Below are 72089 nucleotides of genomic sequence, written 5' to 3' on the forward strand. Positions count from 1 at the left end.
GAACGGATCCTCCCTTAGCTCCCGCGGGCGAGATCGTAATGCTCGTAGTTCACAGCGAACCGAGCCAAAAGTATTTCTCCCCCATCGGGATAGAGAGCCAGCAACACTCTCAAGTTTTACAACTAGATCATGCACTGAAGCTGCTGGCTGGTCCGGTCCCCATGCTTCTTGAACCACATCTCGAAATCCGCCATTAGACTCCCACATACATTCGTAGCGAAACGGCTTCTTGAGAGCGATCCTAATATTATTTGCCTCGACCTTATTCATCAACGATATTGGGCTATGGTCCAACTTCGCTGCTGTTAGATGCTCAACTGACGCAAATGAAACATTGCAGACCAACTCATGTTAGCTAGTGCACGGTCAAGACAGACCCTACAGTAGTGGCCACCTGCCACCTTCTTCTCCCAAGTCCAATCCAGTCCCTTGTAGCCGGGGTTGTCAAGTTCACAAACATCCACCGCCTCACGAAAACCTACTATCTAAGCACTATCACGGGGGTTTGGGCCCATCTGCTCTTCCGGACGGAGGATCTCATTGAAGTCCCCGATACACACCCATGGCAGAGTGCTTTCTCCTCTCAAAAACTTCCCATGGCAGAGTGCTTTATCCTCTCAGAAACTTCATAGTATCCCACGTTTTGTAACGTTCTGCTATCCATGTGAGCAACGCATCTATACCGATACCGATACAAAGAAGCTCGGTAGTACAGCACACAGTCCGACTCCAGCCCGGCCCGTTCCGTTAAAAGCAGGGCCCAGGGGGGAAACCCAACCGAACGAACGAACGCCAGAAAATCTCCCGACTCGCTCGATCCGATCCCCAAATCCCCCCACATCTCATGGCGGCGAGCCTGTGGCGAGAGGCGATGGGCGCCGGCGCCCCGGCCGCGGACGCGGACTTCCTGGACTACATCGAGTTCTGGCACCAGCCCGAGTGCGCGGGGTGGCTGGACAAGCAGGGGGAGCACACCAAGACGTGGCGCCGGCGGTGGTTCGTGCTCAAGCAGGGGATGCTCTTCTGGTTCAAGGACTCGGACGTCGACCACGCGTCCGTGCCCCGCGGCGTCATCTTCCTCGCCTCCTGCCTCGCCGTCAAGGGCGCCGAGGGCGTGCTCGACCGCAAGTTCGCCTTCGAGCTCTCCACCCCGGGCGAGACCATGTACTTCGCCGCCGACTCCGAGGAGCACAAGGAGGAGTGGATCAACTCCATTGTCCTCCCACTTGCCGCTCCTGCAGGGACCACATGGGATGAAATTTATGACAAGGTGGACATGCTGCGCGCAGGGTTTGGAGCAGAAGGTTTAGATCCTTAGCCAATTGGTTACAGATTCTAGACTGATCGATCAGATCACATCATCTTGAGCAAAGAGCTGAGAGAGTAGGCTATGTGTAGCGTGTTGGTGTCGGTGTGTCGCTGTGGATGTTCGCATTCGTTGACGGAATTATAACTCTCATCCTTCTACTATAAAAATATTATACGTCATTGATGTACTCTTAAAAAGAGGGATTTTACTAAGTCATTTTTGCGATATGGTGAGAGCGGGATATTGGCTAAGGCCTATTTATAGAGATGTGAAAAACAGAAAAGGTAGTATCACTGTGACAAAGATGATGTTCAAATTTAATCGAACCCCTTTGATCATTTTTTAAAAAAAAATCTCGAATACGCACGAGTGTGTATACTATATTTTCAAGAGGAAAAATGGGGTAAAGAGCCCCTCCACGTTGGTGATTACAAACACATAACCCCAACTCCACCCATGCTTATAACTTACTCCCTCCGTTCTAAAATAGATGACTCAACTTTGTACTAATTTTAGTATAAAAGTTGGGTCATCTATTTTGGAACGGAGGGAGTACAAGCTAACTACTCGCTACATGACCCACCTCCATGGCCACAAGGAACCGGTCCATGTCTACTTTAAGCAAGCTTGCCGCCTTCCACGCCGTGCACTCTACCACTACCCTATGAATTACAAACGCGGTGGACGGGGCATCCTCATCAAACACTATGCCATTCTGATGCTTCCAAAGCTCCCAAAGCACAAGGACAATCAATGTTCAAGCAACCTTCTTCTTTGTGGCGCTGTCCGCAGTGGTCACACGCCACTCGCCCAGATTTGATGTTGCCGTCGGAGCCCATTGTGGCTTTTCCCAAGCCATGCACACCCGCAGCCATACCTCCCTAGCGAAGGCACACTGTAGCATTATGTGGTTCATACTCTCCTCAACTTGATCACAAAACGGGCATGCTTCCTCGTGTTTCAGTCCACGGCTCTCCAATCTATCTGAGGTCCAGCATCTATTCTGGATTGCGAGCCAAGTAAAGAATCTGTATCTCAAAGGAGTTTTGGACTTCCACGTGAACTGCATGCGTCGTTGGAACTTTCTTCCTCGCCCAGAATTTAGCTTGGTACACCGACCTCGTGGAGAAGGAGCCGCTTGGCTCCCAAGCCCACCTTACTGAATCGACCGAGTCATGGTGCAACTGGACCTGCTCCATTCGGTCCCACAAGCTCAGGTATTCCTGGAGCATCTGACTCGTCACCTCGGGGCCTATGTCCAACACCCAAGCTCTGTTAATCTTTTAATCCTTTTATTAACCCAAATAATAAGTGTCATACGTGTGTCATGGAGCACTCTAGCCCTGGCATTTTTTATCACTAAAGTTGTTATCCAAAAAATATATTAAAAAACTGAAACTTGTCATCCGAAAAGAATATTGACAAAGTAAGTATACACTTGACAAAAGGAAATACATTTGATGGATCCATGATCAGCGCACAATGATGCAAAGGGAATTGATATCATATGACAAACGTAAGTATATTGTCATCAACATCAAAATATGATTAAGGACATGATTGCACTTGCAGGTGCATCTAGCATCGTCACAGTGTGTGTGGTAGCATGTTTTCGACAGTTCTTACAGGATTGGTGTGTGTCCCCACTTGATCTAGTCTTCATTCGTCGATGTTTGTGTGTCTGCATATTGGATCCTTCCGATCTAGTGCACTGGTCCTAGGATCTTAGCATGACGACTTATCGATTGTCTAGGTTTGTCCGACTCCGATAAAGGAGGGTCAACGACGACGACACATCTTTGGATCATTGCTTCTTGTGTTCTTTTATGTTGTCATGATGTTTGATAAATATCGGAAGTTTTTCTCGACTTTCTTTTCCAATAAAAAATCCTAGTAGATGTAAAAAATACTCCTAGTAGATGAGTCAATGCCATTGATAGATAGGGCGCATAAGGGCATCTCCAACATTGACCACAAACCGCATCCGTTCACGAACCAGGAGGGGGGGGGGGGCAGTCCGCGGACATGGATACGGGAGGCGGCCACCCAATGGTATCCACGTACATTTTGAAACAAGTTTAAACAAACCATACAAAAATTATCAAACAAGTCGGATTTCATTAAATTTCAGCCATAATTTACACAAAATGGGTCGATAATCTTAAACCCTATACCAGACGATCGACCACCTCGTACGTGTGGCCGTCCTGCCCTGTCGCACCATCGTCGTCGTTCATGCCATCGTCGTTGTCCCTCCAGCGACGGAAGTGTTGGGGAACGTAGTAATTTCAAAAAAATTCCTACGCACACGCAAGATCATGGTGATGCATAGCAACGAGAGGGGAGAGTGTGTCCACGTACCCTCGTAGACCGAAAGCGGAAGCGTTATAACAACGCGGTTGATGTAGTCGTACGTCTTCACGGCCCGACCGATCAAGCACCGAAACTACGACACCTCCGAGTTCTAGCACACGTTCAGCTCGATGACGATCCCCGGACTCCGATCCAGCAAAGTGTCGGGGAAGAGTTCCGTCAGCATGACGGCGTGGTGACGATCTTGATGTCTACCGTTGCAGGGCTTTGCCTAAGCACCGCTACAATATTATCGAGGACTATGGTGGAGGAGGGCATCGCACACGGCTAAGAGATCTCAAGGATCAATTGTTGTGTCTCTGGGGTGCCCCCCCCCCCCGCCCCCGTATATAAAGGAGCAAGGGGGGTGCGGCCGGCCAGGAGGAGGGCGCGCCAGGAGGAGTCCTACTCCCACCGGGAGTAGGACTCCCCCTTTTCCATGTTGGACTAGGACTTGGGGGGAAGGAGAGAGAGAGGGGAAAGGAAAGGGGGGGCGCCGCCCCCCTCCTTGTCCAATTCGGACTTGGGGGGGGAGGGGCGCGCGGCTGCCCCTTGGCCTCCTCTCCTCTTCCTCCACTAGGCCCATTAAGGCCCATTAAGTTACCGGGGGGTTCCGGTAACCTCCCGGTACTCCGGTAAAATGCCGATTTCACCCGGAACACTTCCGATGTCCAAACATAGGCTTCCAATATATCAATCTTCATGTCTCGACCATTTCGAGACTCCTCGTCATGTCCGTGATCACATCCGGGACTCCGAACAACCTTCGGTACATCAAAACATATAAACTCATAATGAAACTGTCATCGTAACTTTAAGCGTGCGGACCCTACGGGTTCGAGAACAATGTAGACATGACCGAGACACGTCTCCGGTCAATAACCAATAGCGGAACCTGGATGCTCATATTGGCTCCCACATATTCTACGAAGATCTTTATCGGTCAGACCGCATAACAACATACGTTGTTCCCTTTGTCATCGGTATGTTACTTGCCCGAGATTCGATCGTCGGTATCTCAATACCTAGTTCAATCTTGTTACCGGCAAGTCTCTTTACTCGTTCCGTAATACATCATCTCACAACTAACTCATTAGTTGCAATGCTTGCAAGGCTTAAGTGATGTGCATTACCGAGAGGGCCCAGAGATACCTCTCCGACAATCGGAGTGACAAATCCTAATCTCGAAATACGCCAACCCAACATGTACCTTTGGAGACACCTGTAGAGCTCCTTTATAATCACCCAGTTACGTTGTGACGTTTGGTAGCACACAAAGTGTTCCTCCGGTAAACGGGAGTTGCATAATCTCATAGTCATAGGAACATGTATAAGTCATGAAGAAAGCAATAGCAATATACTAAACGATCGTGTGCTAAGCTAACGGAATGGGTCATGTCAATCACATCATTCTCCTAATGATGTGATCCCGTTAATCAAATGACAACACATGTCTATGGTTAGGAAACATAACCATCTTTGATCAACAAGCTAGTCAAGTAGAGGCATACTAGTGACACTCTGTTTGTCTATGTATTCACACATGTATTATGTTTCCGGTTAATACAATTCTAGCATGAATAATAAACATTTATCATGATATAAGGAAATAAATAATAACTTTATTATTGCCTCTAGGGCATATTTCCTTCAGTCTCCCACTTGCACTAGAGTCAATAATCTAGATTACACTGTAATGATTCTAACACCCATGGAGCCTTGGTGCTGATCATGTTTTGCTCGTGGAAGAGGCTTAGTCAACGGGTCTGCTACATTCAGATCCGTATGTATCTTGCAAATTTCTATGTCTCCCACTTGGACTAAATCCCGAATGGAATTGAAGCGTCTCTTGATGTGCTTGGTTCTTTTGTGAAATCTGGATTCCTTCGCCAAAGCAATTGCACCAGTATTGTCACAAAAGATTTTCATTGGACCCGATGCACTAGGTATGACACCTAGATCGGATATGAACTCCTTCATCCAGACTCCTTCGTTTGCTGCTTCCGAAGCAGCTATGTACTCCGCTTCACATGTAGATCCCGCCACAACGCTTTGTTTAGAACTGCACCAACTGACAGCTCCACCGTTCAATGTAAACACGTATCCGGTTTGCGATTTAGAATCGTCCGGATCAGTGTCAAAGCTTGCATCAACGTAACCATTTACGATGAGCTCTTTGTCACCTCCATAAACGAGAAACATATCCTTAGTCCTTTTTAGGTATTTCAGGATGTTCTTGACCGCTGTCCAGTGATCCACTCCTGGATTACTTTGGTACCTCCCTGCTAAACTTATAGCAAGGCACACATCAGGTCTGGTACACAGCATTGCATACATGATAGATCCTATGGCTGAAGCATAGGGAACTTCTTTCATCTTTTCTCTATCTTCTGCAGTGGTCGGGCATTGAGTCTTACTCAACTTCACACCTTGTAACACAGGCAAGAACCCTTTCTTTGCTTGATCCATTTTGAACTTCTTCAAAACTTTGTCAAGGTATGTGCTTTGTGAAAGTCCAATTAAGCGCCTTGATCTATCTCTATAGATCTTAATGCCCAATATGTAAGCAGCTTCACCGAGGTCTTTCATTGAAAAACTCTTATTCAAGTATCCTTTTATGCTATCCAGAAATTCTATATCATTTCCGATCAGCAATATGTCATCTACATATAGTATCAGAAATGCTACAGAGCTCCCACTCACTTTCTTGTAAATACAGGCTTCTCCAAAAGTCTGTATAAAACCAAATGCTTTGATCACACTATCAAAGCGTTTATTCCAACTCCGAGAGGCTTGCACCAGTCCATAAATGGATCGCTGGAGCTTGCACACTTTGTTAGCTCCCTTTGGATCGACAAAACCTTCCGGTTGCATCATATACAACTCTTCTTCCAGAAAACCATTCAGGAATGCAGTTTTGACATCCATCTGCCATATTTCATAATCATAAAATGCGGCAATTGCTAACATGATTCGGACAGACTTAAGCATCGCTACGGGTGAGAAGGTCTCATCGTAGTCAACCCCTTGAACTTGTCGAAAACCTTTCGCGACAAGTCGAGCTTTGTAGACAGTAACATTACCGTCAGCGTCAGTCTTCTTCTTGAAGATCCATTTATTTTCAATTGCTTGCCGATCATCGGGCAAGTCAACCAAAGTCCACACTTTGTTCTCATACATGGATCCCATCTCAGATTTCATGGCCTCAAGCCATTTTGCGGAATCTGGGCTCACCATCGCTTCTTCATAGTTCGTAGGTTCATCATGGTCTAGTAACATGACTTCCAGAACAGGATTACCATACCACTCTGGTGCGTATCTTACTCTGGTTGATCTACGAGGTTCAGTAACAACTTGATCTGAAGTTTCATGATCATCATCATTATCTTCCTCACTAATTGGTGTAGGTGTCACAGAAACCTGTTTCTGCGATATACTACTTTCCAATAAGGGAGCAGGTACAGTTACCTCATCAAGTTCTACTTTCCTCCCACTCACTTCTTTCGAGAGAAACTCCTTCTCCAGAAAGTTTCCGAATTTAGCGACAAACGTCTTGCCTTCGGATCTGTGATAGAAGGTGTACCCAACAGTCTCCTTTGGGTATCCTATGAAGACACATTTCTCCGATTTGGGTTCGAGCTTATCAGGTTGAAGCTTTTTCACATAAGCATCAGAGCCCCAAACTTTCAGAAACGACAACTTTGGTTTCTTGCCAAACCACAGTTCATAAGGCGTCGTCTCAACGGATTTTGATGGTGCCCTATTTAACGTGAATGCGGCCGTCTCTAAAGCATAACCCCAAAATGACAGCGGTAAATCTGTAAGAGACATCATAGATCGCACCATATCTAGTAAAGTACGATTACGACGTTCGGACACACCATTACGCTGTGGTGTTCCGGGTGGCGTTAGTTGCGAAACTATTCCGCATTGTTTCAAATGTAGACCAAACTCGTAACTCAAATATTCTCCTCCACGATCAGATCGTAGAAACTTTATTTTCTTGTTACGATGATTTTCAACTTCACTCTGAAATTCTTTGAACTTTTCAAATGTTTCAGACTTATGCTTCATTAAGTAGATATACCCATATCTGCTCAAATCATCTGTGAAGGTGAGAAAATAACGATATCCGCCACGAGCCTCAACATTCATCGGACCACATACATCTGTATGTATGATCTCCAATAAATCAGTTGCTCTCTCCATAGTACCGGAGAACGGTGTTTTAGTCATCTTGCCCATGAGGCACGGTTCGCAAGTACCAAGTGATTCATAATCAAGTGGTTCCAAAAGTCCATCAGTATGGAGTTTCTTCATGCGCTTTACACCGATATGACCTAAACGGCAGTGCCACAAATAAGTTGCACTATCATTATCAACTCTGCATCTTTTGGCTTCAACATTATGAATATGTGTATCACTACTATCGAGATTCAATAAAAATAGACCACTCTTCAAGGGTGCATGACCATAAAAGATATTACTCATATAAATAGAACAACCATTATTCTCTGATTTAAATGAATAACCGTCTCGCATCAAACAAGATCCAGATATAATGTTCATGCTCAACGCTGGCACCAAATAACAATTATTTAGGTCTAAAACTAATCCCGAAGGTAGATGTAGAGGTAGCGTGCCGACCGCGATCACATCGACTTTGGAACCATTTCCCACGCGCATCGTCACCTCGTCCTTAGCTAATCTTCGCTTAATCCGTAGTCCCTGTTTCGAGTTGCAAATATTAGCAACAGAACCAGTATCAAATACCCAGGTGCTACTGCGAGCATTAGTAAGGTACACATCAATAACATGTATATCACATATACCTTTGTTCACCTTGCCATCCTTCTTATCCGCCAAATACTTGGGGCAGTTCCGCTTCCAGTGACCAGTCTGCTTGCAGTAGAAGCACTCAGTTTCAGGCTTAGGTCCAGACTTGGGTTTCTTCTCCTGAGCAGCAACTTGTTTGCTGTTCTTCTTGAAGTTTCCCTTCTTCTTCCCTTTGCCCTTTTTCTTGAAACTAGTGGTCTTGTTAACCATCAACACTTGATGCTCCTTCTTGATTTCTACCTCCGCAGCTTTTAGCATCGCGAAGAGCTCGGGAATAGTCTTTTCCATCCCTTGCATATTATAGTTCATCACAAAGCTCTTGTAGCTTGGTGGCAGTGATTGGAGAATTCTGTCAATGACGCTATCATCCGGAAGATTAACTCCCAGTTGAATCAAGTGATTATTATACCCAGACATTTTGAGTATATGCTCACTGACAGAACTGTTCTCCTCCATCTTGCAGCTGTAGAACTTATTGGAGACTTCATATCTCTCAATCCGGGCATTTGCTTGAAATATTAACTTCAACTCCTGGAACATCTCATATGCTCCATGACGTTCAAAACGTCGTTGAAGACCCGGTTCTAAGCCGTAAAGCATGGCACACTGAACTATAGAGTAGTCATCAGCTTTGCTCTGCCAGACGTTCATAACATCTGGTGTTGCTCCAGCAGCAGGCCTGGCACCCAGCGGTGCTTCCAGGACGTAATTCTTCTGTGCAGCAATGAGGATAATCCTCAAGTTACGGACCCAGTCCGTGTAATTGCTACCATCATCTTTCAACTTTGCTTTCTCAAGGAACGCATTAAAATTCAACGGAACAACAGCACGGGCCATCTATCTACAATTAACATAGACAAGCAAGATACTATCAGGTACTAAGTTCATGATAAATTTAAGTTCAATTAATCATATTACTAAAGAACTCCCACTTAGATAGACATCCCTCTAATCCTCTAAGTGATTACGTGATCCATATCAACTACACCATGTCCGATCATCACGTGAGATGGAGTAGTTTCAACGGTGAACATCAATATGTTGATCATATCTACTATATGATTCACGCTCGACCTTTCGGTCTCCGTGTTCCGAGGCCATATCTGTTATATGCTAGGCTCGTCAAGTTTAACCTGAGTATTCCGCGTGTGCAACTGTTTTGCACCCGTTGTATTTGAACGTAGAGCCTATCACACCCGATCATCACGTGGTGTCTCAGCACGAAGAACTTTCGCAACGGTGCATACTCAGGGAGAACACTTTTACTATGATAATTTAGTGAGGGATCATCTTATAATGCTACCGTCAATCAAAGCAAGATAAGATGCATAAAAGATAAACATCACATGCAATCAATATAAGTGATATGATATGGCCATCATCATCTTGTGCTTGTGATCTCCATCTTCGAAGCACCGTCATGATCACCATTGTCACCGGCGCGACACCTTGATCTCCATCGTAGCATCGTTGTCGTCTCGCCAATCTTATGCTTCTACGACTATCGCTACCGCTTAGTGATAAAGTAAAGCATTACAGGGCGATTGCATTGCATACAATAAAGCGACAACCATATGGCTCCTGCCAGTTGCCGATAACTCGGTTACAAAACATGATCATCTCATACAATAAAATTTAGCATCATGTCTTGACCATATCACATCACAACATGCCCTGCAAAAACAAGTTAGACGTCCTCTACTTTGTTGTTGCAAATTTTACGTGGCTGCTACGGGCTGAGCAAAAACCGTTCTTACCTACGCATCAAAACCACAACGATAGTTTGTCAAGTTGGTGCTGTTTTAACCTTCGCAAGGACCGGGCGTAGCCACACTCGGTTCAACTAAAGTGAGAGAGACAGACACCCGCCGGTCACCTTTAAGCAACTAGTGCTCGTGGCGATGAAACCAGTCTCGCGTAAGCGTACGCGTAATGTCGGTCCGGGCCGCTTCATCTCACAATACCGCTGAACCAAAGTATGACATGCTGGTAAGCAGTATGACTTATATCGCCCACAACTCACTTGTGTTCTACTCGTGCATATGACATCTACGCATAAAACCAGGCTCGGATGCCACTGTTGGGGAACGTAGTAATTTCAAAAAAATTCCTACGCACACGCAAGATCATGGTGATGCATAGCAACGAGAGGGGAGAGTGTGTCCACGTACCCTCGTAGACCGAAAGCGGAAGCGTTATAACAACGCGGTTGATGTAGTCGTACGTCTTCACGGCCCGACCGATCAAGCACCGAAACTACGGCACCTCCGAGTTCTAGCACACGTTCAGCACGATGACGATCCCCGGACTCCGATCCAGCAAAGTGTCGGGGAAGAGTTCCGTCAGCACAACGGCATGGTGACGATCTTGATGTTCTACCGTCGCAGGGCTTCGCCTAAGCACCGCTACAATATTATCGAGGACTATGGTGGAGGGGGGCACCGCACACGGCTAAGAGATCTCAAGGATCAATTGTTGTGTCTCTGGGGTGCCCCCCGCCCCCGTATATAAAGGAGCAAGGGGGGTGCGGCCGGCCAGGAGGAGGGCGCGCCAGGAGGAGTCCTACTCCCACCGGGAGTAGGACTCCCCCCTTTTCCATGTTGGACTAGGACTTGGGGGGAAGGAGAGAGAGAGGGGAAAGGAAAGGGGGGGGCGCCGCCCCCCTCCTTGTCCAATTCGGACTTGGGGGGGAGGGGCGCGCGGCTGCCCCTTGGCCTCCTCTCCTCTTCCTCCACTAGGCCCATTAAGGCCCATTAAGTTACCGGGGGGTTCCGGTAACCTCCCGGTACTCCGGTAAAATGCCGATTTCACCCGGAACACTTCCGATGTCCAAACATAGGCTTCCAATATATCAATCTTCATGTCTCGACCATTTCGAGACTCCTCGTCATGTCCGTGATCACATCCGGGACTCCGAACAACCTTCGGTACATCAAAACATATAAACTCATAATGAAACTGTCATCGTAACTTTAAGCGTGCGGACCCTACGGGTTCGAGAACAATGTAGACATGACCGAGACACGTCTCCGGTCAATAACCAATAGCGGAACCTGGATGCTCATATTGGCTCCCACATATTCTACGAAGATCTTTATCGGTCAGACCGCATAACAACATACGTTGTTCCCTTTGTCATCGGTATGTTACTTGCCCGAGATTCGATCGTCGGTATCTCAATACCTAGTTCAATCTCGTTACCGGCAAGTCTCTTTACTCGTTCCGTAATACATCATCTCACAACTAACTCATTAGTTGCAATGCTTGCAAGGCTTAAGTGATGTGCATTACCGAGAGGGCCCAGAGATACCTCTCCGACAATCGGAGTGACAAATCCTAATCTCGAAATACGCCAACCCAACATGTACCTTTGGAGACACCTGTAGAGCTCCTTTATAATCACCCAGTTACGTTGTGACGTTTGGTAGCACACAAAGTGTTCCTCCGGTAAACGGGAGTTGCATAATCTCATAGTCATAGGAACATGTATAAGTCATGAAGAAAGCAATAGCAATATACTAAACGATCGTGTGCTAAGCTAACGGAATGGGTCGTGTCAATCACATCATTGTCCTAATGATGTGATCCCGTTAATCAAATGAAAACACATGTCTATGGTTAGGAAACTTAACCATCTTTGATCAACAAGCTAGTCAAGTAGAGGCATACTAGTGACACTCTGTTTGTCTATGTATTCACACATGTATTATGTTTCCGGTTAATACAATTCTAGCATGAATAATAATCATTTATCATGATATAATGAAATAAATAATAACTTTATTATTGCCTCTAGTGCATATTTCCTTCAGGAAGGGCACCGGAGGGCGACAAACAGCCTTGTCCGGCAGCTGCCCGCCACTCGCGGAGGAGCCGCCGGACCTCCTCCTGCACGATGCGGGTGCCCGCCGCGGGCCGTCGTTGACTCCGAGGAGTAGAAGGAGAACTGGATTGACTCCATTGGCCTCCCACCTACCACCTATCCTGAAGAGAGCGCATGGGAAGAAATTTTTGACAAGAAATTGAAGTCATTTTTTGAGAGTGGGATATTTGTAGATAGAGATGTGAAAAAGTAGGATGACTGTGACAAAGATGATGAGCAAATTTAAATGAACCCCTTTATCTCCTTTTAATCCTTTTATTAATAGTGCGGGATCCTATAACTTAAGATCTAAATAAAAAAAGCCTGCGCTTTCTCTCTGGTCACCTCACGCTTTGAGTTATATCCTGTTTGATGGGTCCATGATCACTACACAATGATGCCAAGGGAATTGATATGCTATGTGTATATTGCCATCAACATGAAAATATGATTAAGAGTATAATTGCACTTTCAGGTGCATCTAGGCTGTCGGAATGCGCGTGGAGGTATGTTTTGTATAGATCTTGCACGATTGATGTGTGTCTTTGGTCGATCCACTGATCCAGTCTTCGTTCGTCGATGTTTTGTGTGTCTATAAGATGTATCCTTCTGATCTAGTGCACTGGTCCAAGGACCTTATCATGACGACTTCTCGACTGTCTAGATTTGTTCAACTCCGATGGAGGGGGGGTGCGGTTAGATAGGGCGGGTAAGGGGATCTCCAGCGTTGACCCGTAAAACGGACACTGCATCCATTCGTGAACCGGGGGGAGGGGGGCAGCCCGCAGACATGGATGCGGGAGGGTCCATGCTATCCACATACATTTCAAAACAAGTTTAAACAAACCGAACAAATTTATCAAACAAGTCAGATTTCATTAAAGTTCTGATATAATTTACACAAAATGGGTCGATATTTCGACCATTTAACTAAAAACTAGAAAAATAGTCCTAAGACCTATGTCGGATGATCGACCACCTCGTACGCGTGGCCGTCCTGCCTTTTCGCACTGCTGTCGCCGTTCATGCCATCTTCACCCTCCCTCCAACAACGGAAGGGCGCCGGAGGGCCGCGACAGCCTTGTCTGGCAACTACTGCTGTTCGCGGAGGAGCTGCTGGGCCTCCTCCTGCATGGTACGGAGGACCGCCATGGCCGACGCAGACGGCGCCCGCAAAAGCTCTGACTGCCGCCCTGCCCTGCCGGAGTTGGTCGAGGAGTCGCCAAGCGACCACTCCTCGCCGATCTTGCCGTAAAAGTGGCAACGACGCCTGTCCCCGTCTTCGCCGTGGTGACAGAGCGGTCAAGGGCCCACGCGATGGCGAGGTCCGAGTCGTTGCGGACCCATTCCGGTGCCATGTTAGACTTAGCGAATGCAGAGCGGCTAGGAGCTTTGCGCTAGTCGTACCACGCCTATTGCCTCGTCACACGCTCCTCCTTGGAAACGACAACCCTCGAGCCCGAGGGACCGCCGTAATCACCTCCTCCTTCGAGGTAGTGGAGGATGCGGTCTCGTGCCTTCGTGATCACTGGCGACAACTCCTCCATGATGGGGTGGCGGGGCGGAGACGCGGGCCCGTCAATGCGGACGTACCCGCTGTGCGCCGGCGACGACACGAGCTCCTATTGACGCAGTGTCCGATCTGGACGCCGTGGTTGTGCGCTAGGGGGCGGGTGGGACGCGGTCTCATCCTTGACGCGACGTGCGATGTGGACGCCACGGTTGTGTTGGGTAACGCGGGCTCCTCCTTGACTCGCCGAATGGGGACGTCGGCTCCCGTTTCACGCAGATGCGCGACGGTAACAGTGGCTCCTCCTTGACATGCACCGGCGATGGTGGCGCTGAGCCCATCTGACGGACAAATTCTTCGTCCATCAAAGCTGCCTTCGTGAGGAGACGGGGCCACGGCTGCTGGTGGTGTTCCTCCTTGCCGGAGGAGCCAACCCCCGTGGATGTCGTGGGGCCTGGAGAACGAGGACGACGGTGCCATGAACCGCCTGATGAAGAGCTGCCATCGCTACTGCCTGCCTGCATGGAGAACCAAGACTTCGACATCATCGTTGGAGTTGGGGGGCTCAGAAAGGACGGAGAGGAGGAGGGGCTCGAAGAGGACGAAGTGCGGATGTGCATCGCCGGCGCACGGCTTAAATAGCCGCGACCAGTCCAGTCGAAGGGCCGTTCAACCCGCTTCAATGCGGCACAGCTATCGGAGTTGGTTTCTTAAGGACGCGGCATCCACATTGAAGCGCCGACGTCCGAGAGGTCACGTCTATCAGCACCCCCCTCACGCCCGGTCACATCGTACAACATCACTGCCAGCCATTGCATACTCTGGGCCGACATGAATATGACGCAGCAAGCGGCACAGACATTCGGTGGAAAAGCGCGGGAGGGGCAGGCGGGAATTTTGGTGGGCCACGATCATCAGATGTGGACGTGCAGCGGTCCGGACGCCCGCAAAGGCCCCATTTTCATCTCGAATTTGCGGAAAAAACCCCGTTCATACCGTTAGCGGACCCATATAAATCCGTCTTGGATGACAAAACACATCCAAACATCGCACCACCGTGACGGCTGTGGATGTTTAAGAGTCCGCATTGGAGATGCTGGAAGGCGAGAAAAAGAAAACCTGGAGACTGTCTCTCTGCGATGACTCTCTTTACGTTTTTCTTTTAGTTGCTTTTAAGTTGTTTCTATCCACGTGAGCAACGCAGATACACCGATACAAATCAGTTCGGTACACAGTCCGACCCCCAGCCCGTCCCGTTCCGTCAAAACCAGGAGGAAAAACCAACCGAACGAACTCTCCCGATCCGCCCGACCCGATCCCCAAATCCCTCCGCGTCTCATGGCGGCGAGCCTGTGGCGAGCGGTGATGGGCACCGGCGCCCCGCCCGCGGACGCCACGGACGGCATCGAGTTCTGGCGCGAGCCCGAGCGCGGCGGGTGGCTGGACAAGCAGGGCGAGTACATCAAGACGTGGCGGCGGCGGTGGTTCGTGCTCAAGCAGGGGAAGCTCTTCTGGTTCAAGGACTCGACCGTCACGCGCGCGTCCGTGCCCCGCGGCGTCATCACCGTCGCCTCCTGCCTCACCGTCAAGGGCGCCGAGGACGTGCTCAACCGCAAGTTCGCCTTCGAGCTCTCTACCCCGGGCGACACCATGTACTTCGTCGCCGACTCCGAGAAGGAGAAGGAGGACTGGATCAACTCCATCGGCCGCTCCATTGTCCAGCACTCCCGATCCATGACCGACGACGAGATCGTCGACTACGACAGCGGCCGCCCCGCGGCCGGCGGCAAATCATAGATTCGTCGATTGATTCGGTGAGCAAAAGGACCGGTGAGGCGGTGTCACCTGTAATTCTACTGTTCTACATCGTCTTTGTCATATTTATCTAGATTCTTTTAGTTCATATTTTCCACAGATATGATGTGTGCACCTGTATATTATTAGTGATTTTAGGTGTCTTTATTTATACTATGGATCGGTTTTGTTCTTATAACTTTTAAGTACTGTTCGATTTGTATTTGGTCCTTAAACTTTCTTATCCAAGTGTATATCTCAAGCCGTAGCAAATTGAACAAGGGGATGTTTCTCGGTGTTTTTGACTTCTGTACATGTAGAGTTGTCTGATAATATTTGGCTTGTTATGACTGGATACATAGTGGCCCATTAACCGTAAAATCATGCATTGTATCTTGTTCGTTCAACATCTTGGTTTGCCTACTCCAGCGAGAATGCTTGGTTGACCATGATGAACTCAGAGCAGTGTTTGTGTACAGAAAAAAAAGGCAACCCTCCTTTGCCTTCTGTCAGTATCAACAGACAGAAGCGACTGCATGATTGTGTTCCATTAACATACTTGTGTTTTTATGAGCTTATCACTTAAAATAGCTTTTGTGCTAATCACTTAACCATGTTGAGAACATCTGCAAAGCTGCAAATAGCAGTATTTAAGTACATCAATATGGTTATAAGCAAATCATGTGAAAACAGCTGTAAACAGTGATGTTATGAGTAATGATACCTCCAATTATATTCCTTCACCTCATTACTGAACATGTCAGGTCCCCATCTCATCATTGGAAATGGCTAAGCTCAAGAGCTGAATGCTTAACATCATTCCTAACATTATTGTGCCATCACGTGGTAGATACATGTGGTCAGTACTGTACTTATGTTCCTGCAAAAAAGAATTGCATTTATGGAGATAATAGTTTCACAGTACATCCTGATAAGATAACTCTGTCTTATGCAGGCTAGCTGCGTAGATGTGTTTTTTCTGTTTCTCTAATTATTTCCTGACTTATGAATGTTATATGTGTATATCTGATTCAAGGACACTTGCTTTGCATGCCCAGCAAGATAATGTTCTGTAGACACATTTATCTGTTAAATATACCAAAGTATTGAAGTGGGATAAAGTTCACATATTTTTCTATGCCAACTTGGCAACATAGTGTTTGGAGCTTGGAGACGACACTCTGCGTCTGTTTTGAAACAGGTATATTAATGTAATTTCGGTTGGGAATACAGACACCTTGTTGAGGTTGAGTAGCTAGGTTCTGGTGCATGACCTATGAAATATGATGCTTATACCAGTTTAACTTGTTAAGGGTACATTTTTGTATCCCACAGGGATCTTTGCAGCTCTAATGGTAGTTCTCTGACGAAAATCAACATAGTTTGAATTTCCAGCATTACATTTTCGTCGGCTTCTATTTTACCAAGTTCGTGTTGTTGTACCTGTGACATGCTCTTCAATATTTTGTTCACATGCCAGATTTGTAAATGTGGTATATAGCCTTTTGTGATGTAACTGCAGCTTCTGAGCTTGCTGTACTTAATTACTGTCCACCTTCTCCTAGATCAGACAATCCTATTTTAACCATGGTCAATGATTTGACCTGAGGATTCATTTGGAGAACAAGTTGACAGTAGAGCTGACTTATAATTTTGTCAACGTCTGCAAATCTGTTGTTGATGCTATTAATCAACATCTGTAATAGTATATCCTTTTACTTCTCTCCAGAATTTTCCAAGTAAAGCTTCTGCTAGTTGTCACAACTTCATCCAGTATAGCGAAAAATCCCGACTTCTTATTTCGTTCAGATTTATACCCATCATGGTGTTGCTTTTAAGACAGTAGACAATCGTGCTTAACAAGATGATGCTGTGAACTTTGTACTGTTCCAGCTTTCAAATCCGCAGCTTCTTGAAACCCTCCAGGCCCCGGAAGGAAGACCTGCCCAGTATAAGCAAACTGACGATGCTCGTCACAGACCGAATGAATCCTTTTACCTCTTGAAAAAACAAACTGAAACTCGCTTAATATATAAAGCAGACCACAACATCCAAACGAGTTCAAGTGCGGGAAGGAAAATAAATAGTCTGCCGGAGCAACAACACGAACATGCTAAAAAGAAAAAAAGGAACAACACAGGCTAGGAGACTAAGCAAGCGGCGTCCAGCTGCAATGGGGCATTGACCATGCCCCCTAGCAGCTCCTTATCCCGCTGAAATTTGAACATAGAGCAAAAGCAAAGCAACATAGCAACATTTCTGGACTTCCATAAAGGTCCAGCAACCTACAGGCAGCCCAAGAAACTGAACATATGAAAATAGCCACAAGCTTACATTTCCAAGGGAATGGGTTGCCCAGAGTTCTAACTCATGTTCTTATACTGCGATCTGGCAAATAATTTCTCCTTATTGCCGTGTTTTGGAAAAGCTTTTATCGGCATCCTCGCTTGAACCACAATCAATTATTATTTTCATACAGTTTGTCTGATTGCATCTGCTTGTTTGCAGATACCCATCTACTAAAATGAAAGGAAAGATCCTACACCTACGCCCACATTAATTGGCCTATAAACTTATTAAATACACTGAATTGCTGGCCTTTCATTCCATGGAATTTTGCGGTAGAGAAAGGTAAGTATCTTATCTTGAAGTGGAGCTAAGCTCGACAAGGGAAGCGTAGGCTCCATCCTTCATCCGCATCAGTTCTTCATGCCTTCCTTTCTCCACTATCGTCCCGTTCTTCACGACGCTGATAATGTCGGCGCCTCTCACAGTCGACAGGCGATGCGCCACCACCACGGTCGTCCTCCCGACCATCACCCGGTCCAGCGCCTCCTGCACCACGCGCTCCGACTCGGCGTCCAGAGCACTCGTTGCCTCGTCCAGCAGGAGCATCTTGGGGTCCTTGATGACGGCCCTCGCGATGGCGACCCGTTGCTTCTGCCCGCCGGACAGCTGGATCCCCCGCTCACCGACGATGGTGTTGTACCCATCAGGCAGCCCGGAGATGAACTGGTGCGCGTTGGCTGCTTCAGCGGCGGCCACAATCTCTTCTTCGGAGGCCTCCCCTTGCTTTCCGTAGGCTATGTTGGCGCGGATGGTGTCGTTGAACAGCACTGGCTCTTGCGCCACGAGCCCGATCTGTAGCCGAAGCCAGCTGACTTTGAGGGTCGGAAGCTCCACGCCGTCAAAAAGGATCCTGCCTGAACTCGGGTCGTAGAACCTCTCGAGCAGCGCAATGGCGGTGGACTTCCCACTTCCACTCTCTCCAACAAGGGCAGCTGTCTGTAAAGATAGTGGCACCAGATTAACCTTCGTACTAGCTAGCATACTTATTAGTTAACATAGAAAGAAGGTTGTCAAAAAAAAGTTGACATAGAAAGAAAGTAACCTTTCCAGAAGGAATGATCAAGGACAGATCAGTGAATATTTGAACATTAGGGCGTAAGGGGTAACTGAAGCACACATTCTGGAACTCAATGTCACCCCTGAGATTTGCAACCACCATGCCCTCCTCGCTGCTGGAATCTATCTTGGACTTACGGTCAAGAATTTCGAACACGGAGATGGCCGATTCACTAGCCTTGGTGCTATCTGCACCTACTGCGCTTGTTCGTGAGATCCCAGTAGCCGCCAAAACTAATACGAAGAAGACCTGAGAATCGGTGGATTAGTTAACAAAAATACGAGGTTAGAACAATCAGCACTCAAGTTCTGAATAAGAATAATGTGCTCGTACCCGAAACACTTCAGGAAATGTTGCCGTTCCTTCATGAACAAACTTTGCACCGACGTAGAAGCAGAGAGCATAAGTAAGGTAGAACATAAGGAATGAAAACCCAAATCCCAAGCCACCAACAACACCTTCCCTCACTCCCTGCCTTGTTGGAGATTCACATTTCTTTTCATAGGCATCCATCACCTTCTGCTCTGCGCAAAACGACGCCACGGTTCTGATTCCTCCAACGGCGTCGGTTGCTACTTGACTTGCTTCCTCATACTTTAACTGCATCCCACCAAACTATTAGACAAAACAACTCTCCATCTGACGAATACATGTATGAACATTGGTCATTTTGTTGGTGTTGTTTTTGAGGAAAAATGAATAATAGTAATTGCTAATTCACAGCATGCACCTTTGCATTTTTATTGAGACCTTTCAGGAACTTCATTTGAGCATAGGCTTGGAAACCCACCAATGGAACCACCACTGTGATAATCAATGCCAGCTTCCAGTTTGCCACCATAGCTATTGCGAAACCTACTATGATGGTCGATATAGTCTGGACATTAAGTGCTAAATTTTCTCCAACAAGCCGCTTCACGTTCAGAGCATCAGTCGATAGCCTTGCACCTATTGCTCCACTAGAAAAAAAGTTGAAACTTGTCTAAGTAAACCTGTAGAATATTGCACTAGTTGACAAGGATAACTCTTCACAATTTTTTCTTTGAAAATGCCAGATGGATTAATCTTAGCATTGATAAAAATTGTAAGAACACTGCTCAAGCTAGTTAGCATACATAAATGTTCTTAAAAAAAACTGTATACTAACTGTTAGGGCAAAAGGAACCTTTGTGACAACACATCATGATGAGAAAAAGACTAAACACAGACCTAGAGTGTTCAGGTTTATCAAACCAGTTGATATCCTGGTGCATGACACTTCGGAATGTCAGCGACCGTATGCGCTCCACAAGCTTCCCACCTGCTAATCCAAACAAGAAGTACTCTATTGGAATCAGAACAAGCGCACAAGCACCCAGCATGGCAAACATGCTTGCCCAGAACCTCGAGTCCTTGAGTAGTTCTGCTGGCGGCTCATAAAACGTCTTTATTGCACTTGAAATCAATATGCCATATACAGGCAAAATGGCCCCGTGCATTGCAGCAGCAACCGAACCAAGAGCAAGAACAAGAGCCTCTGGTTTGTTCAGATAAAAGAGTCGGCCGATTGGAGCTTTCTTTCTGTCACTAGATATTTTATCTGCACTCTCCTCTAGGTCTTGATCATTGTTGAATTCCATGGGATCACATGGAGCAGGGTAAGGATGTGTACCACTGTGCCCAAAAGAGGAGCCTTTACTGGTTGATCTTCTAAAGGAGCTACCTTGGCTTCTTGGTTTCCTTGTGAACGACCTAGAGCCAAAACTGTTTTCCATTATCGCATCAGGATCGACATTAGGGGCTTCTGCTACCTGCAGAGTCTCTTGCAGATGAATCAGCTGAGAGTATGCACCTTCAGGTTTGTTCACCAGTTCTACATGTGAACCTGCTCGAAATTCACAGATCAAGTAGCAAGTCAGGACATCTATTTTGAAACAGAGTATGTACTTCCTATACAGAGGTTGTCAATTCTCATATGACATACCTTGTTCCACAATCTTCCCGTGTTGTAGGACAGATATGACATCAGCGTTCTTTACTGTGCTTAGGCGGTGTGCAACAATGATTGTAGTCCTTTCTAACATTACCCTATCCAAAGCTTCTTGAACGACCCTCTCAGATTCCATATCCAGCGCGCTGGTTGCTTCATCAAGTAGCAATATCCTAGGGTTTTTTATAATCGCTCTAGCAATTGCTATTCTTTGCTTCTGCCCTCCAGACAGCTGAATTCCACGTTCCCCAACCATTGTCTCAAGACCCTGCAATGTTTCACAAAATGTACATACTTTTAATTAACCATGAGTGAGTTAGCAACAGAATTAACATTATGTACATCTTAATTTCGCACTGTACATTTGGCAGTTTATCAATGAAGTTTGCTGCATTTGCAAGCTCGATTGCTCTTCTGATCTCTTCGAGATTAAGATCATCCTTCCCATAGGAAATATTTTCCCTGATCGTACTCGAGAACAATACTGGTTCTTGGCTGACGAGACCGATTTTTCCTCTTATCCACCCAAGAGTCATTCTTCTAATGTCAACTCCATCTATCAAGACTTCCCCAGACTGTGGATCGTAGAATCTCTCCACCAAACTGACGACAGTTGACTTTCCACTACCGCTCACTCCAACTAGTGCCATTGTAGTTCCACTTGGTACCAGTAAGGAGAATCCATCAAATACCAAATGTTCAGGCCTGGTAGGATAGCTGAAGTAGACATCCTTCAGTTCAACATCACCCTTGATGTCTTCCAATATGATACCTGTGGTGTTATATACATCAATACATGGTTGTCTTTCAATTGTCTTGAACATTCTATATGCTGCTCCTTGACCTTGTGCAAAAGCTGTTATTGATGGTGCTGCCTGACCTAAGGACCTGCAGAAGAGACGTAACTCGAGTCAGAAACCAGAAGATCTCGAAAACAGACATGGAAGACCCTATTTGACATACTATGTTTGAAAGTCTGACTGCTGCTTTACAGATCCCACATCCTTATCAGAAACAAATTAGCAAGCACGATGTTACATCCTTCGGAGAACTGTGGGCTGGTCTGGTGCAGCAGCCGTGACCTTTTAGTATCATATGTCATATGCCCACATGACACACGGTCACGGAGAGGCACGTCCATGGGGAAACGTGGCACATTACTCATCTATTAATCTAACTATGTCTAAATTGCCACTTATCAGATATAGTGTTCTTCAAGTCATTCTTAACCACATACTCCCTCCGTTCAGAATTACTTGTCTCGGAAATGGATGTATCTAGAACTAAAATACATCTAGATACATCCATTTTCGAGACAAGTAATTCCGAACGGAGGGAGTATAATTCAAGAATAAAATGACCCGGTACTCAAGAAAGTTCATTAAAAAATCTAAAGCCCACCAATAATGCTCTCAACATTGCACCCCTAGATTCAAAGAGGAGCTCAAATGGATTATCTTCAGAGCTCACAGAAAGAAGTACTCCCTCCGTTCCAAAATACTTGTCTTTCTAGGCATTTCAAATGGACACAACATATGGATGTATGTAGACATATTTTAGAGTGTAGATTCGCTCATTTTGCTTCGTATGTAGTCACTTGTTGAAATCTCTAGAAAGACAAATATTTAGGAACGGAGGGAGTATATTGATTTTGAGGCCTGGGTCAACTCTTTTAGATAGCTTGCTCCCCAGGATATTTGTTGTTGGTGTATTGTGTAGTTCTTTTCTTTTATCTTTTTGAACTATTTTTCTGTATACATTATTTTGAAAAATCAATAAAATGCACGCAGCAGAGTCCTGATTTTTCCTCTAAAAAAATGCACCCCTAGCTATAATCTCCGCCCTTCAACAACCTCTGAAACAAGTTTTAAGTATGTACTCAGAATATTAAAGTGGTAAGGACTAATGTACGGAACTTACATTGCGCCAACCATGACGGACATTATAATAGTAATAACTATGCCACCATTATATCCTCGGTCGACTATCAATTTAGATCCATACCAAACTGCCAACCCATAGCTGCAAAACAAGATTGCCATTATTGAACCCACTCCAAGGCCACTGACAGCACCTTCTCGACGAGCAGACTCATATGCTTTTCTTATGAACTTGTTATATGTTGTTATAGCTTGCTTCTCACCATTGAATGAGACAACCTTCAAAGCATAAGCATAAGAAGAGAATAGTGACCGCAAGAATCAATAACAAAAATAAAGCATAATTTCTATTTGGTTTGGGCCACAAATCAAAGAACAGGAAAACAGAAGGCAAACATTGACTTCGACAAAATATTGGCGTCCAAATTGGCCAGGTGAGTTGTTCTAACTTTGGCCAAAAATGGCTTAGAAAGCCCCCAACAAATGGAACCTTCCCAAAATTTTGACATCACACCTTATAGGGGCCAAATGTGTAAAACTTTGACTCGCATGGTCATGGGCATCAAACGAAGTAGACCATGTATCCACTAGCACTCACCGTTCGAATGGTCCCAATAGTTTGCTCAACAATGTCTCCAGCATCACCATATTTTGCTTGCATTTTAGTGGACAACGTTGTCATCATCCTTGACACAATAGCACCGGCCACGGCTACTGGAGGGATGCTTGAGAGCATGACAAGTGTCAAGAGCCATCCTCTCACAAATGCAACAATGAAGCCTCCAAAAAAGGTAGAAAGGAGCTGTATGATCTTGCCAACCTATGAGAAAAATGTATGTATAGCAAAGTGTTAAAATAAAATGGAATCCTAGTTATTATTAGATACTTATACAGAAGGTTAATGGACTAAGCTTTGCAATGTCTGGTAGCAAGTTCATGTTATATATCCAATTCACTGAGTGGGTCTTCATCTCTGCAAGTCTATCAAACTGGTATTTCGTTGGTTATTATTAATATGGATCCATGTGAATGCAGTGTGCACCCATTACTTGTCGACTGAAGACAGGTGCAAAATTATGTGTTGTCCGTATAACAGAGCTGAGCCCAGACTCATATCGTAGGTTCATTTTGAGTACAAAAAATACGACAATTTATTTTCTCTATGACTTTCAGCTACCAATCTTTTCTAAAGAGCTAGCTTCTAGTCCGTGAACATACTGTTAGGTTAGCACATAAAAGAATGTAAAATCATTATACCACCTTCAATGTGACGAAATACACACACTTTCCCATATTGGTCAAAGAGATCGGTCATCTAAAGTGACAAAATGAATGAGAAGAGCCTTTTTATGTACAAGCTTATGCATATTGGCTGTAAGATTATAGCATCTAACAATGCTTTGAATGATGTGTCACAAGCACTCCTTGTGATAAAACAGCCTACCTTTTCTCCAATGGCATCTTGAATGAGGAATGTGTCCCCAGACATCCTCTCAACAACTTGTCCAGTGCTCATTTCCTTGTCAAAAAAAGCAATGTCCTGTCTGAGAATCGCCTTGAGATACATAGCTCTGATTCTTGCTGCCTGTCTTTCTCCAGTAATTGTCCAGCATGATACCTCTATCAAAACATCAAACTGATCAATAAAATGAAGGATGCTTTGAGTAATACCCTTAAAGTTACTCTAGATGATCTAACTCTTAGGCTCGTATTCTGAAATATCTCATTCATATCAGTACATTGAGAGTTTGAGACACAAAGCATCTGCGTTTTCTCAAAAATAAAATTTACTCTGGATAACAGTATTGAAACATTTTTTTTTTCAGGAACAAGCAAGCAGGGAGTCAGAGCATCTCCAACCACAAACCTTAAATTTTGCCCACATTTGTCAGCGGACATTGCCCGGACATGTCCGCCCCTCTCCCCCATTTACCCGGGTAGACAACGGCACTCCCCATTTTTTTTCAGACATTTCACCGAACACGTTGCGTGCACAGCCCGGACGTAGCGGAGCGCCCCAGATACAGAATGCACGCACGCGGCGGCAGGACGGCAACGCTCTCCGTCCAGCGACGAGCGCCACCACCCTCGCATGCAGCAGCAACAGCAGCACACAGCTCACGCGCTCATGCAGCAGCATCAGGCACGCATCAGCAGCAGCACACCATTAGCAGGTAGCAGCAGCCTACATCGCAAGCCCAAGCACGCACCACACAAGAGCCCGCGCTAGCAGCCGCCCGGGCGTGGCGACCTCCGGTTCATGGTGCGACTGCTGGAGCGCTCGGGGCTCTGGGACGTGCGTCCGCTCGCTGCGCCGAGCGTGCGGAGGGCGGGCGGCTGGCTCGGTGGACCGCGCGTGGAGATGACGTGCGCGCGTGGTCGGGGAGCTCGAACCGAGCCACCGGCCGCTGTGCTTCTCCCTCAGCACCGGAGCAGTGCCTCCCGGCCGTGGTACCGGCGTCGTTGCGGGCGGCCTGGCCCTCCCTAAGAGCATCTCCAACGGCCGTGCAAAACGACGCGCGCGGGGTAAACTCAGCTTTTAGCGCGCGGGGCGTTTTGCCGCGCTCCAGCGGCGGCGGGAAAATCGTGCGCGCCGGAACCGTTTCCCCGCGCGCGAAAAGGCGCCAGCTCGCGCCTCATTTTTTGCGCACCGCTTACGGTGTGGCGCGCGCCACGCGCCTCTCCACGCCTCCTCTTCTCCTCTTCCTCTCCCTCTCTGCCGCGCGCCGCTCCAGCGCCCCGCCACTGACGCGCCTCCACCGCCCCAGCGCCCCGCCATGCCGCCGAGGAGCGTCCGGCTACCGCGGCGTCCGCCTGCGCCCCAACGGCGCTACTACGCGGAGATACGTTCCGGCGATCTCCGGCTCGGCCTCGGCACGTACGGGACGGCGCGCGAGGCAGCCCGCGCGTACGACGCGGCGGCGTGGCGCCTAGGCCGGCCGCGCGGCCAGATGAACTTTCAAGATGTGTACACGCTCCAGCAGGCGCTCGACGTCGCCCCGCCGCCTCGTCTGAACACGAGTTCTTCGTCAGTATGGAGATCTTCGAGCGTGCGCTCAACTTCAAATGGGAGGTCATCGTCGTCTACGGAACGGCGGACCACAGCCGCTCCCCGACATTCCTCGCCGAGCTGCAGCAGAAGATCTCTGCGTCCTCTCTACCCGTTGTGGTGGTGGGGGGGGACTTTAACCTCATCCGCTCCCCGGATGAGAAGAATAACGACCGGGTTAATCGCCCCCGGATGCAGATGTTTAACGACTGCATCGCGGAGCTTGGCCTCCGTGAGCTCGAGCGCACGAGGGCCCAGTTCACCTGGACTAACCTTCAGGCAAACCCGACGCAGTCTATCCTAGACCGCGTCTTAGTTTCCCCGGATTGGGAGCTCAGATGCCCCCTGGCCTCGGTCCAGGCAATTACCAGGATCGGGTCTGACCATGTCCCTCTCCTCCTCTCCTCGGCTGATGAGCGCCCCCCATTCCCCCCCGGTTTCGGTTCGAGGACTTCTGGCTCAACCAGACCGGGTTCCGCGAGGCGGTTGCGGCCAGGTGGGCCGCCGCTCGCGTCTCCCCCCACCGCACCATGTCCGCGGTCGACTCCTGGCAGTTCTGTGCCAAGCTAGCCTGCCAGTTTATGAAGGGCTGGGGCGCGAACCTTGGCCGGGATATTCGTGAGCGCAAGAAGGCCATCTTAAGCGCTATCCAGGCCCTGGACGTCCGTGCTGACCTGTCGGGGATCTCCCCGGATGAGTGGATGTTGAGGTATGACCTCGAGGACCAGCTCTCGGCCATTTACACGGACGAGGAGGCCTACTGGCGGATGCACGGCACTCAACGCTGGGTGCTCCAGGGCGACGCCAACACGGCCTACTTCCAGGCGATTGCCAACGGCCAGCGGCGTCGTAATTCCATTCATTCCCTGTGGGCGGGTGAATCCCAGCTTGTTCGCCCCTCGGACATTCGCGCCCACGTAGATGGCTTCTATAAAGCCCTATTTTCCCCCACCCCTAGGGGTGGGGCTGCTCTGGCCCCCGATACCTGGTCGGGGGTCCAGCTTGTGTCCGTCGAGACCAATGACGCTCTAGTGGCTCCTTTCTCAGAGGAGGAGGTCCTTGCGGCGATCAAAGGAATGAACCCCTCCTCGGCCCCGGGCCCGGATGGACTGCTAGTACTGTTCCTTAAAACATTCTGGCAGACCATTAAGCCTGAGGTCATGGCCCTTTTCGACGAGTTCTTCTCTGGAACCATGGACCTGGGGCGCCTGAACTATGGGATCATTACCCTCATCCCTAAAGTTCCTGGGGCCTCGGACATCCGCCAGTTTCGCCCAATCACCATGATCAATGTGATCTTCCGGATCCTGGCCAAGGGGTACGCCAATAGGGTGACCCTTCTTGCAGACTCCATCACCCACCCCAACCAGTCCGCCTTCATCCAAGGTCGATTTATTTTGGATGGGGTGTTGGTCTTCCATGAAGTCCTGCACGAAGTTCGAGCAAAGCACCTCCGTGCGGTGTTCCTTAAGCTCGACTTCCACAAGGCCTACGACACGGTGCACTGGCCCTTCCTTCGGGAAGTATTGCTTCGGAAGGGCTTCGACGACCGCTGGGTGACACGGGTTATGCAACTTGTCACCTGCGGCCGGACGGCGGTCAACATCAACGGTGAGATCGGGCCCTACTTCCCCACCTTATGTGGGGTTCGCCAGGGTGACCCGTTCTCCCCGTTCCTCTTTAACATGGTGGTCGATGCCCTTGCGGTCATCCTGGATAAGGCCAAGGCGTGCGGTCATATTCGGGGCGTTGTCCCTCACCTAGTTGGCTCTGGAGGGGTCTCCCTCCTCCAGTATGTGGACGACACCATTATCATGGTTGAAGGCTCCGAGTCCGACATCGCTAACCTGAAGTTCCTCCTCTTATGCTTCCAACAAATGTCCAGACTCACCATTAACTTCGACAAGAGCGAAGTGATGGTCCTTGGCTACAACCCGGATGAAGCCTCGTCCATTGCGGATAGGCTTAACTGCCGCCTGGGCACCTTCCCCACCACTTACTTGGGGGTGCCCATTAGTGACTCCAGACTCACCGTCGCGGATCTGCGACCGACGGTGACTAGGATGCACCGCAGGGTTGAACCCTGGAGGGGTCGCTGGCTGTCGAAAGCCGCAAGGGTGATCCTTATCAGTTCCTCGCTTGCGAGCCTCCTCTGGTTCCTCTTGAGCTTCTATGGCCTTCATGAGACCCTTCACCAGGAGGTGAACAAATACCAGTCGAGGTTCTTCTGGGCTGGCGAGGACAACAAACAGAAGTACCATATGGTGAGCTGGTCCGACATTTGCAAGCCCAAAGACCAGGGGGGTCTCGGGATCCTCTCTTCTCGACGCATGAACATTGCCCTCCTAACTCGCTGGTTGTGGCGTATTGCCAACGGGGAGGGAGGCCTCTGGCTCACCATCATCTGCAATAAATACCTTCGTGGCCAGCCTCTTGCCTTCTGCCAACGTATGGGCGGTTCTCAGTTTTGGTAGTCCGTGATCCAGCTCCTTCCCGTACTACGCATTGGCACCTCTGTCTCTGTTGGCTCCGGTGCCTCGACCCTATTTTGGTTAGATCGATGGCTAGGGGACGCCCCCCTGGCGGTGCGTTTCCCTGAGCTCTTTGCCATTGCGGTTGACCCTCGGGTCTCGGTCGAGACGACCCTTATTGACTTAGGGCGTCTCGCCTTCCGGCGCATGTTTGGCCCCCTTGAGGTGGCCGCCTGGGACTCCCTCCTCCAGGACATTGCTCTTTTGCCGATGGATGTGGCGGAGGACCGAGATGCTCTATCCTGGCACCTCGAACCTTCTGGCCGTTTCTCCACGAAGTCCCTATACGGCGCCATTGCTCCATCGTCGGCCCCGGAACCATTTAGCCTGATCTGGGATATCCGTCTCCCGCTGAAGATCAGGATCTTCCTGTGGCAATGGATCCGTGGTCGGCTCCCCTCCGGTGTTGAGGTCCTCAAGCGGAATGGCCCGGGTGATAGGAGGTGCCCCATCTGTGGCACCATTGAGGATGCTAACCACATCTTTTTCTCGTGCCACTCTGCCCAGTTCCTTTGGGCCTGCTTCCGCGAAACGGTCGGTGGACAGTGGTGTAATACCAACTTCCCCGACCTGCTTGCCGAGCTTAACGCCTGCCCTGCCCGCTACCGCCATATTAGATGGCTGTGCGTGGGGGTTCTCGCCTGGACGCTCTGGAACATCCGTAATAAGCTTGTTATTCAGAAGGTGCCCCTTCGCCGTGCGACTGACGCAATCTTCAAATTGTGTGGTTACCTGCAGCTTTGGCGGCCGCTTAGCCGCCCCCAGGACCGGGACGTCATCACCGCCCTCCTCTCCGATCTTCGCTCGATGGCGCTCCGCGTGGTTCCCCCGCTGCCGCCCCCTCCTCCTGAGCCTGACTAGGCCTCCTGGCGCCTGTGTGGACTGTGGCCTGCGTTTTTTTGAGTGTAGGGCTTGTTGTGCTGTGCCCTCAGCTGAGACCCTTTGTTGTACTATTTTGGCTCTTGTGGACCTCCGTGTGTGTGTGTTTGGTGTGTGTTGGATCTTGTTGGATGCTTATTGGGCGGTTGGCTTTATAATATAAAACGGGGTGAAAGCCTTTTTCGGTAACACGGCACAAGACCGTGCGGAGCACGCCGAGCGGCAGCGCCGCCTCCTCGTCGCCTAGGAGGACGAGCAGGTCATGGCGGAGTGGCGCCGACGCCACCCGGAGGACGTCGCCTACGAGCAAGTCTACTGGGCAAGGCGTCGCGAGGAGGACACGCGAAGGCGCCGCGAGGCGCGGTTGGACAGGCGTCGGCGGAAGGCCTTGGCGAACGTGTAGACCGATCTCGTTGCAGCAGGTGGGAGGTCGTTCTTCACGCTGCATTTAGAGTAGGTCATGGTTGGACATATGGCTATCAACCTCGGACGACACCGCCAAGGATGATAATGGTGATGATGATAGCGACTTAGAGTAGTTTGTTATGCTATCTATTTAGTTTTTTATCGTTTGTCGTTTTTATTTTATGCAATCTATGTTTCCGATGTAAAATACCTTTGTATCGTTAAAATTCTATGCAATCTATCTAGTTTCTATGCTTTCAATGCCTACATCCTAGTTTGTAGAATGAGCGCGCGCGCTGCAATTTTTGCGCGGCTGCTGGAGCGGCGCGCGCGCTGCATTTTAGCACGGCTACTGGAGCTGGCGCTGCGTGCCGCGCCAAACCAGGCGATGGGCGCGCGCTAAAGCCATTTTTTACGCGCGGCGTGTTCGGCGACTGTTGGAGATGCTCTAAGGGCATGGCCAATGCTATAGGGTGGACAGCTGCCCTAGTATCCACGTAGGTTCGGGTGGTCCGAAAAGGTTGAAAATGTTGTGCTCAGAATAAAGTGGGTGCTTGCAGAGGAGACTGCCTCCTAATGACAAAAGCTTGCTTCGATGGTGGGAGCTGTGTGTGTGCGAGGCTGCATGCCATGTCGTATTGAAGGAAAGTGAGAGAGAGAATGGAGGAGTAAAGAAAGAAAAGGGGATAGATGGGCCCTCAAAGGAATCTGCAGCATTTCTAAGAGTGATTTCATACAGTGATTTCAGTTTAGGAACCTACGTGGATGGGCTGCCTCATTGTACATGCCCTAAGAGAGACTCATGATTCCGTTAATTCGGTAAATACTCCCTATATGTAAAACAAATTTAAGGGAAAAAATTTAGGACGGAGGAAGTACAATTTTAAACACCCTCTGCTCCTAACTCCCACTGAGGTCCATTCACAAATGTAAGACTTTTGAATATTCTCTCAAAAGGAAAAGGAAAACGTTTGGGCTCGGCGTGCCGGCCGAAAGCTCGGCCGGCGCCTTGTCCATGCATGCGCCACGCGGTCCAAGACCTCACACGCATCGCGTATCCTCCTCTCCTTCTCCCTTCTTTTTCTCTTCTCCCGTTGCTCATCTCTCTCCCCTTTTTCTCGGGGACCCGCCGCCATGGTTAACTGTCGCCGCTGGAGGCTTCCTAGGGCGCCGCCGACACGAGAATCAGCCAGTCCGGCCGCCCTCAGCCAGATCCGCTCGGATCCGAGCCACCGGAGCTCTGACTGCCTCGCCAGACCTGGCCAGGCCACAGCTGCAACCGTGGGCTCATCGCCGGGGGTGCTACGACCGGCGCTACCGGAGCTGCCACCACCAACAAGGAAGCTGCAACTGCGGGCGAAAGTTGCTGCATGTGTGGATCCGACGAGAAAGACATGAGATGACGGCGAGGCCAGCGAAAGGCGGCTAGTGCGGCGACAGGCGAGCGCGTGGGGTGGTGCTTCGAGGCCGGGTGTGTGCTCGTCCATGGAGGTGCGAGCACTGGGGAGAAAAAGGCACGGGAAAGGAGACCCACTCGAACGGCTGACCGCGTCCAAATCGGGTGGCTGGGCAGCGATCGGCCCAAATTTGGGTCGGCGCACCGGCGCCTATCGTTGCCCACAGAAAAAAAGGTGTTTTAGATATTTCGATATATGCTACTCCCTTTGTCCTATAACATGAGAGCGTTTTTTGCACTAGTGCAGTGTAAAAAAACACTCTTATATTATGGGACGGGCAGAGTACTATGGATTGCAATGAGTGAACAGACACACTAAAATGCGTTTATGTACATTCAAATCGGAAAAAAGATAGAACATCTTACATTTGTGAATGGAGTGAGTACCACACTAGAGACTGTTTGGTTTGAGACTAAATTTGTCAATGGTTGCCACACCTAAAGTTAGGCAAGTTCGATCAACTCAGATGGGTGTTTGGTTCAAGCCACACTTTAGGCAAGCCACGCTAGGGCCACATATTACATACACGCAAAAACTGTGGCAAGATTCCCTTAAACTTGCCAACTTGTGGCTTTTATTTTATTAAACTAACCTTAGGCAAACTTGACAAAAATGTATGACAAAGTGTGGCAATCCAAAGCATAGAACCAAAAGGACCTTAAAACTATCCCACAAGGTTTCAATAAAAGGAAACACTTGAAAATAGTTGGTTGATAACTCTTTGTGCATCGACAACATTCACGGTTGTTTGATCATAGTTTGATCACACAGCCCACAACAAACCCATCGGTTGCATCCGTATGGTGGGTCCGCTCTGCAATTTGGACGAGCCCACCCAAGGAAAGGATTGGCGCGGGGGCGGGGGCGGGGGCGGGGGGGGGGGGGGGACGGAGACTGGCAGCATGGTGTCGTCTTCGATGAGGATAGATAGGAGAGAAAGAAAAAGAGAGGTGAAAGTGGCTACACGTGGGGTCACGGGTGGTCTGGAGCTCACATGGAGTGCATGTTCAGGTCACCCTGGTTCTACTCCATATTTAGGCTGACTTTATGGTGGTCTTGACATTTAGGAACGATTTCGAAGCTTTCGTTGGGCCAGGGGTTTCTTTCCAGACATATTTGATAAAGCAATTTCTATCCAAACATATATCTATTTTTTTAACACATATATTTCTCAATTTTATTGCATACAAAAGGCACTCACGAAGTGTTGAAGCAAGTCCTGCTCCAATACCAAGATAAACGAAGTTAATGATCACCTGAAAACAAGAAATATTAGATTAGAAATCTATAATCTATAATACATAAATAGTTGATCCTCACTAAGCTAATTCTCTTGACATGCAGCCTAGCCACGTCATCAAACTTGCCATGTCTGCAGTTCAGTTACATGTTTTCACTTTCATGCTGACAAAGAGCACTATCCCAACTACAAGTGTTGATAGCACAATGTCTGTGCCTTGCTACGAAGCCAAAAAGACAGAGTTAGGCTATCGTCTTAGGAGATTGAAAGACGTTGGTGTCCTGTAATGGTTGGGTGATTCAAAATTTAAAAAGAGAGAGAAAATACAATGAGAGATTTCCACGCGACAGGGTTGGAGAATCTTAAACGCTCATATTAGGTCCTTTGCTAGATTTATAGTGAAACACCATGTCGTATATTGAAACACAAGAGGGTGTACATTAGTTAGGAGACCGCACATGGTCGTGGATCCATTAAAAGGATGAGGTCCACAGTAGCATTGGAATTACAATTTGTTTGCTCTCTTATGCTATGAAGGATTGGTTGGGAAGAGAAACTAAAACTAAGTATTTGTCATTTGTGTCTTCTACAAGTATTGGCTTCAGAAATTAATATTGTATTTGTTATTTGTGTTAGGTTCACTTTATGTCATACATTTCAATAACATAGTTACGAGATGCATTTCAATTACTAAATCACTTTGCTACGGGATACTTTTCAATTTTATATATAATATATTTCAATAATAAGGTTCCTATAAATTTCAAAAAATGTCATATATTTCAGTAATGAGGTGCATTTTAATACCATATCAACACCGGATGCTTCACTACCAAATCATTTTTTAAACATATGAAATTAAATACCAGATTAATTTAAATTACCCGACCATTTTCAATACCACATCCATTTCAATAACGTAAATATATTTCAATTTCAGTATAGTTTTAAATGTACATTTTAATAAAATTTAGCATCGCATCCATTTCAATGACATAAAAGTGGAATACAGATGATAAATGTCAGTGCGAGCCTCTGTTTTCAAGGCGTCCCTAAGGCGTCGCCTAGGCGACGCTTAGGCGTTAGGGCGTCCTGCGGGGTTGAGGCGTCCACCTCGCCTTAGGTGGCTGTCTAAGGCGTCCGCCTTAAGCTATAAGGCGCCCGAGGCATCTGCCTAGGCATCCAGGTGGTCGCCTTAGTCCATTTTGGACGCCTTCACTTGCCAGGCAGGCAAGGGAGCTGTTTTAGGCACGGAACAGAGTTTTGGTGGGAAACTGGAATGGTGTTGGCGCCAACAGGTAAGAGGGGAGAATGAGAGAGAGAGAGAGAAACAACCCCCAATCCACACACTCCCCCTCCTTCTCTCCAGTGGCTCCTCTCCAACAGATCTGGTTCCTCCTCTGCAGCAGATCCTCTCCGGCAGCTCCTCCCCCTCCTCTCCAATAGCTCCTCCTCTTCTTCCTCCTGTCCAGCAGCTCCTCCTCGTCCTCCTGTCCAGCAGCTCCTCCTCCTCCTCTCCAGTACAGCAGCAACAGTAAGGTATAACTCCCTCTCCCTTCTCCCACACCCTCCTCTGCTCTCTTTCTTCTTTGTTGGACTGTTTTGTGCTAGCTGGTTGGTGGTTGCTCACTTGTCTCTTATAGTGGTTACTGGTTAGTGCCTTAGTGGATGCCTGAATGTTAGTGATTAGTTTAGTGATAGTGGGGTTAGTGCCTTAGTGGATGCTCCTTGGTTGAATAAAATAATGATGGCTCTTAGATTTATGGGTGGATTAGAATAAAGGCTAGTTGAATACTGATGCATGATGTGTTGCTCAACAATGGATTAGTTTAATGACTAGTTGAATGCTGATTAGTTTAATGGCTAGTTGATTGTTGTTGTTTGCTACATCTGCATGAGTAGAGTAGTTTAGTTGCTGCCACAACAGCCTTTTCATATGTCTGGTACCCTTTTGTCTATCTAGTAAGTACTTTATTGTTTGTTGCCTTGTTGCCATGGCAGCCCTTTTATCAGTTATGCTAATATTCATTTGTGTTTGGTTGTTTGCTGCAGGTAGTAGAAGTGTAGCACCATGGATGGAAATGCAACAACTGATGGGGGTGAGCCCACCCATGATCCAATGAAAGATCCAACAAGGAAGCCACAACGGTCAAATGATCCGGGATGGAACTATGGATATTGGTCTAAGCCTCCAAATCGGGATCTTGTTGTGTGCGCTCTTTGTGGCAAGATAACTTCTGGAGGGATCAAGAGGCATAAAGAGCATCTTGCGGGCGTCGGGGGAGATGCAATTGGTTGTCCTAAGGCCACCACACAATTGAGGAGAGAAATGGGAGCATATTTGGAGCAAAATAGGAGGATCAAGGGAGTAGTAGATGTAGATGATGCTCCTGATGTTGTGGAGGTGAGTTCAGTTGGAGCAAACATCGCCTCTAAAAGGCCAAGCTCAGGGACAACAGCCAAGCAGAATAAGAAAGCATTTATCACCAACATGCAAGGTAAAAAGAAGTCTGTTGCTTCTACCGCCAATAGTTCCAAGCCAATTGTTGCCATGCTACGAAGAACACCTGAGGATCTTGTAGATGAAAGACGCCCTGGGTGTTCTCAAAGCACCATGGAGTCCAGCACAAAGACTCCGGAAGAGAGTCAGTATGTCAGTATGTAGTGGGAATTGTTCTTTTACGAGTGTGGCATTCCATTCAATGCTGCAAGTAGTAGGCAGTTTGAGGTTGCAATTGAAGCCTCTTGTCAATATGGTTCAAGTTACAAGCCTCCTAGTGCACATGAGCTGAGAGAGCCATTGCTTAATGATTGTGTGAAGGAAACAGGACTTTTGAGGAGGCAACACGAGGCAGCATGGAAAAAATATGGATGCACAGTCATGTCGGATGGCTGGTCGGATAAAAGAGGACGCCATTTGATTAACTTCCTTATTAATAGTCCAGAGGACACTTTCTTCTTGGAGTTGGTTGATGCCTCAAGTGTATGTCATGACGGTGATAAGATAGCTGATTTGCTTGAGAAGAGAATTCTGGATATTGGAAAAGAGAATGTGGTACAAGTTCTCACCGATAATGGTGTTAATTACAAGAAAGCTGGCCACCTTCTAATGGAGAGGATGCCTACTCTATATTGGAGCCCATGTGCATGTCATTGCTTGGACCTAATGTTGGAAGATATAGGAAAGTTGAAGGCATTTAAGAAGCCTATTGCAGGGGCTAGACGTGTCACAACTTTCATCTATAGACATGGAAGACTTCTTAGTCTAATGAGGAAGGCCACGGGTGGGGATCTTGTGAGACCAGCAGCCACTCGTTTTGCCACAGCCATCCTCACACTTAGGAGTTTGGTCAAGAACAAGGTTGCATTGAGGAGTTTATTTACATCTGATGAATGGGTTGGAAACAAGTTAGCAAAAACACAAGTTGGCTTGAATGTGCAAGAGATTATACTTTCAATGGAGTGGTGGAGCGCAATTGAGGACTGCCCTAGAGCTTCAACTCCACTTCTTAGAGTTCTTAGAGTAGCGGATGGTGATGAGAAGCCTGCCATGCCAGAGATTAAAGCACTTATGATTTATGCAAAGGAGATGATCAATCTAGGTTTCCCTCAACAAAACAAGCAACCATTGCTCAAGAAGATCTTGGCCATTGTTGACAAGCGTTGGGAGAATCAAATGGATCATCCATTGTATGGGGCTGCTCTATTTTTGAACCCAGGAAAGTTCTTTCCTATTGTAAGCAGAAATGATGATGCCTTAGTTGGGGAGCTTAGGAGCTGCTTTAATGATGTGCTTGCAAAAATGGTACTGGATGCCAATGTTCGATAAAAGATTGATCAACAATGTGTGCTCTATGAGGGCCAGTGAGAAGGCTTTTCTAATCCATTGGCACTCGAGACCATGAGCACGAGAAACCCTCGTAAGTCATATTAAACGCATCATGTTAATTCCAGTTCCAACAATGTAATTTCTGTACAAACTCTTAATATGTGTAAATTTTTATCATTTTAGTTGATTGGTGGAGTTCATTTGGTGGTCGGGCCATTGACCTACAAAGGTTTGCAAAGCGCATTGTTAGTCTTTGTGCTTCATCATCTGGTTGTGAGAGGAATTGGAGCACGTTTGAATTTGTAAGTCAACTAGTAAAGTAGTATTTGTGTTTGTTTAATGATGATTTCAACAAGTTATTTACTTATTTCACTTGTTGTTTCTACTTTGTAGATCCATATGAAGAAAAGGAACAGGTTACAATGGAAAAGGTTGAATGATCTTGTCTTTGTTTCATACAACAGGAAGAATATGCAACGGTTTCAAAAGAGGCGTGAGAAGGTGGGCGAGAATAGCTTTGAGGCTTTGGTCATTGAGGATTTTGATTGGGGCAATGAGTGGGTGGACCCATCAATATCACAACCTCAAGGTGCTCGAGGTTGTCCTGAAGACAATCAAGACATTACATGGGAGGATGTTGATGTGGCTATTGGCGCATCTTCAAACCTTCGAGGCCGCAATCTACATAGGACAGCAACTACACTTCGTAGGGGCCAGACAAATGTCCGTCTGCAACACTATGCACGCAAGAGACCTACTACAACATGACCTACAATTCCTGAAGAAGATGATGCAGAGGAGGACTTGGAGCAAGAACAACACTCAAGTATGCCCAATACAGAGGGGGAGGATTCAAACTATGTTGAGGATGATGATGATGATGATGTGAGCAATGACGATCAAGAGCCAACTAATGTTGACCAAGATGGTGAAGACAGCACCAATGCCAATGAGTTTGATGATGATGAATTTTGATTGAGACCTTGAGAGTGGAGACTGGAGACTGAAGAGACACGAGAGAGCTAAGCTGGCCACCTTTATCCCTTTTGCTATGCTGGAATTATCTATTATTCTGTTTGTCTTATGTGGACCTTTGTTATGTGGACTACTGGACTTGTGACATTTGAATTGGTTAATCGTTATTGGTTATGTAATATGCCATGCATTGCAGTTGTTGCACTCATACTTGCTATCTTTCTTTCCACTTTTGCTCCCTGCCTCACTTTTATTTCTATCTTTTGTTGAATGTGCACTGGTAAATGATACATTATTCTAACATATTTGGTCATGACTTCATGTTGATGCAGAATTCTACTGGGGAGAAAAGCAAGTTCAAAGAGGATGGGAATGGATGCTATATGGGCTCTACAACAATCAGTTGCAAGGTGTGTATGGCTGTATGCCTAGTTGCTTAATGCCTACCAAATTCTACTTAATTATGTTGCTTACAAGTCTCTAAGGCGTCGCCTCGCCTTATGCCTTAGTGCTTAGGCAGTGAGCCGCCCCCCAGCGCCTCACCTCGCCTTACCGCCTTAAAAACATAGGTGCGAGCTGCATTCCGATATGAGATGTATTCCAATACTAGATCACTTTGTTGCAAGATGCATTACACTACCATACGCTTCACTACCAGATCACTTTGTTACCATATGGATTTCAATACCAGATGAATTTCAATTACCAGACCATTTTTTTGAAATACGAGATCACTTTCAGTACCACATACATTTCAGTAACATGCACATATTTCAATTCCAGTACAATTTTAACAATACAATTCAATAAAAAATATTTTTAGATATTGTAAATATATATGTTGAAACATTTTTTTAGTTATTTATGAGTATATTTTTAGTTACTGTGAGATTGAAATATAAAAGTGAAATTTCACAATCACAACTATCAATGTGAAACTGAAATAGTGAAAATTAAACAACTTAGAAATGTATCCAAAATTTATCTTGTCTCCACGAATTCAAATATATAAAGAAATGTAAAATATATTTTTGGTTTTAAATATATGACCAATTTAAAATATCACTTAGAATTACAAAGGTTGCTTTTGTTAGGGCATCTCCAAGGCAGACCCACAAACTGCTCGCATCCGTCCGGACCGCGCTGTCCGGACCGTGGAAGCCATCCAACGCGGACCTGAAATGGTCCGCGGCGTGGTCCGGACGTACTTTCTCCCGCAAACCGGAGACAAAAGTGGGGGAGATTTGCGGGAGTCGGGACACCAGACACGTAGGACTCCGACACCCCCGGCCCACCCAAAACCCTTCACGGACCCTGCACCTCCATGGCTCCATCTCCCCTATTTTCTCTCCTTTCTTCTTTCTCTCTTGCCTTCGCCACCGCACCACACCCCGGCCGCCACGCCACAGCACACCCATAACGGAATTCTATGCCTCCATCACCTCTAGCGTTCTAATCGGGCTCCACCCCGCTTCTCCTCCGTCGTCGTTCCCGTCCTTCGACTGGCTCATCGGGTACCATCCGCTACTGCTATACTCACCATGCCCGGCAACTGTTCGATGAATTGCCGGAGCTAAAAATAGTGTTCCCTTCTTCTTTCAAGCAATGTATTTCAATTTGGAGTACATATATGAGCACTATGTTGAGTCGTCAGCTCGTCCGATGAGGAGTAGTCGGATGAGACGACGATGATGCATGTTCTCAATTTCAAGAGCTTGATCATCGTCGTCTCATCCGACTACTCCTTAAAGACATGGAGCATGTTCTCAATTTCAAGAGCTTGATCAAGGGTCATTGAGTGCTCAATCGCAACATTGCGCGCGACCATTTGACACTGATGGCTGACTACTTTGCCTCGGATGCACTCTTCGCTGACCATTTTCGCTGACGTTTTGGATTCACAAGACTATCTTCGATCGTTTGTATCATGGAGTCCGATCCTATGATGACCACTTCATCTTGAAGAAGAACGTTGTGGGAACGATTGGCTTCTTTGGTTACCAGAAGTGCACGGCCGCACTACGGATGCTTGCACATGGCACGGTTGCTGATTCTTGGGACGTACGAGTACCTACGGCGATTTGAGAGCACATGCGGAGATGCCATGATCAGGTTTGCAACTGCTATGGTCGAGGTGTTCGGACCTCAGTACCTGAGAGAACCAACTGTGGCAGACACCGAGAGGCTTTTGGCAATCTCAGAAGCAAGAGGGTGGCCAGGTTTGCTTGGAACTCTTGACTGCATGTATTGAAATGGAAGAATTGCCCGAACGCTTTACAAGGGTAATATTAGGGTCATGTTAAGAAGCCCACCATCATTCTTGAAACAGTTGCATCACATGATCTTTGGATTTGGCGGGCTTTCTTTGGCATGCCTGGGTCTCATAATGACATCAATGTGCTGCAGCGCTGACTGTTGTTTGCGAGGCCGACTGAAGGAAAAGCTCCTCCCGTATAACATGTGCTACTATCTTGTTGACAGTATCTATCCTTCGTGGGCTACGTTTGTCAGCACCATCTCTAACCCAGTTGGCCAGGAAAGGGCTCACTTTGCCCAAAGACAAGAAGCAGCTAGAAAGGATGTTGAGAGGGCATTTTGAGTTCTGCGGGCCTGTTTTACAGTTGTTCATGACCTACTAAACAATGGGATCCGAGGACCTTTTGGGAGGTGATGACATGTTGTGTGATCATGCATAACATGATCGTCGAGGGTGAGGGTGACGATGTTGTCGCAGCTCTAGAATTTGAGAACATGGGAGATCCTATCAAACTTTCAGGCCAGAATCCGGTCACATTTGAAGAGTTTATTCAAAAGCATCAACAAATTCGGCATCGGCCAACTCACGAGCAGCCGAAGAAATATTTGATTGAGCATCGATGGGCAGTTAAAAGGACAACACTGTTGGGATGTAATATTTGAACTTTTTAAAATTTGAACTAGTGCTGCATGCGGCTATTTGAACGTCTGAACTCTATGTGTGCGGCTATTTGATCGTACGGATTTAAACAATTGAGGAAGGCCGGATGTATGCGGCTACGGTTGGATGGTGGCCTCCCGCATCCGTGTTCGCGGACTGACCCCCTCCTCCCCCCCCCCCCCCCCCCCCCCCCGTCCGTGGACGGATGCGGGTTGCCGTTGGAGATGCCCTTATGGGGAGAGAGAAAGAGAGAGAGAGTAGAAAGCGTAGATGCACAATCTCCTATGCACACTCTCTTTCTCTTTCATGACAAAATAACAAAAGGCTAACATACACAATTACTATTCTCTTGTATTGCTTCTTGTACCACACAACATCAATATACATCTATAAGTTTGCATGGATCTTTAAGAAGTCTTGACCGATAGATCTTTACCCGGTACATACTTTCGCGTTTAGATTTTGAAATTCCAAGGTGAGGGATGTTACTGCAGGTGTGGAGCCCGAATTTGAATATATAGCAAAGCAAAAAAGTCAATGGTCACAAAAGAATAGACTAGCCCACTCTCTTGTACGCAAGTCCTAAGATACCATTCATTGAAAAAGAACTAATAGTGCTCCTAAATGGCTGTAAATGGAGTATTATCTGCTTGCGAGCTAAGATGCTCCTTGATGAACAGTAAAATAAATAATAATAAAAGGTACCTTTTGTTAAACTTTGACAAATGTTTTGTGTGTTTGTAAAATTTATCAAGAACATTCATGAAAGTCGTGGCAAAAAAAAAATCGATGCTCCAGAAATGCTATTTTGAAAGTATTTCGGAGTGCTGATTTTTTCTACCACGACTCCGCGAATGTCATTTCGTGATGAAATTTGTCAAGCATACAAAACATTTATCAAAATTTGGTAAAAAAAGTTCAGTTTTTTATATTTTTGTTTATTTTTATTTTAATGTTCATTCCGAGCTCATTTGACAAAATTAAAAAAATTCTGATGTTTTTTAACCAAACTTTCAGCGCGGGATCAGAATAGGACTTTCGCTCCTGATTGATGCTATTGTTACTTGTTTGTCTCCTGAGATCCCAACGTCTGGCCATACAAAATCTCAGAATTTGCGACCACCACCAAACCATGCATCAATACGCCATCTCATAACACTAGCGCATCTAACTGAAGTACTTACTTAGAACTCACAACTTTGAAGCTGTTGAATGGAATCAAACCTTCTCAGGACTTTCAATTCTCCTACGCCTCCTCGTTCGCTCGACGGTTGTCATATCATAAAAATACGGTGGCGCATACGCACGCACGCACGCACCTTGGTGACCCTGTGCAGGACGTCCCGCGACGAGGCGGCGGAGCCGAAGGCGTCGATGACGTCGCCGAAGATGAAGGTCATGAGCGGCTGCGCCATCCCGTTGGCCACCGCCGTGGCCGCGCCCACCGCCATGAGCGCCGCGTCCGTCCTGTCCGCGAAGGCGAACATCCGGTAGAGCGGCACGCGCGGCGCCGCGGGCCTCCTCTCATGTCCGTCAGCTCCGTCCTCTCCTCCGCCGTTGACGTCGTCCCTCTCCCCGCCTTGCTCCCTCCCCCTCCCTCCCATGGCTCCGATCGGCCTCTTAATTAGGTTCTCGCTATGGCTTTGAATTACCTTCTATATGTTCCGTGGATATATATCGCTTGCTAGCTGGTAGCTGTTGCTACTTGACATGTGCGGCCTCGCGAATAATAACACGATCGATCGCGGCAGCGCATAGAAAAAGAAGAACATGCGAGTCACAAGCTTGGGCAGCAAGGAAATAGAGATAAAAAAAAGTCGTACCAGCAGTATGACACTACTATCGAATTATAAATTGATCCATCGGGATGTAGTATTCCCTAATTTATTAGTAGTAGTGGATATTCAAACTGCCGGCTCATCCGTAATTCCTAATAATAGTGTGATGCTTTAGTGCACCTTCATACATATATATTCCTTCCTTCCAGTTGACCTCACCTCACCGCGTGTCCGTATATACGGCAGGGGATCTTGGCGTGGCGATCGACCGCTGACCTTCTGGAAGCTATGTGATTTAATAGCTGTATATCCATTTTTGTGCTTAGTAGTTTATTCACCCCGTCCGAGCTCGTCTACAGTGTCAATGAGGCCAGGTGCACCTTTTTTTTTAAAGGAGGATGACCACGGAGACAGTGACGGGCCCAGAAATTGAAGTTAGTCAGGGTGAACATTTAATGTTTAATTTTTTTGCTACAAATGCAGCTATATTCAACCAGAACTTATAGCATTCAACAAGAAAAGGATGAAAATGCTATTTAAAACTAGTACACTGTTAAAAGTCGCCGAGGCCGCCTGGCTGTTCACATGGACTCTTGCCGGCTTGAAATGCTCACTTATGCCACAATATGACCCCATAATTCCAACTTCCAAATGAGACCTACTCCCTCCGTTCCGAATTACTTGTCTTGGATTTGTCTAGATACGGAGGTATCTAGCACTAAAATGAGTCTAGATACATCCGTATCTAGACAAATCCAAGACAAGTAATTCGGAACGGAGGGAGTACAAAATAATGAATGCATTAGCACAAGTGTGGTGAGAGTTGTATATTTTGGTATAGTCATCTGATGGTAAGAGCATCTCCAACAGCCACGCTATATAAGCGCCGCGCTGGAAAAGTAGTACTTTTAGCGCGCGCGCTACCGCTCCGATGCTCCAGCGGACGCGCAAAAACCGCGCGCGTGGCATATCTAATTCAGCGCGCGGGCAGAAACGCCATTGCGCGCCGCTTATTTGTGGCGCCCGCTCCCGCGCGCTCGCTCGCAACTCCACCTACCCATCCAGCCGCCGCCGCCGCCCGCGCCACCCCATTTCTTCCGGCGACCGTTCCGGCGCTTCCCCGGTCTCTCCCCGCGCGGCCGCGACTTCCTCCTTCTCCCTCCAGTCAGCGTCGCCCGTCGAGCGCGGCAGTCCTCCGACGAACAGTGCCCGGCCGTCCACTGCCGCTTGGCGCCCGCATGGTGTTCGACAAAAATCCCGCAAGGCATGTATTGCTTCCAACTTCATATTTTTACATGAATTTTGGTGCATGTTGTTTGTAGTTTTTTATAGCCTAGTTTTGAACATTGTAGATGAGTTTGTCATATGATTCTTCCGAAGAAGAATTTGATATGGAAGAGGAGGAGGATCTTGCAATGATCCTAGCTATGCACATCAATAAAAAACCGAAGCACGGTGGTTGGGTTATGGGTCGGCAAAAAAATTGGAGGGATAGGATCGATGCCCACAACAGATTGATGAGGCACTATTTTGTGGAGAATCCCACATACCCCGAGTCATACTTTCGTCGCCGGTTTAGGATGAGCACCGAGTTGTTCAGACGCATCACAGAGAAACTAGCGAGCCATATGACCGGTTTTTTCAGCAGAGGAGGAATGCCGCCGGAGAGCTTGGGCATAGCACCTTTCAGAAGGTGACAGCCGCTTTGCGTATGTTGGCATACGGTATCCCCGAGTTGATGATCACTTGGCCAAGGTTGAGAGCCAAGCCATCATGTGTGTCAAGCGCTTGCGGGTCGCCAGGTATGCTTGGTTCAATAGATTGCATGCATTGGAGTTGGAAGAATTGTCCAAAGGCATGGCATGGCCAATTCCACGGACAAAAAAGGGTTCCACTATAACCCTTGAAGCGGTGGCCGATCAAGAGAACTTGGATTTGGCATGCTTTTTTTGGAATGCCTGGATCTTTGAATGACATCAACGTTGTCAACTGGTCACCACTGATGAATAAGATTGCAAATGGTGAACTGCCACCGGTGCAGTTTGTTGCTAATGGTCATACATACAATTATGGCTACTATCTTGCGGATGGCATCTACCCAAAGTGGCAAACATTTGTGAAGCTGTTGAAAAAACCGAAAGGTAAGAAATATCTTGATTTCCACAATGCTCAGGCGGCGGCTAGAAAAGATGTGAAGAGAGCTTTTGGGATTTTGCAAGCCCAATTTGCTATTGTGAGGGGACCAGCTAGATTTTGGGATCAAAAAATGCTTTGGTACATTATGCAGGCTTTTGTGATCATGCACAACATGATCATCAAGAATGAGTGTGGCCCAACTGTAGTGAAGTTCATGGAGCATTCTACAATTAAATCTAACCCACTATAGTGTGCTCGATGATCATGTTGATTATTGTAGTGTGGCCCAGTTGATTATTGTTCCAAAAAATATAAGTGAAGTTCATGGAGCATTCTACAATTAATATAGACTAACCAATATCCAAGCTCAAAATATATAAGTGAAGCACACGAAGCATTCTATAAAACCATACTCAAAATATATAAGTAAAGCACAAAGAGTATTATATAAATCAATGAAGGGCCATCTCATACTAGCATGGTTCTTAAAGAAAAAGAAAAACACAGGACACAAATCATGTGAACAAAACAAAAACCAAGGTATACAGATAATTGTTGAAAAAGAAAGACGAGATGCCAACCGGGGCATCCCCAAGCTTAGATGCTTGAGTATCCTTGAAATATTTACTTGGGGTGTCTTGGACATCCCCAAGCTTGAGCTCTTGCCTCTCTTTATTCTTCTCACATAGGTAACTCCTCGTTCTTCGAACACTTCATCCACACAAAACTTAACAAAAACTTTGTGAGACCCGTTAGTATAATAAAGCAAATCACTACCTTTAGGTACTGTTGCAAACTCATTCCAATTTCATATTAGCACTATATCTACTGTATTCCCACTTCACCATGGTTCATACCCCCGATACTACCCATAGATTCATCAAAATAAGCGATCAACACATAGAAAACAGAATCTGTCAAAAACAGGACAGTCTGTAGTAATCTGGAAATTTCGTATACTTATGGAACTCCAAAATTATAAAGAAAATATGAAAATTTTAAAAAATTGTACAGAAGTAATGTGGAAAAAGTTTCATACCCATTTGACATTCCGGTAAAAAAATTAAATTCACGCGCTACAGCCAATGTTTCTGTCTTTTACTGCACGTAGTAAACAAGCAATCTAATCATCCTAAAACCAAAGCTTGGCATATTATTTTTATAATACAATGGATATATACAAGGTGATAATTATTTTCATAGAAACTTCCATGGAAAATTCTACATTGTCTTCATGAGCATGAACACAAGTGTTCAAAGTCGACCCTCACTTCTCCAATGCATAACTTTCCAATCACTTCTCTTTTTGAAAAACTTTTTAGGTATATGAGGCAAGTGAATCTTTTTGTATTTTTTTTGTATGTTTCACCCTCAACTAAGAAAAACTAAAAATTGAAAACAAAAGCTACTTAGTGAAAAAAGCAAACAAGCACACACGAGAATATCAACCCCACGCTATTGCTCCCCGACAACGGCGCCAGAAAAGAGCTTGATAATCCCCAAGGGCAAGGAATCATCGTAGAAATTTCCAAAGGTGGAAGTGATAAGTGTGGAGTGTCGAACCCACAAGGAGCTAAAGGTAAGATCAATATTCTCTCAAGTCCTATCTGCCACTGATACGGCTCTACGTACACCGAACGTTTGCTTCCAACTAGAAACGAGAAATAAAACTATGTTGTGGGTATGAAGAGGATAACTTTGCATGGTATCGGAGAGCCAAAATATAGAAGTAGGTGTTGTTATCATAAAGTTAGAATATATTACTAAATAATATAAATAGCGAGTGAGGAATAATGATGGGTCGGTGTGCGGAATTATCCTAGGCAATTGTTAACAAGACCGGTAATCACTATTGCAATTTCATATGAGGGAGAGGCATAAGCTAACATACTTTCTCTTCTTGGATCATATGCACTTATGATTGGAACTCTAGCAAGCATGCGCAACTACTAAAGATCAAAAAGGTAAAACCCAACCATAGCATTAGCATATCAAGTCCCCTTTATCCCATACGCAACAACCCCCTTACTCGGGTTTATGCTTCTGTCACTCAAGCAATCCACTATAAGCGAATCATGAACGTGTTACAACACCCTACAGCAGGTATCCCTCACGCTTGCGCGACGCAGAGGGCACAATAGGATAGCACCAAAATAAATCATACAACTCATACCAATCCTGATCATCAATCAACCCAAAGACAAAAGATATCTACTCAAAACATCATAGGATGGCAACACATCATTGGATCATAATATGTGGCATAAAGAACCATGTTCGAGTAGGGATTACATCGGGGTGTGGGAGAGTGGACCGCGTAAAAGAGATGAGGATGGTGATGTTGATGAAGACGATCACCGCGGCGATGATTCCCCTCCCGATGGCACTCCGACGCCACCGAGAGAGAGGAGGAAAGGTTCTCCCCCTTGTTCTTCCTCCTCCATGGCCTCCTCCTGGATGGGGAGAGGTTCTCCCTCTGGATCTAGGCCTTCATGGCGATGATGGCCCCTCCGGGATCCTTCCCCATGGCCTCTGGTGATGATGGCCCCCTCCGGCAGGGTGCCAGAGAGGGCCTAGATTAATTTCTCGTGGCTATAGAGGCTTGTGGCAGCAAAACTGCCGATCTAGGTTATTTTCTGGAGGTTTGGTGATTTATAGGAGAGGTTGGCATCGAGAACAAGTCAAGGGGGCCCACGGGGAGTCCACGAGGCAGGGGGCGCCCCAGGGGGTGGGGGCTCCCTCCACCCTTGTGGTGCCCTCGGGACTCCCCTCCGGTAGATTTCGTTCTAGTATTTTTTATATTTTCCAAAAAAGTCTCCGTTGATTTTTAGCGCATTCCGAGAACTTTTATTTCTGCACAAAAACAACACCATGGTAGTTCTACTGAAAATAGCATTAGTCCGGGTTAGTTCTAATCAAATCATACCAAAATCATATAAAACTATTGTAAACATGGCATGAATACTTCATAAATTATAGATACGTTGGAGACGTATCTACCCACTGAAAGTGCGCCAGACCGGTTTTAACCCAGTCCAGGTATTATGGCTTGGATGGGGCATCCGACATTATATGATAGGTGTTGGTGCGATGTCTGTTTGGTATTAGGCTCAGACATTCGGCACCCTTTCATCACGGGGATAGTAGTAGCGACGGGTGTTGTCAATATGGTGACTTCACGCTTACTGATGTATTACCTTGTAAGGACTTTCTGAATAATTAATAAAATTGTTGCATGCATCGCCTAGATGCAGAGGCCGGGGGTACATCCTCCTTTTCAAAAAAAGATCCAGTTAAATGAGCGTATTGATAATAATTGTGGAACCTTGCCGGTCCTACCAACTCCTTTATGTTAGTGTCCCATTTATTTTGCCCTGCGCAGTACACCGGGCCCCGCCTTCCTTGCTTCCCCTTCTATTCCTTCTTCCTCTGCTCCATCACCGACAAGTTCTTCCGTCCGCACCACTTTTTCTTCCTTGTTCTTTTCCCTTTCTTGTTGAAGTTCCTTTCGCACTGGTCGCCATTCTTCTTCTCTAGAGGATGATGATAAGCCGAATCCAAGGTCTGGTGTCGTGGCGGAGTTCTAGATTTCTCCATTTCGGTTGCTGGTTAGTTCTCTTTCTTGCATTCCCAACCATAAATATTATGTAGATTTATTCGTTTGAGGATCCAAACCGTAGTTATTATTTATTGATTGTGGTAAACCCTAACCCTAAAAAATTCATAATATTTTGCTGTTCTTGGGGGATTTTAACACTCGCTTTTGCATTTTTGTTGTCCACTAGATTCATAACATTTGATACCGCCTCTGGTTATTATTCTTTGTATGTCTTCATTTCTATCAGACGAACGTGAAATGTGATAACTTTTAGCAAATGTTACATAAAACAATGTGAAACGAGATATTTTGAGTTGTTTTTGCCGCATTATTCCAATGTTTGAACATGTGAAATGTGAAAAAATGTGTGAATTTTCTGGTTGTGAATGTACTATTAGCCAAATCACAAAATCCTGATGTGAACTATGTGGATATGAAATTTCAGATTTAATATGTCTGTCAGAACCTTACAATACTAGTATTTGTGAAATGCACTATAAAATTCTAATATAAACTTTTAGATGTCATGTGTATGCCAAATAATTAGCTCTACCAATGTAGACATGGAGCGGCAAAAATTGCCAAGATCGCAAATATCAATGCAGTCAGAAGGATCTAGTCATCAAAAACAGTGATGATGAGGTTTCCTCTGGATCCAAAAGCACTACAAATAGTAGAAGAACTTCTCCCAAGAAGATTAAAATGGCCAAAAGAGTAGTGATAATTTAGGTAATGATTTATATTATATATAATGTTAAGTATAATTACTAAGTTTTTACATTATTATATTTTGTCTTAATGCAGAGCATCAATTTGAAATGTAGCCCTCATAGAATTGCAGAACTAATCAAGAAATTAACACCGAGGCAATTGCAATGGGTTAAAGATATGTGATTCTAATCTGTTTTAGAAATGCATCGATATAAAATGCCGCACATGCTATAAGGGCATATTTCTCCCTATGTGGTTTTGGTGATTGGTGATAATGCATTTGCGGACAAATCATGTGCATTGAGCATTTCAGATATTTCATGTCTAGGCCACAAGATGATTCGGTGCCCCTCGGAGCCTATCGAAGACGATGGTTCTCTACGTTTCTTTTCGGTGGATTTGACTTGTATGAAAGCCGTACTACTAAGAGGGGGTCCGCATCAGAAAGATTAGGGTGGAATCAACACGTACACATCTGTTCCTTTGCACCACCTTTCCCTTGCTTCATTGGAGAATCGTTCGTTTATCTTTATCTTTGCTAAATGAAGGCTTTCAAATGCTAGAGTGTCTGTGGCATGCGGTAGTACTGCTCATGGGAGTAGTAGTACCGCAGGGGCCTGCGGTAGTACCGCTGAAGGTAGCGGTAGTATCGCAAGGACCAGCGGTAGTACCGCTCCTGGTGAGCGGTAGTATCGCTGCTTCTGGCCACGACGCCGGCGCATGTGGAAGCAGGCGCGGAAGTAATTTTTTACTTCCGCCCCTACGCGGTAGTACCGCTCCCTGCGAGCGGTACTACCGTGCCGGATTTTTGCCCAGTCCTAAACTCAGCGGAAGTAGTCGCGGACGTAAACTTTGTTCCGTGCTTTTTCTAGACCAGTAGAGCCCTGCCTTGTGGTAGTACCGCAGGGGCGCGCAGTAGTACCGCTCCAGGGATTCTACCGCTCGTTGTCATGTGCAGCAGGGCCTCGTCTAATCCTACACAGTAGTACCACACCGTCCAGCGGTAGTACCGCAAACCCTTGCGGTAGTACCGCGTGTTGGGGAACGTAGTAATTCAAAAAAATCCTACGATCACGCAAGATCTATCTAGGAGATGCATAGTAACAACACGGGAGAGTTTGTCCACGTACCCTCGTAAACCAAAAACAGAAGCGTTTAGTAACGCGGTTGATGTAGTCGAACGTCTTCACGATCCAACCGATCCAAGTACCGAACGTACGGCACCTCCGTGTTCAGCACACGTTCAACACAATGATGTCCCTCAAGATCTTGATCTAGTTGAGGGCGAGGGAGAGTTTCGTCAGCACGACGGCCTGGCGACGGTGTTGATGATGTTACCGGTGCAGGGCTTCGCCTAAGCACTACGACGATATGACTGAGGTGTTAAACTATGGAGGGGGCATCGCACACAGCTAAGAAAATGTTATCTCTTTGGGGTGCCCCCTGCCCCATATCTAAAGGAGGGAGGAGGAGGCCGGCCACCAGGGGCGTGCCAAGGGAGGGGGAGTCCTTAGGACTCCATTCCTAGTAGGATTCAGGCCCCCTCTTTTTTCCTTCTTACGAAAGTGGAAAGGGGGAAGGAGAGGGAGTAGGAGAAGGAAATGGGGGTGCCGCCCCCTTACCCTAGTCCAATTCAGCCTCCTCCCTTGTGGGGGGCGCACCAGCCCCTTGTGGACTGGTTAGCCTCCCCATGGCCCATATGGCCCATGTCTTCCATTTGGGGTTTCGGTAACCCTCCGGTACTCCACTTTGTACCCGATACACTCCGGAACCCTTCCGGTGTCCGAATACCACCTTCCAATATATCAATCTTTACCTCTCGACCATTTCGAGACTCCTCGTCATGTCCGTGATATCATCCGGGACTCGGAACAAACTTCGGTCACCAAAACACATAACTCATAATACAAATCATCATCAAACGTTAAGCGTGCAGACCCTACGGGTTCGAGAACTATGTAGACATGATCGAGACACATCTCCAATCAATGACCAATAGCGGAACCTGGATGCTCATATTGGCTCCTACATATTCTACGAAGATCTTTATCGGTCAAACCGCATAACAACATATGTTGTTCCCTTTGTCATTGGTATGTTACTTGCCGAGATTCGGCCGTCAGTATCTTCATACCTAGTTCAATCTCGTTACCGGCAAGTCTCTTTACTCATTCAGTAATGCTTCATCCCACAACTAACTCATTAGTCACATTGCTTGCAAGGCTTATAGTGATGAGCATTACCGAGAGGGCCCAGAGATACCTCTTCGATACACGGAGTGACAAATCCTAATCTCGGTCTATGCCAACCCAACAAATACCTTTGGAGACACCTATAGAGCATCTTTATAATCACCCAGTTACGTTGTGACGTTTGATAGCACACAAGGTGTTCCTCCGGTATTCGGGAGTTGCATAATCTCATAGTCAGAGAAATATGTATACGTCATGAAGAAAACAATAGCAATAAAACTTAACGGTCATTATGCTAAGCTAACGGATGGGTCTTGTCCATCACATCATTCTCTAATGATGTGATCCCGTTCATCAAATGACAACACATGTCTATGGTTAGGAAATATAACCATCTTTGATTAACGAGCTAGTCAAGTAGAGGCATACTAGGGACACTTTGTTTTCTCTATGTATTCACACATGTACTAATTTTCCGGTTAATACAATTCTAGCATGAATAATAAACATTTATCATGATATAAAGAAATAACAACTTTATTATTGCCTCTAGGGCATATTTCCTTCAGTCTCCCACTTGCACTAGAGTCAATAATCTAGTTCACATTGCCATCTGATTTAACACCAATAGTTCACATCTGTATGTGATTAACACCCATAGTTCACATCGCCATGTGACCAACACCCAAAGGGTTTACTAGAGTCAATAATCTAGTTCACATCGGTATGTGATTAACACCCAAAGAGTACTAAGGTGTGACCATGTTTTGCTTGTGAGAGAAGTTTAGTTAACAGGTCTACTAAATTCAGAGCCGTGTGTATTTTGTAAATTTTCTGTGTCTACAATGCTCTGCATGGAGCTACTCTAGCTATTTGCTCCCACTTTCAATATGTATCCAGATTTGAGACTCAGAGTCATCTGGATTGGTGTAAATCTTACATCGATGTAACTCTTTACGATGAACTCTTTATCACCTCCATAACCGAGGAATACCTCCTTAGTCTCTTAGGTAACTAAGGATAACTTTGACCGCTATGCAGTGATCCACTCCCGGATCACTATCGTACCCCCTTGCCAAACTCGTAGCAAGGCACACAACTGGTCTGGTACATAGCATGGCATACTTTATAGAACCTATGACTGAGGCATAGGGAATGACTTTCATTCTCTTTCTATCTTCTACCATGGTCGGGCTTTGAGTTTTACTCAACTTTACACCTTGTAATACAAGCAAGAACTCCTTCTTTGACTGATCCATTTTGAACTCTTTTGAAATCTTGTCAAGGTATGTACTCATTGAAAAATCTTATCACTTGTCTTGATCTATCTCTATAGATCTTGATGCCCAATATGTAAGAAGCTTCACCGAGGTCTTTCTTTGAAAATCTCCTTTCAAACTCTCCTTTATGCTTTCTAGAAAATTCTACATCATTTCTGATCAACAATATGTCATTCACATATACTTATCAGAAAGGCTGTAGTGCTCCTACTCACTTTCTTGTAAATAAAAGCTTCTCCAAAAGTCTGTTAAAACCATATGCTTTGATCACATTATCAAAGTGTATATTCCAACTCCGAGATGCTTGCACCAGTCCACAAATGGATCGCTGGAGCTTGCACACTTTGTTAGCAGCTTTAGGATTGACAAAACCTTCTTGTTGCATCATATACAACTCTCCTTACATATATCCATCTAAGGAGTACAATTTTGACATCCATTACCAGATTTCATAAAATATGGCAATTGCTAACATGATTCAGACAGACTAAAGCATCGCCACGGTTGAGAAAAATCTCATTGTAGTCAACAGATTGAACTTGTCGAAACCCTTTTGCAACTATTCGAGCTTTGTAGATAGTAACACTACCATCAGCATCCGTCTTCCTCTTGAAGATCCATTTATTTTTTATGGCTTGCCGATCATCAGGCAAGTCCACCAAAGTCTACACTTTGTTCTCATACATGGATTCCATCTCAGATTTCATGGCCTCAAGCCATTTTGCAGAATCTAGGCTCATCATCGCTTCCTCATAGTTTGTAGGTTCATCATGGTTTAGTAACATGACTTCCAGAATAGGATTACTGAACCACTCTGGTGCGGACCGTACTCTGGTTGACCTATGAGGTTCGGTAGTAACTTGATCTGAAGTTTCATGATCATCGCCATTAGCTTCTTCACTAATTGGTGTAGGAATCACTAGAACTGATTTCTGTGGTGAACTACTTTTCAATTCAGGAGAAGGTACAATTACCTCATCAAGTTCTACTTTCCTCCCACTCATTTCTTTCGAGAGAAACTCCTTCTCTAGAAAGGTTATGTTCTTAGCAACAAAAATCTTGCCTTCTAACTTGTGGTAGCAGGTGTACCCAATTGTTTCCTTAGGGTATCCTATGAAGACACATTTCTCCAATTTGGGTTCGAGCTTATGGGGCTGAAGCCTTTTGACATAAGCATCACATCCCCAAACTTTAAGAAATGAGAGCTTAGGTTTGTTGGCAAACCACAGTTCATACGGTGTCGTCTCAACTGACTTTGATGGTGCCCTATTTAAAGTGAATGCAGTTGTCTCTAGTGCTTAACCCAATACAATAGTGGTAAATCGGTAAGAGACATCATAGATTGCACCATATCCAATAAAGTGCGGTTACGACGTTCGGACACACCATTACGTTGTGGTGTTCTAGGTGGTGTGAGCTGTGAAACTATTCCACATTGTTTTAAATGAAGGCCAAACTTGTAACTCAAATATTCTCATCCACGATCAGATCGTATAAACTTTATTTTCTTTTTACAATGATTCTCCACTTCACTCTGAAATTCTTTGAACTTTTTCAAATGTTTCAGACTTGTGTTTCGTTAAGTAGATATACCCATATCTGCTCAAATCATCTTTGAAGGTCAGAAAATAATGATACCCGCCACGAGCCTCAACATTCATTGGACTGCATACATCGGTATGTACTATTTCCAATAAGTCATTAGCTCATTCCATTGTTTCGAAGAACGGAGTTTTAGTCATCTTGCCCACAAGGCACCATTTGCAAGTATCAAATGATTCAAAATCAAGTGATTCCAAAATTCCATCTTTATGGAGTTTCTTCATGCGCTTTACACCAATATGACCCAAACGGCAGTGCCACAAATAAGTTGCACTATCATTATCAACTTTGCATCTTTTGGCATCAATATTATGAATATGTGTATCATTATGATCGAGATTCAATAAACCATCAACATTGGGTGTATGACCATAGAAGGTTTTATTCATGTAAATAGGATAACAATTATCCTCTGTCTTAAATGAATAACCGTATTGCAATAAACATGATCTAATCATATTCATGCTCAACGCAAACACAAAATAACATTTATTTAGGTTCAACACTAATCCCGAAAGTATAAGGAGTGTGCGATGATGATCATATCAATCTTGGAACCACTTCTAACACACATCGTCACTTCACCCTCAACTAGTCTCTGTTTATTCTGTAACTCCTGTTTCGAGTTACTAATCTTAGCAACCGTACAAGTATCAAATACCCAGGGGCTACTATGAACACTAGTAAGGTACACATCAATAACCTGCATATCAATTATACCTTTGTTCACTTTACCATCCTTCTTATTCGCCAAATGTTTGGGGCAGTTCTGCTTCTAGTGACCATTTCCTTTGTAGTAGAAGCACTCAGTTTCAGGCTTGGGTCTAACTTTGGGCTTCTTCCCAAGAGTGAAAACTTGCTTGCCATTCTACTTGAAGTTTCCTTTCTATCCCTTTGCCCTTTTCTTGAAACTAGTGGTCTTGTCAATCATCAACACTTGATGCTCTTTCTTGATTTCTACCTTCGTCGATTTCAGCATCACGAAGAGCTCATGAATCATTTTTGTTATCCCTTGCATACTATAGTTCATCACGAAGTTCCAGTAACTTGGTGATGGTGACTAGAGAACTCTATCAATCACTTATCTTATCTGGAAGATTAACTCCCACTTGATTCAAGTGATTGTAGTACCCATACATTCTGAGCACATGCTCACTAGTTGAGCTATTCTCCTCCATCTTTTAGGCGAAGTACTTGTCAGAGGTCTCATACCCCTCGACATGGGCATTAGTCTGAAATACCAATTTCAGCTCTTGGAACATCTCATATGCTCTGTGGCGTTTCAAAACATTTTTGAAGTCCCGGTTCTAAGCCATAAATAATGGTGCACTAAACTATCAGTATTCATCATATTGAGCTAGTCAAACATTCATAATGTCTGCATCTGCTCCTGTAATAGGTCTGTCACCTAGTGGTGCATCAAGGACATAATTCTTCTGTGCAGCAATGAGGATAAACCTTGGATCACAGACCCAGTCTGCATCATTGCTACTATCATCTTTCAACTTAGTTTTCTCTAGGAACATATAAAAAACATAGGGAAGCTACAACACGAGCTATTGATCTACAACATAATTTGCAAATACTATCAGGACTAAGTTCATGATAAATTAAAGTTACATTAATCATATTACTAAAGAACTTCCACTTAGATAGACATCCCTCTAGTCATCTAAATGATCACGTGATCCATATCAACTAAACCATGTCCGATCATCACGTGAACATCTCTATGTTGATCATATCTACTATATGATTCACGTTCGATCTTTCGGTCTCAGTGTTCCGAGGCCATATCTGCATATGCTTGGCTCGTTAAATTTAACCCGAGTATTCTGCACATGCAAAACTGGCTTGCACCCGTTATATGTGAACGTAGTTCTTATCACACCCGATCATCACTTGGTGTCTCAGCATGACGAACTGTAGCAACAGTGCATACTCAGGGAGAACACTTATACCTTGAAATTTAGTGAGGGATCATCTTATAATGCTACTGCCGTACTAAGCAAAATAAGATGCATAATAGATAAACATCACATGCAATCAAAATATGTGACATGATATGGCCATCATCATCTTGTGCCTTTGATCTCCATCTCCAAAGCACCGTCGTGATCTCCATTGTCACCGGCTTGACACCTTGATCTCCATCGTAGCATCGTTGTCGTCTCGCCAACTATTGCTACTACGACTATCGCTACAGCTTAGTGATAAAGTAAAACAATTACATGGTGATTGCATTTCATATAATAAAGCGACAACCATATGGCTCCTGCCAGTTGCTGATAACTGCTACCTCTTGAGCTTGCGTTGGTTTTCCCTTGAAGACGAAAGGGTGATGCAGCAAAGTAGCGTAAGTACTTCCCTCAGTTTTGAGAACCAAGGTATCAATCCAGTAGGAGACGACGCACAAGTCACTGAATACCTGCACAAACAATCAAGAACTTGCAACCAACGCGAAAAAGGGGTTGTCAATCCCTACACAGTCACTCGCAAAAGTGAGATCTGATAGAGATAGATAAATGGTAAAGTAAATATTTTTGGTTTATAGATTGGAAAGTAAAGATTGCAAATAATAGATTGGAAACTAGCAAGATGTAAACGATATTCAATATAATGGAAAAGAGACCCGGGGGCCATAGGTTTCACTAGTGGCTTCTCTCAAGATAGCATATATTACGATGGGTGAACAAATTACTGCTGAGCAATTGATAGAAAAGCGCATAATTACGATGACATCTAAGGCAATGATCATGAACATAGGCATCACGTCCGTGTCAAGTAGACCGACTCCTGCCTGCATCTACTACTATTACTCCACACATCGACCGCTATCCAGCATGCATCTAGAGTATTAAGTTCATAAAGAACGGAGTAACGCGTTAAGAAAGATGACATGATGTAGAGGAATTAACTCAAGCAATATGATGAAAACCCCATCTTATTATCCTCGATGGCAACAATACAATACGTGCCTTGTTGCCCCTACTGTCACTGGGAAAGGACACCACAAGATTGAACCCAAAGCTAATCACTTCTCCCATTGCAAGAAAGATCAATCTAGTAGGCCAAACTAAACCGATAATTCAAAGAGACTTGCAAAGATATCAAATCATGCATATAAGAATTCAGAGAAGAACCAAATAATATTCATAGCCAAACACATCACAAAAGAGTATTACATCGAATAGATCTCCAAGAACATCAATGAGAACATGGTATTGAGAATCAAAGAGAGAGAATAACCCATCTAGCTAATAACTATGGACCCGAAGGTCTGCGGTAAACTACTCACGCTTCATCGAAGAGGTAATGGTGTTGATGTAGAAGCCCTCCGTGATCGAATCCCCCTCCGGCAGATTGCCGGAAAAGGGCCCAAGATGGGATCTCACGGACACAGAAGGTTGCAGCGGTGGAAAAGTGGTTTCGTGGCTCCCCCTGATGTTTTTAGGGTATAAGAGTATATATAGGTGAATGAACTAGGTCAGGGGAGCTATAAGGGGCCCACAAGGGTGGGGGCGTGCCTACCCCCCTAGGCGCGCCCTCCTGCCTCGTGGCTTCCTTGTTTCATCTCCGACTTCATCTCCAAGTCTTCTGGTTTGCTTTCCGTCCAAGAAAGATCATTACGAAGGTTTCATTCCGTTTGGACTCCGTTTGGTATTCCTTTTCTGCGAAACTCTAAAATAGGCAAAAAAAAAAAAACCGGCGCTAGGCCCTAGATTAATAGGTTAGTCCCAAAATAATATAAAATAGCATATTAAACCCCATTAAACATCCAAAACAGATAATATAATAGCATGGAAGAATCAAAAATTATAGATACATTGGAGACGTATCAAGTATCCCCAAGCTTAATTCATGCTCGTCCTCAAGTAGGTAAATGATAAAAACAGAATTTTTGATGTGGAATGATACCTAACATATTTATTCATGTAATTTTCTTTATTGTGGCATGAATGTTTAGATCCGAAAGATTCAAGACAAAAGTTTAATATTGACATAAAAACAATAATACTTCAAGCATACTAACATAGCAATCGTGTCTTCTCAAAATAACATGGCCAAAGAAAGCTATCCCTACAAATTCATATAGTCTGGCTATGCTCTATCTTCATCACACAAAATATTTAAATCACGCACAACCTCAATGACAAGCCAAGCAATTGTTTCATACTTTTGATGTTCTCAAACTTTTTCAATCTTCACGCAATACATGAGCGTGAGCCATGGACATAGCACTATAGGTGGAATAGAAGGGTGGTTGTGGAGAAGACAAAAAAAGGAGAAGATAGTCTCACGTCAACTAGGCGTATCGATGTGCTATGGAGATGCCCATCAATAGATATCAATGTGAGTAGGGATTTCCATGCAACGGATGCACTATAGCTATAAGTGTATGAAAGCTCAAAAAGAAACTAAGTGGGTGTGCATCCAACTTTCTTGCTCACGAAGACCTAGGGCACTTTGAGGAAGCCCATCATTAGAATATACAAGCCAAGTTCTATAGTGAAAAATTCCCACTAGTATATGAAAGTGACAACATAGGAGACTTTCTATCATGAAGATCATGGTGCTACTTTGAGGCACACGTGTGGAAAAAGGATAGTAACATTGCCCCTTCTCTATTTTTCTCTCATTTTTTTATTTGCCCTTCTCTTTTTTATGGCCTCTTATTTTATTTTATTTTATTTTATTTTTCCGGAGTCTCATCCTGACTTGTGGGGGAATCATAGTCTCCATCATCCTTTCCTCACATGGGACAATGCTCTAATAATGAAGATCATCACACTTTTATTTACTTACAACTCAAGAATTAGAACAAAATATGAATCTATGTGAATGCCTTCGGCGGTGTACCGGGATGTGCAATGATTCAAGAGTGACATGTATGAAAAAATTATGAATGGTGGCTTTGCCATAAACTACATGATCATGCAAAGCAATATGACAATGATGGAGCGTGTCATAATAAACGGAACGGTGGAAATTTGCATGGCAATATATATCGGAATGGCTATGGAAATGCCATAATAGGTAGGTATGGTGGCTGTTTTGAGGAAGGTATATGGTGGGTGTATGGTATCGGCGAAAGTTGCATGACACAAGAGAGGCTAGCAATGGTGGAAGGGTGAGAGTGCGTATAATACATGGACTTAACATTAGTCATAAAGAACTCACATGCTTATTGCAAAAATCTATTAGTAATCAAAAGGAAGTACTACGTGTTGGGGAACGTTGCAGAAAATTAAAATTTTTCCTACGGTTTCACCAAGATCCATCTATGAGTTCATCTAAGCAACGAGTCAAGGGAGTGAGTTTGCATCTACATACCACTTGTAGATCGCGTGCGGAAGTGTTCAAGGGAAGGGTGATGATGGAGTCGTACTCGCCGTGATTCAGATCACCGATGACCAAGTGCTGAACGAACAGCACCTCCGCGTTCAACACACGTACGGGACGGGAGACGTCTCCTCCTTCTTGATCCAGCAAGGGGGAAGGAGAGGTTGATGATGATCCAGCGGCACGACGGCGTGGTGGTGGATGCAGCAGAACTCCGGCAGGGCTTCACCAAGCTGCTGCGGGAGGAGGACGAGGTGTAGCAGGGGGAGGGAGGCGTCAATGCACAGGGTGCGGCTGCCCTCCCCCTTGCCCTCCTTTATATAGGCCCCCAGGGGGGGGGGGCGCCGGCCCTGGGAGATCCAATCTCCCAAGGGGGCGGCGGCCAGGGGGGGGGGGGGTGGAGTGCCCCCCAAGGCATGTGGTGCGCCCCCACCCTAGAGTTTCAATCCTAGGCGCAGGGGGTGGGCCTAGGGGGGCGCACCAGCCCACTATGGGCTGGTTCCCCTCCCACTTCAGCCCATGGGGCCCTCTTGGATGGGTGGCCCCACCCGGTGGACCCCCGGGACCCTTCCGGTGGTCCCGGTACAATACCGGGTGACCCCGAAACTTTCCCGATGGCCGAAATACCACTTCCTATATATAATTCTTTACCTTCGGACCATTCCGAAACTCCTCGTGACGTCCGGGATCTCATCCGGGACTCCGAACAACATTTGGTATACTGCATACTCATATTCATACAACCCTAGCGTCACCGAACCTTAAGTGTGTAGACCCTACGGGTTCAGGAGACATGCAGACATGACCGAGACGACTCTCCGATCAATAACCAACAACGGTATCTGGATACCCATGTTGGCTCCCACATGCTCCTCGATGATGTCATCGGATGAACCACGATGTCGAGGATTCGATCAAACCCCGTATACAATTCCCTTTGTCAATCGGTATGTTACTTGCCCGAGACTCGATCGTCGGTATCCCAATACCTCGTTCACTCTCGTTACCGGCAAGTCACTTTACTCGTACCGTAATGCATGATCCCGTGACTAACCACTTAGTCAATTTGAGCTCATTATGATGATGCATTACTGAGTGGGCCCAGAGATACCTCTCCGTCATACGGAGTGACAAATCCCAGTCTCGATCCGTGTCAACCCAACAGACACTTTCGGAGATACATGTAGTGCACCTTTATAGTCACCTAGTTACGTTGTGACGTTTGGTACACCCAAAGCACTCTTACGGTATCCGGGAGTTACACGATCTCATGGTCTAAGGAAGAGATACTTGACATTGAAAAAGCTCTAGCAAACGAACTACATGATCTTGTGCTATGCTTAGGATTGGGTCTTGTCCATCACATCATTCTCCCAATGATGTGATCCCGTTATCAATGACATCCAATGTCCATAGCCAGGAAACCATGACTATCATTTGATCAACGAGCTAGTCAACTAGAGGCTTACTAGGGACATATTATGGTCTATGTATTCACACATGTATTACGATTTCCGGATAATACAGTTATAGCATGAATAAAAGACAATCATCATGAACAAAGAAATATAATAATAACACTTTTATTATTGCCTCTAGGGCATATTTCCAACAGTATCCCACTTGCACTAGAGTCAATAATCTAGTTACCTTGTGATGAATCAAGCACCCATAGAGTTCTGGTGTTGATCATGTTTTGCTCGCGAGAGAGGTTTAGTCAACGGATCTGCGACATTCAGATCCGTATGTACTTTGCAAATATCTATGTCTCCATCTTGAACATTTTCACGGATGGAGTTGAAACGACGCTTGATGTGCCTGGTCTTCTTGTGAAACCTGGGCTCCTTGGCAAGGGCAATAGCTCCAGTGTTGTCACATAAGAGTTTGATCGGCCCCGACGCATTGGGTATGACTCCTAGGTCGGTGATGAACTCCTTCACCCAAATAGCTTCATGCGATGCCTCCGAGGCTGCCATGTACTCCGCTTCACATGTAGATCCCGCCACGACGCTCTGCTTGCAGCTGCACCAGCTTACTGCTCCACCATTCAACATATACACGTATCCGGTTTGTGACTTAGAGTCATCCAGATCTGTGTCGAAGCTAGCATCAACGTAACCCTTTACGACGAGCTCTTCGTCACCTCCATAAACGAGAAACATGTCCTTTGTCCTTTTCAGGTACTTTAGGATATTCTTGACCGCTGTCCAGTGTTCCTTGCCAGGATTACTTTGGTACCTTTGCTACCAAACTTACGGCAAGGTTTACATCAGGTCTGGTACACAACATGGCATACATAATAGATCCTATGGCTGAAGCATAGGGGATGACACTCATCTCTTCTTTATATTTTGCCGTGGTCGGGCATTGAGCCGAGCTCAATATCACACCTTGCAATACAGGCAAGAACCCCTTCTTGGACTGATCCATTTTGAACTTCTTCAAAATCTTTTCAAGGTATGTGCTTTGTGAAAGACCTATGAGGTGTCTCGATCTATCTCTATAGATCTTAATGCCTAATATATAAGTACAGAGCTCCCACTCACTTTCTTGTAAACGCAGGCTTCCATAAGTCTGCATAAACCCAAACGCTTTGATCATCTCATCAAAGCGAATGTTCCAACTCCGAGATGCTTGCACCAGCCCATAAATGGATCGCTGGAGCTTGCATACTTTGTTAACATTCTTAGGATCGACAAAACCCTCCGGCTGCATCATATACAGTTCTTCCTTAAGATGTCCATTGAGGAATGCCGTTTTGACGTCCATCTGCCATATCTCATAATCATAGTATGCGGCAATTGCTAACATGATTCAGACGGACTTTAGCTTCGCTACGGGAGAGAAAGTCTCATCATAGTCAATCCCTTGAACTTGTCGATAACCCTTAGCGACAAGTCGAGCTTTATAGACGGTAATATTACCATCCGCGTCCGTCTTCTTCTTAAAGATCCATTTGTTTTCATACATGGATTCTATCTCGGATTTCATGGCTTCAAGCCATTTGTTGGAATCTGGGCCCGCCATCGCTTCTTCATAGTTCGAAGGTTCATCGTTGTCTAACAACATGATTTCCAGGACAGGGTTGCCGTACCACTCTGGTGCGGAATGTGTCCTTGTGGACCTACGAAGTTCAGTAGCAACTTGATCCGAAGTACCTTGATCATCATCATTATTTTCCTCTTTAGTTGGTGTAGGCATCACAGGAACATTTTCCTGAGCTGCACTACTATCCCGTTCAAGAGGTAGTACTTCATCGAGTTCTACTTTCCTCCCACTTACTTCTTTCGAGAGAAACTCTTTTTCCAGAAAAGATCCGTTCTTGGCAACAAAGATCTTGCCCTTGGATCTTAAGTAGAAGGTATACCCAATGGTTTCCTTAGGGTATCCTATGAAGACGCATTTTTCCGACTTAGGTTCGAGCTTTTCAGGTTGAAGTTTCTTGACATAAGCATCGCATCCTCAAACTTTTAGAAACGACAGCTTAGGTTTCTTCCCAAACCATAATTCATACAGTGTCGTCTCAACGGATTTAGACGGTGCCCTATTTAAAGTGAATGTAGCTATCTCTAGAGCGTATCCCCAAAATGATAGCGGTAAATCGGTAAGAGACATCATAGACCGCACCATATCCAATAGAGTGCGATTACGACGTTCGGACACACCGTTATGCTGAGGTGTTCCAGGCGGCGTGAATTGTGAAACGATTCCACATTTCCTTAAGTGTGTAACAAACTCGTGACTTAAGTATTCTCCTCCACGATCTGATCGTAGGAATTTTATCTTTCGGTCACGTTGATTCTCTACCTCATTCTGAAATTCCTTGAACTTTTCAAAGGTCTCAGACTTGTGTTTCATTAAGTAGACATACCCATATCTACTCAAGTCATCAGTGAGAGTGAGAACATGACGGTATCCTCCGCGAGCCTCAACGCTCATTGGACCGCACACATCGGTATGTATGATTTCCAACAAGTTGGTTGCTCGCTCCATTGTTCCGGAGAACGGAGTCTTGGTCATCTTGCCAATGAGGCATGGTTCGCATGTGTCAAATGATTCATAATCGAGAGACTCCAAAAGTCCATCGACATGGAGCTTCTTCATGCGCTTGACACCAATGTGACCAAGGCGGCAGTGCCACAAGTATGTGGGACTATCGTTATCAACTTTACATCTTTTGGTATTCACGCTATGAATATGTGTAACATTACGCTCGAGATTCATTAAGAATAAACCATTGACCATAGGGGCATGACCATAAAACATATCTCTCATATAAATAGAACAACCATTATTCTCGGATTTAAATGAGTAGCCATCTCGTATCAAACGAGATCCAGATACAATATTCATGCTCAAACTTGGCACCAAATAACAATTATTAAGGTTTATAACTAACCCCGTAGGTAAATGTAGAGGTAGCGTGCCGACGGCGATCACATCGACCTTTGAACCATTCCCGACGCGCATCGTCACCTCATCCTTCGCCAGTCTCCGCTTATTCTGCAGCTCCTGCTGTGAGTTACAAATATGAGCAACGGCACCGGTATCAAATACCCAGGAGTTACTACGAGTACTGGTAAGGTACACATCAATTACATGTATATCAAATATACCTTTAGTGTTGCCGGCCTTCTTATCCGCTAAGTATTTGGGGCAGTTCCGCTTCCAGTGATCCTTCCCCTTGCAATAAAAGCACTCAGTCTCAGGCTTGGGTCCATTCCTTGACTTCTTCCCGGTAACTGGCTTACCGGGCGCGGCAACCTCCTTGCCGTCCTTCTTGAAGTTCTTCTTGCCCTTGCCCTTCTTGAACTTAGTGGTCTTATTGACCATCAACACTTGATGTTCTTTCTTGATCTCAACCTCTGCTGACTTCAGCATTGAAAATACTTCAGGAATGGTCTTCACCATCCCCTGCATATTGTAGTTCATCACAAAGCTCTTGTAGCTTGGTGGGAGCGACTGAAGGATTCTGTCAATGACCGCCTCGTCCGGGAGGATAATGTCCAGCTGGGACAGGCGGTTGTGCAACCCAGACATTTTGAGTATGTGCTCACTGACAGAACTATTTTCCTCCATCTTACAACTATAGAACTTGTCGGAGACGTCATATCTCTCGACCCGGGCATGACCTTGGAAAACTAGTTTCAGCTCCTCGAACATCTCATATGCTCCGTGTTGCTCAAAACGCTTTTGGAGCCCCGGTTCTAAGCTGTAAAGCATGCCGCACTGAACGAGGGAGTAATCATCAGCACGTGTCTACCAAACGTTCATAACGTCTTGGTTCTGTGGGATGGGTGCTTCACCTAGCGGTTCATCTAGGACATATGCTTTCTTGGCTGCTATGAGGATGATCCTCAGGTTCCGGACCCAGTCCGTATAGTTGCTGCCATCATCTTTCAGCTTGGTTTTCTCTAGGAACGCGTTGAAGTTCATGTTGACATGAGCGTTGTCCATTTGATCTACAAGACATATTTTGCAAAGGTTTTAGACTAAGTTCATGATAATTAAGTTCATCTAATCAAATTATTTTAATGAACTCCCACTTAGATTAGACATCCCTCTAGTCATCTAAGTGTTACACGATCCGAGTCGACTAGGCCGTGTCCGATCATCACGTGAGACGGACTAGTCATCATCGGTGAACATTCTCATGTTGATCGTATCTTCCATACGACTCGTGTTCGACCTTTCGGTCTCCGTGTTCCGAGGCCATGTCTGTACATGCTAGGCTTGTCAAGTTAACCCTACGTGTTTTGCATGTGTAAAACTGTCTTACACCCGTTGTATGTGAACGTAAGGATCTATCACACCCGATCATCACGTGGTGCTTCGAAACGACGAATTTTAGCAACGGTGCACAGTTAGGGGAGAACACTTCTTGAAATTGTTGTAAGGGATCATCTTATTTACTACCATCGTTCTAAGTAAACAAGATGCATGAACATAATAAACATCACATGCAATTATATAGTAGTGACATGATATGGCCAATATCATATAGCTCCATTGATCTCCATCTTCGGGGCTCCATGATCATCTTGTCACCGGCATGACACCATGATCTCCATCATCATGATCTCCATCATCGTGTCTTCATGAAGTTGTCACGCCAACGACTACTTCTGCTTCTATGGCTAACACGTTTAGCAATAAAGTAAAGTAATTTATATGGCGTTCTTCAATGACATGTAGGTCATACAAAAATAAAGACAACTCCTATGGCTCCTGCCGGTTGTCATACTCATCGACATGCAAGTTGTGATTCCTATTACAAGAACATGATCTCATACATCACAATATATCATTCATCATTCATCACAACTTCTGGCCATATCACATCACATGACAATTGCTGCAAAAACAAGTTAGACGTCCTCTAATTGTTGTTGCATCTTTTACGTGGCTGCAATTGGGTTCTAGCAAGAACGTTTTCTTACCTACGAATAACCACAACGTGATTTTGTCAACTTCTATTTATCCTTCATAAGGACCCTTTTCATCGAATCCGCTCCAACTAAAGTGGGAGAGACAGACACCCACCAGCCACCTTATGCAACTAGTGCATGTCAGTCGGTGGAACCGGTCTCACGTAAGCGTACGTGTAAGGTTGGTCCGGGCCGCTTCATCCCACAATACCGCTGAAGCAAGATAAGACTAGTAGCGGCAAGCAAGTTGACAAGATCTACGCCCACAACCAAATTGTGTTCTACTCATGCAATAGAGAACTACACATAGACCTAGCTCATGATGCCACTGTTGGGGAACGTTGCAGAAAATTAAAATTTTTCCTACAGTTTCACCAAGATCCATCTATGAGTTCATCTAAGCAACGAGTCAAGGGAGTGAGTTTGCATCTACATACCACTTGTAGATCGCGTGCGGAAGCGTTCAAGGGAAGGGTGATGATGGAGTCGTACTCGCCGTGATTCAGATCACCGATGACCAAGTGCTGAACGGACAACACCTCCGCGTTCAACACATGTACGGGACGGGAGACGTCTCCTCCTTCTTGATCCAGCAAGGGGGAAGGAGAGGTTGATGATGATCCAGCAGCACGACGGCGTGGTGGTGGATGCAGCAGAACTCCGGCAGGGCTTCGCCAAGCTGCTGCGGGAGGAGGACGAGGTGTAGCAGGGGGAGGGAGGCGTCAATGCACAGGGTGCGGCTGCCCTCCCCCTTGCCCTCCTTTATATAGGCCCCAGGGGGGGCGCCGGCCCTGGGAGATCCAATCTCCCAAGGGGGCGGCGGCCAGGGGGGGTGGAGTGCCCCCCAAGGCATGTGGTGCGCCCCCCCCACCCTAGGGTTTCAACCCTAGGCGCAGGGGGTGGGCCTAGGGGGGCGCACCAGCCCACTATGGGCTGGTTCCCCTCCCACTTCAGCCCATGGGGCCCTCCAGGATGGGTGGCCCCACCCGGTGGACCCCCGGGACCCTTCCGGTGGTCCCGGTACAATACCGGGTGACCCCGAAACTTTCCCGATGGCCGAAATACCACTTCCTATATATAATTATTTACCTCCGGACCATTACGAAACTCCTCGTGACGTCCGAGATCTCATCCGGGACTCCGAACAACATTCGGTATAATGCATACTCATATTCATACAACCCTAGCATCACCGAACCTTAAGTGTGTAGACCCTACGGGTTCAGGAGACATGCAGACATGACCGAGACGACTCTCCGGTCAATAACCAACAGCGGGATCTGGATACCCATGTTGGCTCCCACATGCTCCTCGATGATGTCATCGGATGAACCACTATGTCGAGGATTCGATCAAACCCCGTATACAATTCCCTTTGTCAATTGGTACGTTACTTGCCCGAGACTCGATCGTCGGTATCCCAATACCTCATTCAGTCTCGTTATCGGCAAGTCACTTTACTCGTACCGTAATGCATGATCCCGTGACTAACCACTTAGTCAATTTGAGCTCATTATGATGATGCATTACCGAGTGGGCCCAGAGATACCTCTCCGTCATACGGAGTGACAAATCCCAGTCTCGATCCGTGTCAACCCAACAGACACTTTCGGAGATACCTGTAGTGCACCTTTATAGTCACCCAGTTACGTTGTGACGTTTGGTACACCCAAAGCACTCTTATGGTATCTGGGAGTTACACGATCTCATGGTCTAAGGAAGAGATACTTGACATTGAAAAAGCTCTAGCAAACGAACTACACAATCTTTTGCTATGCTTAGGATTGGGTCTTGTCCATCACGTCATTCTCCCTATGATGTGATCCCGTTATCAATGACATCCAATGTCCATAGCCAGGAAACCATGACTATCAGTTGATCAATGAGCTAGTCAACTATAGGCTTACTAGGGACATATTATGGTCTATGTATTCACACGTGTATTACAATTTCCGGATAATATAGTTATAGCATGAATAAAAGACAATCATCATGAACAAAGAAATATAATAATAACACTTTTATTATTGCCTCTAGGGCATATTTCCAACACTACGCGCATGCTCCTAGGGGAATAGATTGGTAGGAAAAGACCATCGCTCGTCCCCGACCACCACTCATAAGGAAGACAATCAATGAATAAATCATGCTCCAACTTCATCACATAAAGGTTCACCATACGTGCATGCTACGGGAATCACAAACTTTAACACAAGTATCTCTTAAATTCACAATTACTCTACCAGCATGACTCTAATATTACCATCTTCATATCTCAAAACAATCATAAAGAATCAAACTTCTCATAGTATTCAATGCATTTCATATGAAAGTTTTTATTATACCCATCTTGGATGCCCATCATATTAGGACTAATTTTATAACCAAAGCAAATTACCATGATGTTCTAAAAGACTCTCAAAATAATATAAGTTAATCATGAGATTTCAACAATTTCTATAAAATAAAGCCACCGTCGTGCTCTAAAAAAGATATAAGTGAAGCACTAGAGCAATATTACCTAGCTCAAAAGATATAAGTGAAGCACATAGAGTATTCTAATAAATCATGATTCATGTGTGTGTCTCCCAAAAGGTGTGAACAGCAAGGATGATTGTGGTAAAATAAAAATCAAAGACTCAAATCATACAATACGCTCCAAGCAAAACACATATCATGTGGTGAATAAAAATATAGCCTTAAGTAAAGTTGCCGGTAGACGAAGACGAAAGAGGGGATGCCTTCCGGGGCATCCCCAAGCTTAGGCTTTTGGTTGTCCTTTAATTTTACCTTGGGGTTCCTTGGGAATCCCCAAGCTTAGGCTCTTTCCACTCCTTATTCCAAAGTCCATCAAATCCTTACCCAAAACTTGAAAAGTTCACAACACAAAACTTCAACAAAAAATCTCATGAGCTCCGTTAGTATAAGAAAATAAATCACCACTTTAAGGTAATGTTGTGAACTCATTCGTTATTTATGTTTGTGTAAAATTTACCATATTCCAACTTCTCTATAGTTCATACTCCCCGATACTACTCATAGATTCATCAAAATAAGCAAACAACACGCGAAAAATAGAATCTGTCAAAAACACAATAGTGTGTAGTAATCTGTAACTTTCAAATACTTCTGTGACTCCAAAAATTCTGAAATAAATTGGTGGACGTGAGGAATTTGTCTATTAATCTTCTGAAAAATAATCAACTGAAAATCACTCCTCTATAAAAAAAATGACAACTAATGTCGTGAGTGCAAAGTTTCTGTTTTTTACAGCATGATCGCATTAACTTTCACCCAAGTCGTCCCAAAGGTTCTACTTGGCACAAACACGAATTAAAACATAACACCACATCTAACCAGAGACTAGATGAATTATTTATTACTAAACAGGAGCAAAAAGTAAAGAACAAATAAAATTGGGTTGCCTCCCAACAAGCGCTATCGTTTAACGCCCCTAGCTAGGCATTGAGATTTCAATGATGCTCACATGAAAGACAATAGAAAAGAGAGCATCATGAAACACGTGACAAACACATCTAAGTATAACATACTTCCTATGCATAGGCATCTTATAGGCAAACAAATTATCATAGCAAGCAAAAACTAGCATATGCAAGGAAGCGGAAAGAAACAATAGCAATCTCAACATAACAAGAGGTAATTTAGTAACATGAAAATTTCTACAACCATATTTTCCTCTCTCACAATAATTACATGTGGGATAATAAGCAAATTCAACAAAATAGCTATCACATAAAATATTTTCAACACGATCCACATGCATGCGAAGTTGACACTCTTCCAAAATAGTGGGATTAACATTAACTAAAGTCATGACCTCTCCAAACCCACTTTTATCAAAAAATTCATAAGATTGAACATTCTCTAAATATGTGGGATCTAAAGTTGACACTCTTCCAAACCCACTTTCAATAATATTGTGAACACTATTATCAATCTCATATTCATCACGGGGCTTAAATAAATTTTCAAGATCATAAGAAATATCACCCCAATCATAATCATTGCAACAAATAGTAGTCATAGAAAAACTAGCATCCCCAAGCTTGAGGTTTTGCATATCATTAACACAATTGTCATTAAGAGAATTTATAATAACATCATTGCAATCATGCTTTTCATCGAAGGAACTATCAAGTATGGGTGTAATAGAAACAATCTCATGTTTAACATAAGGAACTATAGCAAATTCGTCTTCATAAATATTGGCATCATGGCCACAAGAATAGCAAGCATCATGTTCATCAAGGGATATTTCAATCAAATCATCAGAATCATAATTATCTATAGATTCATGCATATCATTATTTTCTTCCAAAGCAACGGTCATTCTTTTAATAAATTCTTTGACATAGACATTATGAGCATAGTTTTCATAGCAATATTTAAGTATGTCAGAATTTTTAGATTTGTAGAGAGTAATATCATACTTTTCAACCAAAGAAGCAACTTCATAAGCACCCTTCAAAGCAACAAGTTCTTCAATTTGTTCGATATCATAGTAACTATAAACACCCTTTGCATACGAAGATAAGATTTCATTATCATTAAACTCACATAGGTAGGGAATGTGTTTTTTAGGGTTCTTAGAGCAACAAGTAAAATCATAAATTTCAAAAAGATTCCAAGCATAACACAACAATCTGTTTATTTGATCCCATAAGAGTCTCCCTTTTTCAGACAAATGGTGATGCACAAAATGAGCATGCTCATCTAAAGATTTTCCCTCAACTAAACTAGTTGAAGTTTCAGCATGAGCACATAAGGATCGAAGATGATCCAAGTAGAACACTTTAAATGGATCCATATCAATAGATTTTTAGCAAGCAAGGATGCAAGCAAATAGAAGGCACATGGAAACACAAAAAAGACATACGGGAAGAAGGCGAAGAAAAGGCAAAGGTTTTTGAAAATCATTTTAGAAGTGGGGGAGAGGAAAACAAGAGGAAAATGGTGAATAATGTAATGCAAGGGAGAAGAGTTTATGATGGGTGTCGGTGTCAAAACCGGCGGATCTCGGGTAGGGGGCCCGATCTGTGCGTCTTAGGCTGATGGTAACAGGAAGCAAGGGACAAAATGTTTACCCAGGTTCGGGCCTTCTCGATGGAGGTAAAACCCTACTTCCTGCTTGATTAATATTGAAGATATGTGTAGTACAAGAGTAGATCTACAACGAGATCATAGAGGCTAAACCCTAAGAGCTAGCCTATGATGGTATGATTGTAATTGTGATTGGCCTTCTAAGGACCATCCTCTCCGGTTTATATAGACACGAAGAGGGCTAGGGTTTACATGGAGTCGGTTACAAGGAAGGAAATATAATATCCGGATCGCCAAGCTTGTCTTCCACGCAAAGAAGAGTCCCATCCGGACATGGGCCAAAGTCTTGAGTCTTGTATCTTCATGCTTCAATAGTCCGGACGATGTATACAGTCCGGCTGTCCGGATACCCCCTAATCCAGGACTCCCTCAGTAGCCCCTGAACCAGGCTTCAATGACGATGAGTCTGGCGCGCAGTCTTGTCTTCGGCATTACAAGGCGGGTTCCTCCTTCCGAATACTCCAAGGTTATTATCGAGCACGTAGGCCGTGTCCGGATATGCAAAATGATCTTCACATACCACCATAGAGAGAATGATACTTCAGCTGACAACTTTTTAGACGACGTGATATGTCATTACGGTCAGGTCATTATTCGAACCATTTTTCCACAACCAGCCACAGCGCGTATTGCGAGGCGGTTTCCTTGACACGTCTTATCGAAGCAGAGCTCGTGTCCCCTTGTCACGGGATTCTCATCAATACGGGTATGGGTAATCCCCCGTGCCATCAATTGTGGCGCTTGGGAAGTAAGCGATTCTCAATGGGCTAGTGGGGAGTGATGTAGGGCGGAACCCTAGGGGATGATCTTTCACGTTTGGAGTGGATCCTACGGGGACACACGAAGAACGCGCGGAAGAACACAAAGGAAATCACGGGGAGGAACAAGAGAAACACTCAACCGACAAGTAATCAATTACATGAGTGCTAGATCACCGAACACATAAGGTAACACATGATCCAAAATCAACAAAGGAAGGATACAAAGGGAACCGTTCTTCTCCGTGAGGAGGTCTTGAATCCATGAGGGGATCTTCCCGTAGAGGGGTCTTGAATCCACGTGGATCTTCTCCGAGGAGGCCGCAGTCTCTCACGAGGAGGAGATCCGATGGATGAGCGAGGCTCTATCTCACAAATGAGCTAAATCAACGCTAACCCTAAAACATACATGATGAAGGAGTATATATAGTCAAAGGGGCGAAGGGATACATGGGTCACGGCCCAAAGGAGCTGCGCGCAGGCAGAGGGCGCCGGATGTCCGGGCGTCGGGCCGGATGTCCGGTGGCTCGTGAGGTGCCGGATGTCCAGGCGGGAGGGGCTGGATGTCCGGTGCTTCCAGAGGGGCCAGATGTTCGGGCTGTCGGGGTGGCCTTATGAGCATTCGGGACGCCTGGGCCGGATATCTGGGCGGGAGGCCGGATTTCCGGTGGATGGCCGGATGTCCGGGCTGGACGCCGGATGTCCGCTCGCTGTAGGTTCTTCTGCAGAGGGGTGGCCGTGTAGATCTCCAGGGGCCGGATGTCCGGTGCCTGGAGGCTTCTTTTGCCTTCTTCCATTGGTTCTCTTCTTCCGTTGACTTGGGGTCTTGTCCATCTTCATGTGCATCCTCGGGAGGGTCCTCTTGGTACCTAATCATGCACAACATTCCGGATTGAGGTAGTAGCCATGTCTCGAGAGGGTCATATGATATATCACTAAGGA

General features: G+C 45.6%; 3 protein-coding genes across 5 annotated transcripts; 2 read left to right on the plus strand and 1 right to left on the minus strand.

The window, feature by feature from the left end:
* The first annotated feature begins 727 nt into the window (after positions 1-727).
* On the plus strand, positions 728-1496 carry LOC123065949 (pleckstrin homology domain-containing protein 1). Its single transcript, XM_044489129.1, has one exon. The coding sequence runs from the start codon at positions 845-847 to the stop codon at positions 1316-1318; it is 474 nt and encodes a 157-aa protein (XP_044345064.1). The 5' UTR covers positions 728-844; the 3' UTR covers positions 1319-1496.
* Positions 1497-15074: 13578 nt separating this feature from the next.
* On the plus strand, positions 15075-15996 carry LOC123071470 (pleckstrin homology domain-containing protein 1). The gene has a single exon (XM_044495038.1). The coding sequence runs from the start codon at positions 15208-15210 to the stop codon at positions 15664-15666; it is 459 nt and encodes a 152-aa protein (XP_044350973.1). The 5' UTR covers positions 15075-15207; the 3' UTR covers positions 15667-15996.
* Positions 15997-17911: 1915 nt separating this feature from the next.
* LOC123071468 (ABC transporter B family member 4) lies at positions 17912-42128 on the minus strand. 3 transcript variants are annotated; one of them, XM_044495035.1, is made up of 12 exons: positions 41520-42128; positions 32441-32495; positions 24363-24538; positions 23517-23738; positions 22959-23197; positions 21401-21926; positions 21033-21306; positions 20279-20933; positions 19800-20028; positions 19403-19669; positions 19055-19318; positions 17912-18948 (listed from the first exon to the last, which is right to left on the minus strand). In XM_044495035.1, the coding sequence occupies exons 1-12, from the start codon at positions 41802-41804 to the stop codon at positions 18304-18306; spliced, it is 3837 nt and encodes a 1278-aa protein (XP_044350970.1). In that variant the 5' UTR covers positions 41805-42128; the 3' UTR covers positions 17912-18303. The 3 variants fall into 3 exon arrangements, with proteins under 3 accessions (XP_044350970.1, XP_044350972.1, XP_044350971.1); XM_044495037.1 differs by lacking the exons at positions 32441-32495; positions 41520-42128 and adding an exon at positions 24779-25408 and having other exon boundaries at positions 24363-24554; XM_044495036.1 differs by lacking the exons at positions 32441-32495; positions 41520-42128 and adding an exon at positions 24786-25407.
* Between the last annotated feature and the right edge of the window lie 29961 nt (positions 42129-72089).

This window comes from Triticum aestivum, chromosome 3B (assembly GCF_018294505.1).
Source record: "Triticum aestivum cultivar Chinese Spring chromosome 3B, IWGSC CS RefSeq v2.1, whole genome shotgun sequence".
NCBI lineage: Eukaryota > Viridiplantae > Streptophyta > Magnoliopsida > Poales > Poaceae > Triticum > Triticum aestivum.

Coding starts and splice junctions, on each gene's coding strand:
- LOC123065949 (XM_044489129.1), top strand. CDS start 845: ATGGCGGCGAGCCTGTGGCGAGAGGCGATGGGCGCCGGCGCCCCGGCC.
- LOC123071470 (XM_044495038.1), top strand. CDS start 15,208: ATGGCGGCGAGCCTGTGGCGAGCGGTGATGGGCACCGGCGCCCCGCCC.
- LOC123071468 (XM_044495035.1), bottom strand. CDS start 41,804: ATGGGAGGGAGGGGGAGGGAGCAAGGCGGGGAGAGGGACGACGTCAAC. Junction 21,927..22,958: donor TCCGTCATGGTTGGCGCAAT/GTAAGTTCCGTA, acceptor TCTCTTCTGCAG/GTCCTTAGGTCAGGCAGCAC. Junction 20,934..21,032: donor CGGGAAGATTGTGGAACAAG/GTATGTCATATG, acceptor AATTTCGAGCAG/GTTCACATGTAGAACTGGTG.